The 72,089-nt window shown below is 40.1% G+C and overlaps 3 protein-coding genes and 1 long non-coding RNA gene across 8 annotated transcripts in view; 2 read left to right on the top strand and 2 right to left on the bottom strand.

The window, feature by feature from the left end:
- Positions 1-2,357: 2,357 nt before the first annotated feature.
- LOC128318701 (cyclin-dependent kinase 16-like) lies at positions 2,358-7,238 on the bottom strand. Its single transcript, XM_053236078.1, has 4 exons — positions 7,216-7,238; positions 6,981-7,132; positions 3,479-3,645; positions 2,358-2,656 (listed from the first exon to the last, which is right to left on the bottom strand). The coding sequence occupies exons 1-4, from the start codon at positions 7,236-7,238 to the stop codon at positions 2,501-2,503; spliced, it is 498 nt and encodes a 165-aa protein (XP_053092053.1). The 3' UTR covers positions 2,358-2,500.
- A 19,461-nt stretch (positions 7,239-26,699) lies between these two features.
- On the top strand, positions 26,700-36,832 carry LOC128318708 (uncharacterized). Its single transcript, XR_008302165.1, has 3 exons — positions 26,700-26,903; positions 35,901-36,066; positions 36,390-36,832. It is a non-coding gene; the product is annotated as an uncharacterized LOC128318708 (long non-coding RNA).
- LOC128318706 (beta-1,4-galactosyltransferase galt-1-like) lies at positions 27,252-34,028 on the top strand. 3 transcript variants are annotated; one of them, XM_053236230.1, is made up of 4 exons: positions 27,252-27,441; positions 29,761-29,894; positions 32,351-32,373; positions 32,595-34,028. In XM_053236230.1, the coding sequence occupies exon 4, from the start codon at positions 32,602-32,604 to the stop codon at positions 33,931-33,933; it is 1,332 nt and encodes a 443-aa protein (XP_053092205.1). In that variant the 5' UTR covers positions 27,252-27,441; positions 29,761-29,894; positions 32,351-32,373; positions 32,595-32,601; the 3' UTR covers positions 33,934-34,028. The 3 variants fall into 3 exon arrangements, with proteins under 3 accessions (XP_053092205.1, XP_053092204.1, XP_053092206.1); XM_053236229.1 differs by having other exon boundaries at positions 29,761-34,028; XM_053236231.1 differs by lacking the exons at positions 27,252-27,441; positions 32,351-32,373 and having other exon boundaries at positions 27,463-29,894.
- A 10,278-nt stretch (positions 36,833-47,110) lies between the features above and the next one.
- LOC128318707 (cyclin-dependent kinase 18-like) overlaps positions 47,111-72,089 on the bottom strand; it is a 26,287-nt gene continuing 1,308 nt past the window's right edge. The window contains exons 1-11 of one of the 3 annotated variants that reach the window (XM_053236234.1): positions 65,554-65,638; positions 63,069-63,183; positions 62,818-62,912; positions 62,649-62,711; positions 62,266-62,389; positions 59,247-59,367; positions 50,670-50,767; positions 50,389-50,494; positions 50,198-50,240; positions 49,978-50,068; positions 47,111-48,745 (exon numbers count right to left, since the gene is read on the bottom strand). In XM_053236234.1, coding sequence (XP_053092209.1) covers positions 48,651-48,745; positions 49,978-50,068; positions 50,198-50,240; positions 50,389-50,494; positions 50,670-50,767; positions 59,247-59,367; positions 62,266-62,389; positions 62,649-62,690 — 720 coding nt within the window. In that variant the 5' untranslated portion in view covers positions 62,691-62,711; positions 62,818-62,912; positions 63,069-63,183; positions 65,554-65,638 and the 3' untranslated portion in view covers positions 47,111-48,650. Of the gene's footprint in view, positions 48,746-49,977; positions 50,069-50,197; positions 50,241-50,388; positions 50,495-50,669; positions 50,768-59,246; positions 59,368-62,265; positions 62,390-62,648; positions 62,712-62,817; positions 62,913-63,068; positions 63,184-65,174; positions 65,310-65,553; positions 65,639-72,089 lie in introns of those variants that run through there. The other 2 variants (XM_053236235.1, XM_053236233.1) reach the window with 2 other exon arrangements.

A 72,089-nucleotide genomic window follows, 5' to 3' on the forward strand; every position in this document is an offset into this window, starting at 1 on the left:
CAAATACTTCGCAGTCAATGACTGCCTGAAGTCTGGAACCCATGGATATCACCAAATGCTGAGTTTCCTCCCTTGAGATGCTTTGCCAGGCCTTTGCTGCAGCTGCCTTCAGTTGCTGCTTGTTTGTGGGTCCTTCAGTTTTGTCTTCAGTAAGTGAAAAGCATGCTCTATTGGCTTGAGGTCAGGTGACTGACTCATTTAAGAATATTCTTTGCCTTTAGAAGCTCTTGGGTTTGTTTCACGATATGTTTTAGGTCATTGTCCATATGTACTGTGAAACACTATCCTATCAGTTTTGCAGCATTTGACTGAACCTGAGTAGAAAGTATAGCTCTATACACTTCAGAATTCATCCTGCTGCTTCTATCAGCAGTCACATCATCAGTAAACACCAGTGACCCAGTTCCACTGGCAGCCATACAAGCCCATGCCCCCACATGTTTGACAGATGATGTGGTATGCTTTAGAACATGAGCCATTCCTTTCCTTCTCCATACTTTTCTCTTCCCATCATTCTGATACACATTAATCTTGGTTTCATCTGTCCAAAGAATCTTGTTCCAGAACTGGGCAGGCTTTTTTAGATGTTTTCTAGCAAAGTCTAATCTGGCCTTTCTGTTCTTGAGTGTTACCAGTAGTTTGCATGTTGAGGTTTACCATCTGAATCTACATTCATGAAGGTGTCTCTTGATTGTAGACTTTGGCAATGATATGCCTACCTCCTCCAGAGTGTTCTTGACTTGGCTAGACGTTATGAAGGGGTTTTTCTTCACCAAGGAAAGACGTCTATGATCATCCACTTTAGTTGTCTTCCATGGTGTTCCAGGCCTTTTGGTGTTGCTGAGCTCACCAGTGCATTCCTTCTTTTTAAGACTGTACCAAATTGTTGATTTGGCTACTCCTAAAGTTTCTGCTATCTCTCTGATAGGTCTGTTTTGTTTTTTCAGCCTAGATGGCCTCCATCACTTGCATCAAAACCTCTTTGGACTGCATATTGAGAGTTCACATGAACAGCTACCAAATGCAAAATCAACACTTGGAATCAACCCCAGACCTTTTATCTCCTTAATTTGTCATGAAATAATGAGGAAAGAGGCCAGACCTGGCCATGAAACTGCTTATCAGTCAATTGTCCAATTACTTTTGAGCATATGAGAATGGAGGGACTCTGTAAAATATGGCTATAATTCCTAAACAGTTAATGCAATATTTTTAAAGCTGAAAGTTTATCCTTTAATCACATCTTGATTGCTTCATTTCAAATCTGTTGTGATAATGTACAGAGGCATAATTACAAAAAATGTGTTAGTGTCCAAATACTTATGGACCCGATTGTGTATAAAGGTGAAGCAGGAGCTGGAAAAATGTTGCACCTACAAACTCACAGACACATGCATCTCTCAAGCAAGAGTATAGACAGCACACCCTGTAATTTCAGTATAACTCAGGCCTCTCTAAATGCATAAACACAGTTGTACCCTACACCCCACCCAGTGGCCCAAGGCCTCTAGATGCAGACATTAGGTGAGCAAGAGCTTCAGTTATTGTTCACATCAAACATCAGAATTGGGAAAAAGTGTGATCTCTGTGACTTTAACTGTGGCATGATTGTTGGTACCAGAAGGACTGGTTTGAGTATTTCAGAAACTACTCCTGGAATCTCCTGGAATTTTCAAACACAACAGTCTCTAGAGGTCACGGAATGGTGCAAAAAACACTGAGTGAGCGACAGGTCTGTGGGTGAAAACACCTTGTTGATAAGAGGGATCAGAGGAGAATGACCAGACTGGTTTGAGCTGACAGGAAGTCTATAGTAACTCAAATAAGCACTCTTTACCACCATGGAGAGCAGAAAAGCATCTCAGAACACACCACACATCAATCCTTTAGGTGGATGGGCTACAACAGACCACATCAGGTTCTACTCCTGTCAGCCAAGAACAAGAATCTCCAAAAATGGACAGTTGAAGACTGGAAAAAGACCAGGTAATTTTTTTTTTAATCTTCAACTGTCCAGCTTGGGTGAATCTGTACGATGTACTGTGACGATGTACGATGTACAAGCCTGGCCAACTTCCACCCAACTGCTTTGACTTGAATTAACATTTTATCCTGAACACCTTCCTCTGCTGACTCACTAACGCTACTGCTTTACATTTTAACAAAATGTAAAATGTTCTTTTGTGTGTGTGTGTGTGTGTGTGTGTGTGCAGTTCAAAGCTTGCTTTGAAACTTCATGTTCAATGCCTAATGCGAAAAAAAAAGATTCAAGTATAGCTTGGTATACATAAGCCTTTACAAATTAACAATTTATGAACTTATTTAAGCAAAAACTTAATAGCAGTTGATTAAAAAAAAAGATCACACATCTACTAAACGTGGTATTTAACAGGCAAGTTAAATCCGAAGTCTTTGAGCAGGAAAATTGAAAAACATTAAGGAACAACTTATAAAAAAATATAAATGGGTTAATCTGTGCTAACAGTTGGATTTTACAATACTAGGAGTGTTCTCTAAGTAATTGGCTTACCAGTGAAGCTCGCCGTAGCCTCCGACTCAAGGGTTTATCGAAGGGAGGACTGTTCATAGCAAATTTTTCCAAATAGCCCTCCGGCAAACGGATATCCACCGGCAGTGATAGACGCTTATTAATGTCCTACAGAGGAAGAAAGAACATGAGAGTGACTGGGTAAGAGAAGTCAAGTTATACACACATTTAAAATCAATAAATCTTATGGGGAAATAAGAGACATGGGGATGGAAAAAACATCACTAAATATTAATTTCATGGCAGAAAGCACAAAATGCTTATCCTGCACTGCATAAATACACGAATACACATGTGATATAATGTACCAATGAGCTCAAATGATGTACATATACAGTGCAAATTCAATACACTGTGGTTTTAAATTCTCCCCAGTTCACCATCTCCTGCTAACTTTAATTTTTTTACTATTATTATTGTTGGTGGATTCCCACCTAATCTGTAGAACTAAACAACTTCCTAGCACAGTTTACAGAGAACACAGTTATACATTGTGTTACACGTATTAAAAATACAAAATATTTTTCCAGTGAAAATTTTTCCATTTTGGTAATTTTCTTTTTTTTTTTGGCTCACATCAGTAACGTGTTTCACAGAAACCCAAAGGGAAGAGGAGACAAAATGACACCGCTAATGGATAGCAATTTTAAATGAAACAGCTCATCAGCAAAAAAGGCAACACGGGCATTAAACTCCGCTGTTAACGCCCTAAGTATAATCTGAATACAGATTCATCTCCATTTATATTGCTTTCTGTTCGTATACATTTTTTCACTGATCTTTATCAGGCAATTTTGCAATTTATGGTTGTATCCGTGTGTGTGTGTGTGTGTGTGCGCGCGCATGTGTGCGAGAGAGAGAGAGAAAGAGCTTATATTATGGATAGTTATGTAGATGGTACGTCTGCTGTTCCAGATGATTGTGTATTACCTCATTGCAGATACGCCGTGAGTGGTTGTTACGCATTCGCACTCGGACAGGACTCTGCACCTCATCGGATGAAGTCCCTGATGCCTGATCACTCTCTCCATCAGACCTCATTTTCACATTTTCATGCACTATGCCTTCAAACACACACACACACAAAATCACTATGACTGTAAATCACTAAATCTTAGTACACCTAAAATCCTAATGGAAGTGGTTTGTAACAAAGTATTCTGATGCCTGTGAGGAAAAATTTTGCAATAAAAACAATATCGAAACTACACATGACATGAATGGATTGCCTTTTAGAAACTGCATAGAGAACAGCTAATCCCATTTCTGGGACAGAACATTTAAACAGAAGACTGCAACAAAGAAACTAGTGAGATCCAGTGGTTGGATATATTGCAAATCACAGTTTGTCTGACTGATTATATAGAAATTAGAATAGAAAAGAGAAAAAAATAGAAATAGAGAATTAAAATAGAAATAGAGATTCTTGTAAGTCAAGAAACACTAATCTGGACTAAGTCTTAATGATACTAATAATCTTAACAAAACACATAACTTCCAAAGCTTAATGTCCAAGTAAAGAACTGCACTTAGAGACAATATTTATAGGAGTCCTACTGCTGCTTCTTTGTCTTCTTTGACTCACCTTTTTAATATGTGCATCATTTGTAAAGTCTAATTCATGCTTCATCAGAAGTCCTTCTGACAGCAGACTAATACATCTTTAAGGAAGTCCTGCATGTTCATTGTGCTTCAAAACACTAGAAGAACCCTTGCTGTCCATCAGATAAGGGGGTGTAGTAGTACATAGCAAGGAGTAATGGGCAAAAGGGAATTTGTTGTTCTAATAAAGAAACATTGTGAGGCTCCCGAGTGGCACAACAGAAAAGCGGTCCCCTTATCATTAGGAGATCATGAGTTTGAATCCTGATGATGCCACATACCTCCGTCAAACCATAAGAGCAAAACTGGCTGTGCTCTCTTGGTGGGAGGAATGACATTACTGTATCCCCAGTCAATCCAGGGACTGTGGGTGTCAGACCACGTATGCAGAGTGAGTTATGTTGCCCTGTGACGCATCAAGAGTAACAGCTCGAAAACATGCAGTAGCTGGTTTCACGTGTGTTGGACGAAGCACATCAGGCTTCACCCTCCCGACTGCTAGAGAGAGCTAGCTAGTGGGTAAGAACTGACAAATGAACAAATTGGGAGAAAATGAGGTAAAAATGAAAAACAAACATAGCATGAAATAAACTGCGTACATAAAATATTACAACATTTTGAATATTACAGGTAATACAAAATATTACAAGGCTTTTGAATTTTACTCGTTTCAAGCAGAACACTTGCATGACTTTGCCCCATCTTAAAGATTTAACATTTACGGCATTTAGCTGACGCCCTTATCCAGAGCGACTTAAGTTTATCTTATTCATACAACTGAGCAGTTGAAGGTTAAGGGCCTTGCTCAAGGGCCCAGCAGTGGCAGCTTGGCAGTGCAGTGATTTCAACTCAATCTTCTGATCAGTAGTCCAATGTCTTAACCACTGAGCCACCACTTCCCATTTATTTCCCAAGATAAACATGATTCAACAAAAAATTAACTCTTTACAAGCCTAATTCATATTCAACTGCATTCAAACATTAAATCTGAATGCAATTTTGAAGGAATTTGACATCCCTACAGTCTGATCATGATGTTCTGCAGAATCATACAAAATATAATCAAAGAAACAGAAAAGAAAATCATGTACAAGATGAATGTTGATTCTAAGGAGATTAACTTATAGACATGCACAAGATAGGAAAAGGCTACAAAATAATATCCAAGTGTTTGGAGATCCCAGTGAGCACTGTTGGATCAATTGTGAGGACCCCAGTGCTTCCTAGACAAGGCCGTGCCTCAAAACTCAGCCTCAGAGCAAGAAGGTGACTAGAGGGGAAGCCACAGAAAGGCCAAAAATTACATCGAAGGAGCTGCAGAGTTCAGTGGCTGAGTCTGGAGTGAAGGTGCACCAGTCAGAGAGAGCAAGAGCTCTGCATACAACTGGCCTGTATGGGAGGGTGGCTAGAAAGATGCCATTACTGAAGTAAAAAACAACATCAAAGCACATTTGGAGTTTCCAAGCATCAAAAAATCACCCAGTTAAAAGTGAGATAAAGTTTTGTGGTCAGCTGAAAGAAAAGTGGAGCTTTTTGGCGAAAAAATCAAAATGCTATGTGTGGTGCAAACCTAACACTTCTCATTCCTCAACAAACACCATCCCAAAAGAGAAGTGGGCATGGCAGCATCATGTCATGGGGATGCTTTTCCTCAGCAGGGACTAGGCACCTTGTTGAAACTGAAAGACGGATGGATGGTGCAAAACACAAGGAGATATTGCAAGACTGCTTCAGTCTGCTAAAAAAAATGAAGCTTGGGAGAAACTTCACCATTCAACAGGACAATGATCCCAAGCACAAAGCCAGAGGAACACAGGAGTGGCTGAACAACTAAAGATGAATGTTCTACAGTGGCCAGGTCAAAGTCCCGATCTCAACCACTCAAGAATCTATGGCACCGTTTGGATGAAAATCACTCAGTCAGCGTGCAAAGCTGGTAGGAACTTACCCCAACAGACTTAAAGCTGTTATTGCAACAAAAGGTAGTTCTACCAAGTACTAGTCTGAAGGGGTAGAATAATTATATAAGCAGCATTTTTCAGTGATAAATAATGAATTTTGACTTTAAGAGCATATTGGTTTGAATAAAAATTCCAGCTGGAACAAAGTGTCAACTGCAATCCAGAGGATTCTGATGACTTTTAAGGGGGTTGAATACTTTTGCAAAGCATTGTATGTCAAATCAAAATCGCCACAAATTAATCAAGATATTTTTTTAAACATGGGCTAAAACTAACTACAACAACATTGACATCTGACTGCAAAATATGCATTGTGCAAACTGTACAAACAAAATCCTTTTGAAAGAAAAAATGCATTTATTAAACAATACATTGTCTTTATACTAAGGAGGCTCTTTATATGCCTTTCTTTATATGTAATTACACATCATTCCTCTTGAAAAGCCTGGACAGCACTACTGCCATTTGGTGTTTGTCTATCATCTATAGACTGACATTTGCAAGTAGAAGAACATAAGCAAAAAAAAAACAAGAAACCACAGAGATATACAGAAAAGTCAGAGATGCATGCAAAGAAGAAATAAAGACTAGCCATGTGCTGATAACTGGTTATGTGATCACACTGAAATATTCAACATGGATGATATTCTTATTGTGAAACACTTCAAAATATCACTGAGGTGATTTTGCTTATTAGCATATTTGTACTTGACTTGACTTGATCAGTTTAGCTTTCAATGTGAGGTTATAACAACGTGATAGCGAAAATGATCATAAAAAATGTAATTGTATTATAATTATTATTAAAATCAGCACATCCCCAAAAGTGGAAGGAAAAGATAGATAGAAAGGGAAAGATAGAGAATCACCAAGAGAGCCAGTCCGGTGAAGAGAAAGGTAGGGTCGGTCCAGGCCGTCTCTACGCATCGCATCGCGCCGCGCCCCAAACCCCCTGCGTAGTGGCGCAAGAACGAAGGGGCACTTTGGGATGCGGGAGGGGGCACAGGGCAAACCATGGACTCTAAGAGAAAATGAAAGAGAGAGAGAGAGAGAGAAATGAAATAGAAAGACGAGCAGCTGTAGGAGAGTTGGGTACTGAGTTACCTAGAGGTCAAAGCAGGAGCCATGCAAGGGAAAAAGTCTGACACAGAGTAGAACTAAAATATAAAGTTACATAAACGTAAGCAGTTGTAGGACAGTTGGACATAAAGTTCTCGTCAAAACAGGCACAGTTACAGGTCAAATATATTCACGTACAAGAGATTTATCTATTCAAAAGTGACAGATGTGACAGACTACAATCCAAGCATTAACTCTTGGCAAAATGAGGTTCTTCACTTGTTTAAGCTCTACCTGGAACCCTTTCTGACTGTCCACAAAGGCACAAAACAAGATTTTTAAAGATTTTTTCTCTAAGAGCATATAGCTGAACAGTTTAGGATTAAGGATTTGGCTCAACAGTGACTTTCTGCAAAGAGTAGGCCTATATCTAAATACAGTGCAATGGCGATGTCATAAAATAATCCCACTTGTAAAACTTCTATCCTCCTTCTCCAAACGGATTAATATCATTCCATGATATCACTTAACAGCCTTCAGTGAGAACACTATCTGCGCAAGATCTGTTTTTAGACTCTCTTTAAGCTTTTATACTAGTTGGGCTAACTAACTAGTTCATGTGGATTCGGGGTTTTTGCTGTGACGTTAGAGTTTGATACCTGTTTTGAAACAATTAAGACAATTAGCTATTTTTCACTTGTTTAACTGGTTCTGGGGCATTCTCAGAGCATCCCAAAGCTTAGCTAAGCTGAATAAGTACGTAAATATATCCCAAGTCCTCTTGTTGTTTTAAACCCCTTTCCCAGTTTCGCACGAATCATCTATAAACACAGACAATCGATCAATGTTGCATTGTCTGCGGCTTCATTTTTAACTGTAGAATAAATCAAGTTGCCCTTACGTTACATTAACTCACAATAAAATTACGTTAACTTTTAATGAGATCAAACCAACCAGCATCAGACGCTAAATCCTACAGATCCCTTTAAGCATGTCATTGTGTGTTCCATCATATTTTGTGGAATAAACTGAACTTTGCACTAAGCACTTTGACCTTGATTCAAACTCCTTTTCATTTTCACCTAGGTGTTTCAGCTCTACCAATAAAAATATTAATAAAAAAATAAATATTTTTAAAAAACACTACGTAGACAAGTGCCACATCAGACAGCATCAAAATATTACAATACTGTACCTTCCAGGGCTGAAATTTCAGTGTCAAATATCTCTAAGGCAATGTTTCAGTAATAATTATTATTACCACCAATATTAGCACATTCCGCAATTCAACACAATTAAAAAAAATTTGAAAAAAAAAATAATTTTTACCTCTAGGACTAATGTCATCCAGATCCAGGGGGTCTGACTTTTTTTTTTTTTTTAATCACATGACTGTAGTGGAAATTACCATTAACTAGTATCATTGTTGTTATGGTCATTATTTAGTTATCATAGTTGTCTAATTTCCTGGTGACTTTATATGAAGGAAGTGTTGTTGGAAGTGTTGTTACTGATACATAGTGTATCAAATCTACGGCTCTACTGGCTCGAATAATTTAATATGACGGCACATACGCTCACCATCCACTTTATTACAAACACTTGTACACCTGCAGATACAAGGCAAGAGTTTCAGTTAATGTTTACATCAAACATCAGAATGAAGAAAAAGTGTGATCTTTGTGACTTTGATCATGGCATGCTTGTTGATACCAGGTGGGCTGGTTTGAGTATTTCAGAAACTGCTGATCTCCTGGGATTTTCACACACAACAGTCTCTAGAGTTTACACAGAATGGTGTGAAAAACAAAAAATATTGATTGAGCGATAGTTCTGTGGGTGGAAAAGCATTGTTGATAAGAGAGGTCAGAGGAAAATGGCCAAATTGGTTCGAGCTGCCGGGAAGAATATAGTAACTCAAATAATAACTCTTTACAACTGTCGAAGCTTGAGGTGGATGGGCTACAACAGCAGAAGATCACATCAGACTCCACTCCTGTCAGCCAAGAACAGGAATCTGAGGCTATCATGGGCACAGGCTCACCCAAACTGGACAGCTGAAGACTGGAAAAAGACCAAGTTATTTGTCTTCTAATTTTCGAAGTTTCTGAAATACCCAAACCAGCCCATCTGATACTAATATACATACCACGGGTAAAGTCACAGAGCTCACATTTTCCTCCATTCTCATGTTTGATGTGAACATTAACTGAAGCTCTTGACCTGCCACATGATTGGCTGATAAGATAACTGCATGAAATGTGCAAATGTACAAGTATTCCTAATAAAGTGGGCAGTGGGTGTATATTTACCCTATTGTTCTCAAAAATTAAATCTGTGCTGTGATCATGAGGTGGTCCTCTGTCATTCTTTACTCTGGAAGGGCTCCCTGGATGAAAAACGTTTGAGATCCCTTAACATACATAATACTGCTTTCTGTTTTCATTAACTTTGATACCCATAAGACTGTAGAATCAAAACAGTTCATGTGATTTAATCTATGTGATGTAAAAACTGTAAAATTCTTATTTTCCCTTCTTCTGTGGCTCAGCTACAGGAAGGATAATACAGCACTAGTAATACAGCACAATCATCCAAACCTTTAAACAATTCCTGTTGCACTTTTTCTACACCTCCTGTACTGTTCAATAAGTCCCGTTGTTCCATCTTTTATGGATTTATATGCATATAACCAAATACAAAACACCCAATATAGCTCAACTTCATGCTGTTTGTTATTCCATAAATGATATTTATGGATCTAGACAAACAACCCCCCTTATAGAAGAATGCGCATATACCATTATGTACAGTATATACAAATGACAGGGACTACATTCAGCGTTTTTTTTTTCATATTTATAAACAACATTCCCTAATTAACTTATTTCTGGCTTTATTATCCGTCAATCAGATACTGAGGATCAGACTGTTGGTATTAAACACCTGACAGATATGGGATCCGTGTTAATGTATTTCCCAATCCTATACCGTCCCCTGATGTTTTTCTCTAAGTGCTGTAAATGCATGTGATCTTTGAAAGACAATACAGATCCTGCATGTGAACATATGACACCTTATTTTAAAGCAGTGTTCTCACATTCAATCATGAAAACCCACTGCTCAACATGGTGTAAAGTTCTTCCAGCTCCCAACACACCTGATCCAGCTGAAGATAGATGTGATCATTAGCTGTGGTTCGTTTTCCAAAAAAAAAAAAAAAAAAAAACGTAGTCAATTACAAACAACAAAGAGCAGATTAAATTAAGTGCTTCTTTGTTATCTCGGTCCCAATGACAAAACGCAGCAAAGATCCGCCATTAAAAAATAAGCTGACAGTATTGATGTAAATTCTATCCTTAGTGATTAACAGAACAAATAGTCACTGATTTGGACTACTATTTTTGTTTAATGGAAGTCAATACACGGATTAATTATAATTATAATATATATATATATATATATATATATATATATATATATATATATATATATATATATATATATGTATAGTCATATACATATAGCCAGTAACAAGAATGTTCAAAAAGAAATGAACATAAAGTCAAGTTTAAAGACCTGTGCTGTTATGGTGATCATATTTTGCCTTGTATTAATACAACAGCCCTGCTGATCAGGGTGCAGTATATGTGGACTTTCACTTTGTGGGTTCTGTGCAATTTAGAAGTGTCCTAGAGAAATGTGCCGAAGAAGAACAGTTAAAATAAAGAGAGCATAATGATACCAAAAATGTCATATTCTGAGAGGAACACTGTAGCTTATGGAGAATCTCTTTTAACCGTTACAGGACGGAAACTGCAGCGAATATAATTACAGACCAGGGAGAATGTCAGTTGTTGCAATTTCTGCCAGAATCTGAAGTAAGTCAAGTCTGCACTCAAGACTGTGAAGGAGGCTAAGGTTTATACTCAAAATATCCTCATGTATTAACTTGTATTATCCTGAAAGAAATTCTGCTCTTTTCCAAAAAGAGATTAATTCAAAGCTGGTTTATTCCATTTAAGGAACAAAGGAAAAAAAATTGCCCAGATTTGTTAAAAAAAAAAGAAAGAAAGAAAGAAAGAAAGAAATGTATTTTATTTTAAATATCTTCTTACATCCAGCAAAGGAAGCATTGTCCTTCAATCCTGCCTGTAAATTTATTATTGCTAAACCTATTCTCTTTTGTGGAATACTTATTGTGGACACAATATTGGGGGGTGGGGGGTTTGACATATAAAATAATATGTCACGTTTGTTAAATATTGTACATATACCCTTGTTAAATATTGTACATGCATATTACTCTGTGTGAAAGATGTCAAACATTTTGTGTACAAACTAATACTGTCTTATTTATATGTTTTCATGTGAACATGTGCCAAAAGTTTGTATTATAAATGGGTCATTATTTTATTGTATTTTACGAATTACTGTAAGTGAAAAGGCCTGGAAAATGTGAAGTATTGCAGAAGAATGAGATGTCCCACTGTAGAACAATAACGGAATTTTTGTTTTCATATTATGCATGCACCTAACTGATAGCCCCTCAGTTTACAAACTTCTTAAAATAGGGAAAAGATGAAACATATACTAATAAACTTGAAGCAACTGGGTCAATCATCCTTTCTGGTCTCAAATGAATAATATTTTTTGTGAGAAAATTAGGAGATTAAGAATTAAAAAAGCTTTGGAAAGTGTGCGGTTTCTTAGTAATGGAACACATTTGTAATATACTCCAGATCTGCATTAGTTTTGTGACTGTATTTCCCATCAATTTCTCAAGCATATGATTAGGTTGTTAATGTATATCAGTGTATGTCAGCATATTTTTGAGTAGTAGTTTATGAGTAGCAGTATCAATATTGACACTGTATTGAGCCTTGGTTCTGGGTTTATTCTCCTCCTAGTTTACTAAAAATTTTAATCAATTACACCAAACATTACAAGGATAGTTGGAGGATTTTTGTTCATGTGCATGTCATAACTTATTTCTCAACAATGTTGAGAGTTTTTATAATTTCTTTCTGTACTGTAAATTAAAGAAGAAATGAAAAAACTTCCCCAAGTATGGTTGCAGAAGGTTATCTAGCATCACTGCACTGGTGGGCTAAAGAAGTAATTGTGTTTGCTACCTCCTGCTATTCTCCTTTTTTATTATGTATCTATTTAATTTTTTTTATTGTTACACATGTAGGCCACACATCTGAAAGTGAACATAGGGATAGGTTTGTTGTATGTTTTGTGGTTTTTTTAGAGCTGGCAAAGATTCTAACACCAGAAAATGTGCCTGTTGGTTAGTCTTTCTCTGTACAGTGTATGTGACATCAATGTATCCTTGTACTGTAAAGTGAGTTTATATCTGTCATTGGCATTTCTTCTTCTTCTACTCCTTCTTCTATCACTATGTATGCTTTATACATACTTGTTTTTTTGTGAACACTTCTGTTATGAACATATTCTGTATCACCCATGTGTTTTGGAGTTCATATCTTTAGATATGCTAATATATATTGCAGTATGTTGCACCATTAAAGGTATAAAACTTTTATTAAAAGCCTAAGAAACACTTGTGAACACTCATGAACAGTAGCATTTATTTAAAGTTAAGCTAGCAAAGTGTAGAGAAATGCTGTTCTACAGAGTCACTGACAGCTGAGTCTCTCACAAATTGAAATTTTGGCTGATGATTGTCGTACAAGGAACTGTGATTAACAATTTAACTGATTTTTTGTTGACATTATGCCACTTTAATACAATAATATGAACATAATAGTAATATTGCTTATATTAATGCACAAACACAGCTACTTATCAAAATTAAACATACTATAAATTATACACACACAGACAAGTGTGTGTGTGTATAAACATTAGTGAAATATTCAGATGTTACCGAAAAATAAATAAAATACTATATCATAAAAATGAATAAAGTGTTAAGTTAAAAAAAACAGTTTGAGCAATAATCACTATTATAATTCCACTAAATACTACTGTTGCACAACCAAGCATATATCCAACCTTTTCATTAAAATAATGTTTTTATTATGCTCATGCAGTGATTTGATGGTATGGGCGATTTCACTAAAAATTAGTCTCTTGTTTGTCATGCTGGATCTTCAAGTGAAGGAAAATCTTAAAGCTACAGCATTCAAAGACATTCTAGACAATTGCATGCTTCAAACTTTTGGAGATATTTGTGCTTGTCTGTCTAAGGGTCAGTCTAGTGTCAGTTTGAAGGGGGCTCTGAAAGCTGGAATTGTCAGTGTACTTTGGGGGCGATAGAGGCAGCCCTCATAGGGACCCCACAAGGTTCTTGCATCCAACTAGAAGGGGCACACATGGCTTTGTGCACCCTCAACCAACCACCTTACAGCCCTACAAGAGCACTACCAGTGCCCTTTGACTCAGCTGAACCATGCAAATTTACTTAAATGCAGGCAATGAAAAAGACTGCTTACTTTATCATTGTGAGAAGTTAAGGCAAGAATCTATCCCTGCTCTCTGGGTCTTGCCATTGCACTCTGACTGGGCTGAATATTATGACTTCCACAATTAAGAGAGTTATGATTGCTTAATTTCTAATAGTGCAACATTAATACACAGGTCTCATTCAATTGGAAGAACTACTCGTAGCCCAAACCCAGAGGCACTGTGCATTCTCATCCTGTTGCCTACAGCTTTGCAAGGGCACTTCTCAGATAGGCAGAGTTCATATTTACCTGGGAGGAGCTTTAGCATGAAGATGGTCCATTCAATGCAACACTCTACTATTGTACTGTGGCTGTACTGAACATTGTGAGTTCCCCCCAGTTGCAAATGCTCAATTTCGCATAGTGTACACTGAGGTGCAGAGACGGACATGGGGTGGTGGTGGGGGCCCCTGGGCTTGAACCATTGTTGGGGCCCTATACATACACCATGACATGAATCTACAACTTCTCCAACCTTCTCCAGAGAAAAATATATGCTGCTATAGCACAAAACAGCAGCTACTATAATTTCATGATAATATGCTATTAAAGAGACCATGATCTAATAGCAGCTAATAATACTCAGCCACTCTCATGCATTAATTTTACCTGATTAACATTTTTCTATTTCATTATCAGTATCGATTTTTAATAATTATAATTATATAGAAATCTGTTACATGTGCGTCACAAATACACTATATGGCCGAAGGTTCCCCCCGTTGCTGTTATAATAACCTCCATTCTCCATCTCATCCAGGAGGATTTTTTCTGCTTGGGCAGTAAATGCCAAAGAGTGGTTTGCATTTCATAGCTCCTATACAGCAATGTCCTTGTTTCAGTGATAACAATACTCAGTGTATTCAAAGAAAACTTCCTACTAACTTTAAATCAGTTGAATTCCCTTTTGAACCACATTTTAGAGTAGCCTTATAGTAGTTTGGCATGCCATTTGTGCGCTATTGAGCGGACATAACCAAATATAAAACTAAATTTACTATAGTAAAAGAGACCCAATGCCACCACCTTGAATCAAAACTCTATGCATCCACACAATACACTAAAATGGACTGTTAACAGGCAGCAATGTGTCCCCTCAAACAAAAGCCAAAGCTAGTCTAAATGGAATTCCTAAAATAAATACAAGGTATGTCCTTGACTTGCTCAACTACTGTATTTTCTGTTATCCGACATGACTAGTCGATATCAAAAGCCCAAATGACTGCACATGCGTTCCATCCTACTGTCAAAACGTAAACCAATAAACACAAGCCTAATATGAACAACATACAACTAAACAAATCAAAGTACCTGTTTCTTGAACTTGAAGGAGCCAGTGGCAATATCGCTTTGAAAATAGTCTGAATACTGGACTAAATAAACCTAAATATTTATTTATCACTTTTGATTCATTTAGAGGCCCCTTTCATCTGGGCTCTGAGCTACATCCCAGGTTAGCTCATGCATAAGTCTGGCCCTGTTGAGATGCCAATATATTCAAGCATGTTTGACATTCTCAGCAATGAACTGTATACTGTGAGTCCATATAGTGGGACTAGTAGCAAAAACAGTGCTGCCAATGAAAGTCTGAGAGGAAGTCAAATTCATCTGCTGCCATGCGCAGCAGATCCCTGAACCCAGATCAGTCATGTGTTTGTGTGTTAGCGTGAGGGCAAAATTAATAATAATAATAATAATAATAATAATAATAACAATAATAATAATGTGTCTCTAAGAAATTATTTGGCATGTTATTATTTGGCTAGCAACTATTCCCAAATAGTTGTTCACAACAGCAAAAATAAAAAACAAATACAACATGATTCCTGTTGGCTCATAGTATAAAAATAGCTACTTTTTACTTTGGCTACTTTTGTAGTTACTGTATCTCCAGTTTTCTTAAGAATCACAAAGTCACATGATAAGAGCTGTCTTATCATGTAACTGTTATCATGAGAAAGCAGGATTTTGGGATCAGAAGTGCTTCAGTACAGATCTCTCCAGTTGAAAGATTGTGTAATGTGTGAGCTTTGCCTGCAATCACTCATGTAGTGTGCATACTACACCAAACAACTGGTCACCCTTCCAACTGAATGCAAGACCCTTGTGGGGTCCCCATTTGGACTCCCTTTACTGCTTAGAGAGTATATACTGACATGACCAGTACTTGGTGCTATCCCTTAGTCAAAAACCAGGACCTGTCAGGGTTCTCTTAACCCCCAAAATGAGCATGTGTGAGCTTTTGCATAACGGCTTCCATCATGCTGGCTTCTGCTGACTACTGTGGTCTCAGGCTGCCACGCTCTAAGGAGGTATAACTGTCTCATTTTGATGTCACTTCCTGTTTTCAAATTGTTTTGCCGGGAGTTTCTTTCCTGCGTCGGCGTCTTAACTATCCTGTTTCTTTCTTTTTTTAAATCAATAATTTGCGCTACTGTTTTCATCTCTTGTATTTTTCATGTTCTCTTCTACCATATTTTCATTTGTTTTTCTCTCTCGAAGAGCGATTTTGTATTTTGTCAAGACAGAGAGCGGAGGCCATCCACACCGGATCTACGCCATCTAAAATAATATCAACAAACCTTCGACTAAGGTGCATTAAACATGTCTAACATTCAGCTTGTTCAGTCGTGTGTTGAGTGCAGGATGTTTAGTCATTCTTCCTCCGTCGTTAGTAATCGCTTTATTTGTGATAATGTATGTTAGTTAGCTCTCTGACGGAGAAGATTGCAGCATTAGAGGTGCGCATCCAGACTCTAGAGAGAGTTAGCTCGACGGCATTATCGCAAAGCCAAAGCTAACGCTAAGGCTCGCCCACGGGAGCACCACTCCTCTCCGCTTCACGTGTCCAACAGGTTTGCTCTCCTCAGTGAAGCTGAAAGAGCAGTGAAAGAGCTCTGGTTATAGGTGACTCTATCTTGTGGCACATGAAATTAGCTAGGCCTTTAGGGGCACCAGCAGCTTTAGTTAGGTGTATACCGGGAGCCAGGGCGATGGACATAGCAGGTAATCTTAGGGTCTTAAGCAAGCACAGGTTCTGAAAGATAGTTATTCATGTAGGAGCTAATGATATACGCCTTCGTCAGTCAGAGGTTACTAAGAGTAACATGGTAGAGGTGTGTAAATTAGCGAAGGCGATGTCCGATGCTGTAGTATGCTCTCGGCCCATCCCAATGCGGTGTGGCGATGTAGCTTACAGCAGGTTATGGTCGCTGAACTGCTGGATGTCCAGGTGGGTGCTCCGAAAACAATGTGGGCTTTACAGATAATTGGACTATCTTTGAGGGCAAGGCTGGCCTTTTAGGGCGGGACGGTGTCCATCCCACTCGGGAAGGTGCTGCTCTCATTTCTTGCAGCATAGCACATAGTCTGAGAACAGGCCTATTTAATCGGTGACAACCCAGGGCCAAGGCCAGGGAGCAGACAAGCAGGCTAAACCGACCGTCTGCTAGCTGCACTGAGTCGTCACTTAGGTTCCACCGTATCGAGACTGTGTCTGTTCCCCGAGCTAAACAAAATTATAGACATACTCAGACAGTTTGTTTTAGTAACCTAATTAACATAAATTAAATCAAACCAAATGCGTAGCCGGCACCATTGATCTGAAGCTAGGACTGTTGAATATTAGATCCTTTACGTCTAAAGCGCTTATTGTTAATGAAACCATTACTGATCAGGAGTTTGATGTACTGTGTTTAACAGAAAAGTGGATTAAACCAAACGAGTTTGTAGCATTAAATGAAGTTAGTCCTCCCAGGTACAGTTACATACATCAGCCCCGTCTAACTGGCAAAGGAGGAGCGTCGCAATCATCTATAATGATAATCTAGGCATCACACAAAAACCTAGTCATAAATTCAACACGTTTGAAGGTCTTTATACTAACATAACATACATATAGCCACTAATAATAAGTCTACCAAGGTGATTCCGCTAATTATTATTTACAGACCCCCAGGGTCATATTCAGAATTCCTATGTGAATTTGCGGATTTCATCTCTAACCTGGTTGTTTCCTTAGACAAGGCATTAATTGTCTTTAATTGACTTTAATATTCATTTTGATAATCCAGATGACCCTCTAAGAACAGCAGTTGTGTCCATTCTTGATTCAGTAGGGGTTAATCAGAATGTATTAGGACCCACCCATAGTGGTTGTCACACTCTTGATTTAATACTAACATTCAGATTAAATATAGAAAATATAGTCTCATTTCCACAGTCTGAAGCTATCTCAGATCATTACCTCATCTCATTTAAAATGTGTCTTAATCATAATACAGTGCCTATAGAAAATCATCATACCCCTTTGAAATAGTTACTTTATTTGTCATACAGCCTGAAATCAAACCCAATCCAAATAACTTTTCCAGCTTTATTTACAATTTTGGTCTTACAACATCAAACCAATGAAAGAAAAAACACAACAGTTCTGCAAATTAATAAAATAAAAATAACAGGGTTGGAAAAATCATCAGTCTCTTGAGTTAATACTTCGTAGAGCCACCTTTTGCTTTAATTACAGCCATCAGTCTTTTTGGATATGTCTGTACTAGCTTTTCACACCTTGATTGGAGAATATTTGCCCATTCTTCCTTGCAGAATTGCTCAAGTTCAGTTAAATTCTGTGGTGAGCGTCAATGGACTGCTCTCTTCAAATCCATTCACAGATTTTCGATTGGATTTAAGTCAGGGCTCTGACTTGGCCACTCAAGGACATTCACCTTCTTATCCTTAAGCCATTTCGTTGTTTTGGCAGTATGTTTAGGGTCATTGTCGTGTTGGAAGGTGAATAACCTGCCCATCTTCAGCTGTCTAGCAGAGGGATGCAGGTTTTCCTCAAGAATTTGGATGTACTTGGCAGCATCCATTTTCCCTTCAATCCTGACCAATCGCCCAGTCCCAGCTGAAGAGAAACACCCCCACAACATAATGCTGCCACCACCATGCTTCACAGTAGGTATGGTGTGTTTTGGGTGGTGTGCTGTGTTTGCTTTTTGCCAAACATAGCGCTTGGACTTCAGTCCAAAAAGGTCAATTTTGATCTCATCAGACCATAGCACCTTTTGCCAGAAGGTATCAGACTCTTCCAAATGTGTTTTTGCATAGCACAAACGAGACTGAGTGTGACACTTTTTTGGCCAGCTTTGTGTAAAGCTTGGGAGATAGTTGTCACATGCACAGACTGAACAGACCCAGCCATAAAGCCTTGTAAGTCCTTCAAAGTTGCCTTTGGCCTCCTGGTAGCTTCTCTTATCAATGTCCTCCTGGCTCTGTCATCCACTTGGGACGGACGGCCTGATCTAGGCAATGTGCTGGTGGTGCCATACGCTTTCCACTTCTTAATGATGCTCTGAACAGTACTCTGAGGGATAGTTAAAGCCTCTGAAATATTTTTGTAGCCTGCACCTAACTTGTGCCTTTCTACAACTTTATCCTGGAGTTCTTTTGAAAGCACTTTCCCAACCATGGTGAATTCGTTGCCGTACCATGCACTACTAACAGTGGAATCTTCAAGAAACAGCTCGTTTTATTCTGAAGTAATCAACACCACTACTATTGATGTCAGGTGGGGCAATTAGCCTGGTGTTTAATCTGGAAGTTGACTGCTTGCACCCGAGCAAGATTATAATGGTATACTCTAAAGGGCTGATCAAGTTACCAAACCAAGCATTTCACTGATTAATTTTTAATAATCCTCCAGAATTTTTTTAAATGATATTTTTACTTTAATGATGAGGATTATAATGTGTACATGCAGCTCAAAAAAGTGAGACTTAATTTATTTTATTTTCCAGGGTGTAACGTGACAAAAGGTAAAGGTTTTCACAGGGTATGATGATTTTCTATAGGCACTGTATATGCACCTTGCCACGTCACCGTGTCAAATGTACTTTCACGTCAACAACTACAACTGTTTTATCAGTAATCTCCCAGATTTATCAACCATGATTGGATCACCATCTGATCCCGAAGAACTCGACCAGGCAACTGAATGCTTAGAATCAACGTTCTGCAACACGCTAGATAAGGTAGTTCCACTTAAAAGAAAAATAATTAGGGAGAAAAAGCTAGCACCCTGGTATAGCGATCATACACAAACTTTAAAACAGGCCACTCGAAAACTAGAACGTAAATGGCATCAAACTAAATCAGTAGTATTTCAAATAGCCTGGAAGGAGAGCCTTTTGAGCTACAGGAAAGCTCTTAGTGCTGCTAGATCAGTGTATCTCTCCACCCTAATTGAAGATAACAGAAATAATCCTAGATTCTTATTTAATACTGTAGCAAAATTAACTAGGAATAAGACCACAATAGAAACACGCACACAATTGTTATATAGCAGTGATGACTTCATGAATTCTTTCAATGGTAAAATTGAAAAAAAAAATTGAAATTGAAAAAATTCAGACTATTAATTTAAACCAGACAGTTTTATAACTAACCCTGTAGATGAATAATATAATTCATCTCAGAAATATTGCTAAAATAAGAAATATATTGTCACTACACAATGCAGAAAAATTAGTTCATGCTTTCGTTACCTCTAGGTTGGAATATTGGAATATTGTAATGCCTTACTGTCTGGATGTTCCAGTATATGCATAAACAAGCTCCAGTTAGTCCAGAATGCAGCAGCAAGAGTCCTTACTAGAACCAGAAGACCACATCACCCGTATCTTATCCACACTGCATTGGCTCCCAATCAAATTTCGTATTGATTATAAAATACTACTATTGACCTATAAAGCACTAAATGGTCTCGCGCCACAGTACCTGAGCGAACTTTTGGTCTTGTATGTGCCACCACGCCTACTTAGATCAAAAGGTACAGGCTATTTGTTGGTACCTCGAATAGTGCGAGCTACAGCTGGGGGTAGAGCTTTCTCTTACAAAGCCCCACAGTTATGGAACAGCCTGAACACTTAGTGTTCCGGGCTCAGACACAGTCTCAGTGTTTAAGTAAAGGCTGAAAACGTATTTGTTTAGTCAAGCCTTTTGTGAATAGTTTTTTCTTAGGTACAGGGGCAGGTCTGGAGGGTTGCACAGAGTGTTGTGGTGAACTGGAATGTTTGGATGCTGTCGCCCCTCCACTCTCATGAGTTCACTCGGGTTTGTCGACGGTGGAGTGGCTGGCTGCCTTATGTCCCAGGCTGCCTCATGTCTGTGTTAGCTTCTGGCTCTCCCTTTTAGTTATGCTGTCATAGCTAATCTTGCCGGAGGCCCTGCTTGCACTCTGCACGCAAAGTACATTGTCCTTAACCATTAGAAGACAAAAGCTTACCTAACAATCTCTCCCTCTCTCTCCATCTCTCTCTCTCTCACTCTCTGTCGAGCTACACATGCTACTTCTGAGATGCCAGTGATCCTGACCCCTTCTGCTCCCCGGATCTGCCTGACCCATCCTGATGCCCTACTTCTGGTTGGAGTTCTCATCGGTTGAGTTCACTCGCTGCTGCTGGGGGTGGCCCCATATGGACGGCCTGAAGAACCGTTTGGATTGCTGGGGATGGTGCCATCTGAGGGTTGGGGATCACATATGGAGAGCTGTACTGTAATGGCTTGGGACTGTGAGTGCTGTAGTGGCTTTGGGGCTGCAGTTGCCACGAGCACCTTCGTACTCAGGACTCCATCAGTGGACAGTGGATAGATTTTAACCAACCAGACTTTTTGTGAAAACTGTGATGAATTTACTGGTTGCTCAATTGCACTATTTGTCCATATAGTATACAATAATAGAAGGGATTTATTTATAATTGCACTATCCATTGCACCCACATGAGGATGGGTTCCCTTTTGAGCCTGGTTCCTCTCAAGGTTTCTTCCTCATATCGTCTCAGGGAGTTTTTCCTTGCCACCATCGCCTCTGGCTTGCTCATTAGGAATAAATTGACATATTTACTATATACTATACCGACCACGCACTCCTCCAGTGGATGGCCAAGGCCAAAGACACCAACGTCCAGGTAACCCGCTGGTTCCTCTCCCTGCAGGACTACAACTTCACAGTGCAGCACCAGGCGGGGGCTCAGCATGGCAACGCGGATGGGCTCACTCGGCGCTATTCACTCTGGGCCCATCCCTTGCCGTCAGTAGGGGGGGGGGGGGGGGGGGGTAGCGTGACGGTGGGCCGACAGCCGTCACACGACTGACAGCATGGGGCTGAAAAGACAGCGCCCTTTCAGCACCACATTTGTTTTGGACAGCCGGAGTGCACGTGGCGGAGTGACTAAATGCTATAAATCCTATTCACCCTCCAGGAGAAGACGGGGAGCTATAAAAGGAGCTCGCGGCCAATCTACCAACAGGAAGGTAAGCGGAGAAACATTCTTCACTAACCGCTATCTCCCTGTCATTCACAGAAGCAGATATAAGCAAGGACGACGCTCTGCTGCTGCTTTAAAAGCACCCCGCTGCCAAGAAAAGCCTGCTGCTTCCCTTTCGTCTCTTCGCGAAATGCAGAAAGCAACTTAATTTAAATTTTATAAAATATAATTTAATAGATATGACAATATATCTATTATTGTTTATATATTTAAACATAAACTTTTTTTGGGAAATGTTTTTTTTTTTACTTTATTAAATTAGCACATTTTCCTGAGACAACAGCTCTTCTTCTTTCTCTCATTTGCATTTCAGTCTATGGGAAAATTTCATATTTCATTTTACAAAATGTACAGGGACTGTGCCTCATTTATCAAAATTTTACCAAAGTTGTGTGGAAATGTTTGCATAAGCCAAAATGATGGAAGTTATGACTCAATTCCAAAAAATTATTATTATTATTATTGTTATTATTATTATTATCATTATTAGGGGGCCAAGCACCAAAGGTGCATAGGCACCCTATTGTTGTTCTATGTTTTTTTCTTCTTCTTCTTCTTCTGGCTAGGGTGTCTATGGGAACTAGAACCATCTAGTAAAAAGTTGTGAAATTTGGCACACTGATTGCGGCAAGTCTAAGGAACATTGTGATCAAATTTTAGCCAAGTGCTGCCAACGCACCACCATCGGGTCAAATTTGGGATTAACCCTGTGTTCAAAATTTAAAAGCTAGGCATCCCTGGATTCCCTGGGTTGAGACAAGTTCAATGGACCCTATGACGTCAATTTCCGCCTAATTAGATTTTCCGCCATTCCGGGTTAGCCTGTAATTGGCCGATGAATCTGATGGCAAAGCCACCAAACAGGAAGTGTGGTTGTATCTCAGCAATGACTTTGCCCACTCGCACCAAACTTGGTAGGCATCTTCAGGACCATGACCTGTTATGAGGTTATGCAACAAATTTTGTGATAGTGCCACCTACTGGTCAAAAGTAACAATAACATGCTAAAATGCTTACATCTAACTGCCATTTTTGCCACTCCTCCTCCAAATTTTGTCCAATCTTCACCAAATCTGGGTCACATCATCGTGAGACCTGTCTAAACAATGCTGCAGCAATGCCACCCTGCTGCCCATTTGTTCTTCGAGACCTTTCCTCCTACAGTCAGAGAATTCCACCACTGTCCATGGTCAAAACATACAAATCATGAGTGAAATTACAAATCACTCTTGAATCCCTTTGCCTAAAGTTATGGCTCTGCTTTCTTGTGATTGCTTAGGCAACGACTGTAGAGTGTTTGTGAATGTGTGGCTCACTGAGTCTGGGTGCTTGGCTGCTTGCAGCTTTAATTATTAGGGGGCCAAGCACCGAAGGTGCATAGGCACCCTATTGTTATTCTATGTTTTCTTCTTCTTCTTCTTCTGGCTTGCGTGTCTATGGGAGCCCATAGTACCGTCTAGTAAAAACTTTTTTTTGAAATTTGGCACACTGATTGTGGAGGGTCTAAGGAACATTCTGACCAAATTCATGCCAAGTGTTGCCAATGCTCTAGCGCCACCATCGGGTCAAATTTGGGCCTAATTTGGAAGTACCTTTATGGTGATAACTTTTGAACCTTGTGTCCAAAATTTAAAAGCCAGGCATCCCTGTATTCCCTGGGACAAGTTCAACGCACCCTATGACGTCAATTTCCGCCATCTTGGATTTTGTCAAAAACAGTTTTTTTGCTACTCCTCCTAAATATTTTGTCCAATCGTCACCAAATTTGGCAGAATTTCTTCAGACTAAGCCTCACAAAAGTCATTAAAGGAATATTGAATATTCCAAAGGGTTTGCCCGTAATGGGCCAACAAATCTAATGGCAAAGCCTCCAAACAGGAAGTAAGGTTGTATCTCAGCAACAACTTTGCCCACTGACACAAAACTTGGTACACGTCTTCAAGACCATGACCTGAAGCGATGCAACAAATTTCGTGAAAGCACCACGTACTGGTCAATAGTTACAACAACATGCTAAAAATGCTTACATCTAACTTCCATTTTTGCTACTCCTCCAAATTTTGTCCAATCTTCACCAAATTTGGCTCACGTCATCTTGGGGCCTGTCTGAACAAAAGATATAAAAAGAATTTTGATATTTAAACCCGTTCTCCTGTAGCGCGCTTGCAAATGCAAAAAACAGGATGTGAGGATATATCTCAGCAATGCATCTACATATCATCATGAAACTTGATAAGTATCTTCAGGACCAGGCCCTGAATTTACCCAAAAAGTTTTGTGACTGTGCCACCTTGTGTTCAAGAACTGTAACAACTTTCATTTTTTTCCTCATATCATTTGAAGAGTTTGTGATAAATTCACAGTTTATTTTTCCTATAATTCCCTGGAGTATTCAGAAGTGAATGCACACCAACATCTGAAATTCAAGTGTACTTTCTGTTGACCATCTTGGATTTTGTTAAAAACTGTTTTTCGCTACTCCTCCTACAAATATTCTGGCAAACATCATCTTCATTTGGCAAACATCATCTTCAGAGTAAGCCTCACAAAAATTATCAAAAGAATTTTGAATATTCTAAATGGTTTTTCTGTAATGGGCCAACAAATCTGACAGTTAAGCCGCCAAACAGGAATTGAGGCTGTATCTCAGCAATGACTTTGCACACTTACACAAAACTTGGTAAGCATCTTCAGGACCATGACCTGAGGCTGCGCAACAAATTTAAGCACCACCTACTGGTCAAAAGTCAGAATAAGATGCTAAAAAATGCTTACATTTAACTGCCATTTTTGCTGCTACTCCTCCAAATTTTGCGACAAGTTCAATGCACCCTATGACGTCAATTTCCACCTAATTAGATTTTCCGCCATCTTGGATTTTGTCAAAAACAGTTTTTTGCTACTCCTCCTAAAAATTTTGTCCATTCGTCACCAAATTTGGCAGACATTATCTTCAGAGTAAGCCTCACAAAAGTTATTAATGGAATTTTGAATATTCCAAAGGGTTTGCCTGTAATGGGCCAACAAATCTAATGGCAAAGCCTCCAAACAGGAAGTGAGGTGGTATCTCAGCAATGACTTTGCCCACTGACATAAAACTTGGTAGGCATCTTCAGGACCATGACCTGAGGCTGCGCAACAAATTTCAGCACCACCTACTGGTCAAAAGTCACAATAAGATGCTAAAAAATGCTTACATTTAACTGCCATTTTTTCTGCTACTCCTCCAAATTTTGCCCAATCTTCACCAAATTTAGCTCACATCATCTTGAGACCTGTATAAACAATGCTACAGCAATGCCACCCTACTGCCCATTTGTTCCTCTAGACCTTTCCTCCTACATTTCACCACTGTCCGTGGTCAAAACATACACATCATGAGTGAAACTACAAATCACTCTTGAATCTCTTTGCCTAAAGTTATGGCTCTGCTTTCTTGTGATTGCTTAGGCAACAACTGTAGTGTGTCTGTGAATGTGTGGCTCACCGAGCCTGGGTGCTTGGCCCCAGAAAATGCTGCTTGCAGCTTTTATTATTATTATTATTTTAATAATAATAATAAATGAGCCCTAAATCTTCCTTCAGCTCAGACACTTGTTTATACCAGTTCGTCTCAGCATTTCTTTTGTCATAATTGAATGATTTGTTTTATTTGTTCTTAATTTATGGGTTTGTGTTGGCTCACTTTCTTTATTTTTATTCTTTGATTAATACCAATGATATAAAATGACTGATTTTCCAAAAAAAAATTTTCTTGATGGTTTTCTTAGTCCCTGACGTACTAGCATGAAGATGTGTTTTTGATAGACACACCAAAGCACTTCTGTAAGTCTCTATGGAGACTCTGCTAAGGGCATCTGCTAAATTCTCTAAATGTAATAAAAAAATAAGCAATTTAAAATCGACAGTATATATAAAAGTGCAGTAATCCATGCAAATTATTTGTATTATTATTAAGATTTGAAGTCGATTAAGTCGAGATTTATATTAGTTAGTCTTGCGTACATTTCCACACTCTGGAACATGAATAGGATGCAAACATTTTTCCGAATGTACTAGATTTTCTTGAATACCAAATTTCTTGTTTAAACACTCGTACAAATGATTTAGGATTAACTCCATTCATATCCAGCTTCATAAATAAGGGCCAATGTGAGGTGCATATGGTCACTGGGATGCTAAGCAGAGCTGTAATGTGGACACTTGCCAAAGCCTAACCCTAGGCAGACATGCCCAAAAAACAGGCAAGGTTATCCATTGAAGGTGTGCAAGTTTGGGTAGAGCACAGCCTACCCACTATGCAATTGAGACTCTCACATTTGAGGAAATCACAAGACCATTATTGAGTACTAGCACTAATCAGATTTCCTGTTATGGTTAATGTTTGAATTATAAAAATCTCTTATGTGGCCTTTAAACCTATTGAATGGTCTGAGTTATGTACCAGTCTCCTGGATCTTCAAGACTATTAAGTGCTTTTGAATGTATGGTCAGAGTTTTTGTGGACATATTTCCATTAACTAGTTAACTCTTAATTAGTATTACATCAATCAGTATTTATACAGCAGTATTGTACTGAGTTATTGTGTTGAATCATGACCTCAAATCACCTCAGCCTAAGAATGACTCTGAAGTGTATTTTAATTATGAGGAGAGTGTAACTCTATGGTAAATCAGTATTTGAATCAGTTCTAATCAATTAATTAAAAATAATTTTATAAAGAATGTGTATGTGAATCAAGAAAACTAAGACGAAACTGATGGGACTCTAGCTTGTGGGAAATCACTAAGCACACAGTTCTCATTCATACATTGTATCTTTTCAGTTCAGGACTGTTCTATCCTTTCTCATGAGAAAGTGCCTTCCTCTACCAGGACCTGTTCTGTTCTTTCTCATGGGAAAGTGTTTTTCTCCACCAGAGTACCTGAGGTTTGTATCTTTTTCACCAGTTTGGCGTTTGTGATTTCTTATAGTGTATTGTTAAGGGTGTGAAGACATGTTAACATTTTTTTTAAAAAGTAAACTGACTGACCTTCGCCACGATTAAAGCTAAGACAAAGGGACAGTGAAATAATTGTGGCGAGAGGCAGGTGTGTGATTAAAAGAAAAAAAGGGAAAACTCCATCTTAATGAGATCATTGTTTTAGAATTGTATAAAAGCATGAGCCACAACTATGTAAATCGGATGTTCTGCAGACCATCTCGGCTTTGTTGTTGATTCAATAAATGAAAATAAATTTTCAATTTGAGACACAGCACATGACAGCAATCATGAAGATGGTGGAAAGTTTTAAAGAGAAACAGTGCTTGAGTCGGTCTGTTGAATGTTGCTGTGCATGAAATCTAAATGTCCTTCGGTTGAAACCAGGAAACCAGCCAAAGGGGAAGTTCTGGCTCGGAAGTGCCATATTGAGAGATCCTGCACTAAATATTAAACCCACACTTTTTCGAATGGAAATAATCAAATGTAAGTATTCAAATCAAGTACTATTAATATGTGTCCCATTTTACTGATGTCCTACTTCATGCTATGAGTAGTTTGCTGTGGTTGCTTGCGCTATAGTTGGCTTATATGTTCAGTTGTTTTATTGCTAGCTCTACAGCACAGGAAGAACTGAATAACACTCAACAAACTATAGTTGTCAGCATGTGTTAGGGAGTGGGATTTTTTTTCTATTTCTCTATGATTAGATATATGATTTAAACCTTTTAAGATAAATTCAATCTAATGTCTTAGCTCACTCATATGTCTGTTCTTTGTTCCCTTATGTTGGACACATCTGTTTCTTGGGTCATAATGTTCTTCTTGTATCTTAGCCTTAGGCATTATCTGTATGGTCTAGAGTGACCCTTGCACTTAGACTCTGCACTTGTATCCAACTTATGTTTAGACTATAGAACGCCCAGGTTGTCTTTGTGGGCACAGTAAACCATCTCTTTTATTATAACCTGGCTCTCAGTCTCCTGATGCCTCAAACATCTTTGTTCTGATGAAACTACGGTATTTTGGTCCAAGATGGCGGCGCGGCAGTAGCACGCAGCACGCAGCGGCCGCTCCGGATCCAAAATGGTGCTATTTTTGTTTTTAGCCAGACTCTTAAAAGGCACATGGACATCGTAGCGACCGGTGTACCATCGCCAGACACTAATAAGCTACAAATATCACGCAACAACCGACTTGCATAATGATCTGCTGGAAAAGCTACTCGATCTCGGCTTGCTGCGGGGACCAGGCCTTCAGCCCTCGGCGTCGGCTGATGCCGGTGGCCGGAGGAGGGGAGCAGAAGCGCGGCAAGAGTGCGGGGATCCGTGCTGGGCTAAAAACAAACCCTAGCCGGCCGGCTCTCCCGTCCATCCTGCACTCCAGTGTCTGTTGCCTGTACAATAAATTGGACCACACCCGACTCCAGCAAACTACGCGGCGTGAGTTTATAGACTGCTGCGTCTTTGTTTTCACGGAGACACTTAGACAGAGTTCCGGATACAGCCATTCAGCTAGACGGGCTAGCCTTGTTTCGTGCCGACAGAAACACAGCTCTGTGCGGTAAGGCTCGCGGCGGTGGCCTGTGTTTACATCAACACGGAATGGTGCAGGAACTCAGTGCTAGTTTCTAGTTACTGCTCAACGCTGGTAAAGTTTGTGACCGTTAGATGCATTTTAGACCATTTTATTTACCACGGGAATTCACCACTGTCTTTATAATCGGAGTGTACATTCCCCCAGTGCTAATGCTAAGGAGGCGCACTGTGAACTGTATCGGGCTATTAGCGAGCTGCAGAATTCACACCCTGACGGACTGTTTATTGTTCCCGGAGATTTCAGCCATGCAAATCTCAAGTCAGTGCTGCCTAAATTCCATCAGTATGTGGACTTTGCAACGAGAGGGGAGATCACGCTGGATCTTGATAACACAACATCCCCGGCGCGTACCGGGCAGAGCCCCGCCCCCACCTCGGCTACTCAGACCACATCTCTGTTATGCTAATCCGAGCATACAGACAGTTAGTCAGACGCTCCAAACCGGTTCTGAAGCAGGTGAGAACCTGCCCAGCAGGAACCATCTCTGCTTTTCAGGACTGTTTTGAGCACACTGACTGGCAAATGTTCAGGGAAGCGGCAACTGACGGCGACTTCACTAACTTGGAGGAGTACACTATATCAGCAAGTGCATTGTCTCCAAGATCATCACGACACGCTCCATCCAGAAGCTGTGGATGACTGCAGAGGTGCGTGCGCTGCTGAGGACCCGTGACTCCACCTTCAGAGCAGGCGACAAGATGACCCTAAGAACAGCGAGGGCCAAACTGTCCCGGGCCATCAGAGAGGCAAAGCGCACACAACTGAGCATCACCCCATCCTCTTTGCAACATTTGCACACACCTGCATTCAATTTCTGCTGCTATAAATATTTATTATATACTGATATATATTATATATCTCCACCTGGCTGCTACGTTTACATTTAGCAACTTATTTTGTCAATCTTTTGCACTACTGTCGTTAGAGTCACTTTTTTTATTAGTACTGTGTATTAGTTGGTGCTGCACTGTAACTCGCCGTGCCCAGTGTATTGTTTTGATAGTTTTTGTTCTGTCTTGTGCCGTCTGCACATGTCTGCACTGTGCACTTTATGTAAATATATGTAAAGTCTACTGTAGTTCTGTGTTTTGTTTTATGTAGCACCTTGCTCCTGGAGGAACGTTATTTCGTTTCACTGTGTACTAACTTAGCTGTATATGGTTGAAATGACAATAAAGCCACATAACTTGACTTTTTGGTCATCAGGAAAGATTTACAAGAATTTTGGTGTCTCTGGTGGGACAGTGATGTTCTCCGTGACGACCCAGATGACAGACAACATCTGATCTGATCCGGTGATCCTGTTCCTGTGCCCCTGTGACAAACATGTGCTAGCACGGGTGAGTGGGTCATCCTGTCAAAGAACTTGCTAGATGACAGAATCAGTTTGATGATAAGAGTTCGATTGAAGTTTCTCTGTACTGAACAAGTTAGCGCTGTTTTATGCAGTATGGCAATGAGTCATCAGGATCCTAAGGGCGTTAGAGAGTCTTCCTCACCAGTTTGAGAGTCATCATTGCCTTTTGCTCATAATCTCAGTTTTGAAAAGGAGCTAGGGCAAATATTAGATAAGTTGTGTAAAAATTTTGTAAAGAGCTTGGTATTCCAGAACAGACAGTGGAGTAGAGAGTAGTGTTTTTCTGCTTTGGATAAATGCATCAAGTTTAAAGACTTTGAGGCAGTGGTATGCTTTTCTAATACAAAATAGGGATAAGAAAAAGTGTGAGAGCGATGAGATGAACACCAGGCTGGTGCAGGAGTGTGCCAACAATAAACGCGGCTCTATTTCTGCTATAAAAAAAAAAATACCTGTGAGCAATTTCAATGCTCCATTAACTCTCCAAGCCAAGACTGAGGTTTTGGAAAAACAGACACTGCCTTCATCTAAAGCAAAGAAGCTGTATTTATCTCTTAAAAGCCTTAAATGGCAATCAAAAATACGGTCTCCAAATTATAGAAATGATTTAGATGACCCTGGTTTTGATCCTGTAGCCATCCGCATAGCCCTGATGGTGATTAAAGAGCAAAGTCAGAAAAGGACGAGCAGGCAAAAGGAACAATAAAATATCAGCCACTGAGTTCTGAGCAAGTTGATCACATGGCAAAAGATTTTAAACATCCCAGAGAAATGGGCATGGGTCCATTCCTGTCTCAGATGACACGTAAAATTCATCTGTACAACTTGCATCCTTTGGATGTTATTTCTATATGCTCTCAGATATTTCTGCGTGTTGCTGCATGTGCGTTTCTAAGAGCATGAAACAGGCTCAGGTAGCAGAAACTACAGCTATGTTGACTGCTAATGTTAGGCCTGATGCCTACATTTAATATGACGTTTATTTTCTATCCTATTCTACTTTCCTATGCCTGGTACGCAGGTAAAATACCTATCCTTATTTTTGGGATATGTAGATGGGTAGTCACCTGGCCAGTGGTTATGGTATGTAGGATAGTACAGAAAGTTTAAGCTTGCTTTAATGAACACCTTTAGAGTTGTCCAAAGAGGTGAATTGGGGGATTATTTTTCTATGATTAGATTTATGATTTAAACCATTTAAGATCAATTCAATCTAATGTCTTAGTTCACTCACAATGCACAAGTGTCTGTTCTTTGTTCCCTTACGATTTACACATGTCTGTTCCTTGGGTTATAATGTTTTTTTCTTATCTTAGCTTTGGGCATTATCTCTGTGGTCTAGAGTGCCCTTTGCACTTACACATCAGTAGAAAAGCAAGGGGTATCCAACTTACGTTTAGACTATAAAACACCTAGGTTGTCTTTGTGCATGCAATAAACCATCTCTTTTATTATAACCTGGCTCTTGGTCTCCTGATTCTTCAGGCATCTTACTTCTAATGATACTTCAGTGATTTTGTGGTCATCCAGAAAGATTTACAATATAATAAAGAACATAGAAAGAAAAAGAAAATAGAAATAGAAATTAGAAAATAATAAAAGAATATCAGCTGCTGTTGTCAAGTGGCATATGAAAGAGGGTTCCTTAGTTCATTCTTCAGTGTGGAAAAATATGTGTGGTTTAAAGCAAGTCCGTGACATTGCATCACAGTCAAGATGTTCTGCTCTACAACAAAAAATAGACCGCAGTTTATATGGACTGCAGGTTTTTATGCACCTAAATACAAAGGAAAGATATTTGTGAATAATTTGAGGATCATAAAGGTTTATTTAAACTTTTTGCCAAAAATATATCCGAATCCTGTTATATCCGAATAGCCAAATATATTTCACCAAATATGCAGCTAATTGTGAGTATGCCATTAATCTTTTTGCAAAACATTGTTACTGGAAAACACAAAACCTTTAAAGTAGAGAAAATATTGGATGAAAAAGAACAAAACTGGAAGTACTTGGTGAAATGGGTGGCACTCCAGAATTATTGGCAGGCTCCAAGTGCTTTATTGGCACCACAAACATGTCTAGTTAAACTTGTCTGAACAAATAATTGTGATGCCTAAATAATAACAAGAGTTGGAAGAGTGATTCATTTCTTTTGTGCCTAACATGCAGTGAGGGGGAAAAAAGCTTTTTGTAGCAATGTTGGCAAACATCTTTGATTCCCCATCTAGACGAGAGTCCCTCTGATGGACTTGCGATTTCAAAATCGCTTATCACTCTGAGAGCGCAGAATCAAATCTTGTATGGTGTACCTGTCCAGGGATGATTATCAAATCAGTTGTACTGACAGGGATGTTTAAGGTCTTTGCTATGGCTCTGTAACTTTTTTCTTTCGAGTGTTGCTTAATAATATTGTCCCTGTTTCTTTTGTGTTGAAAGTTTCAGCTGTGGTAATGGAGAAGGTGAGTAGCATTTAATTGTAAATACTGACTAATATTCGGGATGGCTGATAACACAGAATTTTTAAATCTGATTCCGAGTTATTTGAAGACTAGTACCGCATTATAAATCTTTTTATTATTGTACTTCCTGATACCATTACTATGTAGTAATAGACAAAATCTATAAAGGTATCATTAATGTAGGATGTTTGTATTAATAATAGTTTTGTTTCAATCTACAGGGGTCAAATGGCAGAAGCAAAGAGGAAACTGTTTATTTTTCTTATCATTTTTGCTGCTTTCATCATTTCAAAATGGAAGGACATTTTTGAGCACACTGCTGTTTACATCGCTGGAAATCTATATGAGGGCAGACCATCTATAAGCAGTAATTTGGATATACACAATACCCCCATATCTATGAAGTCTATAATCCCCATTAAAAACTCAAGCCATTTTGCAGTGTCTGCATTCATTGATCACAGGATCAATAAAGCTATTCGAGTTATCAGCATAATAAAAAGAAACAGCATGCAGCCACTTTATTGCCTCTACTGCAACAATGGCCAAGCTTGCGAGTCTACTATGGCTAAAATTGAGATACACAGCGATCATTTTGACTTCCCATTTGGTGCTTCAGATGTGCTGTGCCAGGGCAAACACACCCAAAATGCGACTCACGTCGCCATTTCAGCTGAAATTTCAGACATTAATAACCTAGACTTCCTGCCAGTAAAGAACAGAGTGAATAATGAATCATTCAAGTACAACTTCACCATCTGTATCTCTAGTCTTTTTGGGGACTACAATAATGTTCTGCAGTTTGCTCAAAGCATGGAGATGTACAAGCTTCTTGGTGTCCAACGAGTCGTAATCTACAACACCAGCAGTGGTTCTGACTTGGACAAACTCCTACAGCACTATGAGAAAGAAGGAATTCTAGAGATTGTGCCATGGCCTATTGATCAGTTCCTTAATCCATCTGCAGGATGGAATGGCAAATTGCACAAAGGGGACCTCCAATACTATGGCCAGTTGGTAACACTCAATGAGTGCATTTATAGACAGATGTATCAGTCCAGATATGTCCTGTTGAATGACATTGATGAGATCATCATGCCCTATAAATATGCTAACCTTGCTTTACTGATGGAGGATCTGCAACAGGAGCACAAAGATGTGACTGTATTTATCATAGAGAACCACATATTCCCCAAGACACAGTTTGAAGAAAGTGGCAGGTTTCGCAGGCCAGAATGGAAAAATATTCCTGGTATCAATATTATGGAACACATTTACAGAGAACCAGACAGAAAGAACATCTACAACCCCACAAAGATGATCATCAACCCCAGGAACATGATGCAAACCTCAGTGCATTCCAGCCTGCAACACATTGGAAAGGTCTATCGGGTTCCTCCTGATGTGTGTAGGATCATTCATGTGAGAATACCACTACAGGGGAGTCTTACCAAGGAGCAATTATTTGTTGACACAAGAGTGTGGGACTTTGCACAAGAACTGATACCAAATGTTAATAGGGCACTGAAATTATCAGGTTTGTTGAAAAGTCGAGAGTGATATCGTTTTTTTAATGTGGACAGGGGTTTATTTCAATTTTGGAAATGTAAGTTGTATCTGCACAAAATGTTAATAAATATATTTTGAAAAAAAAAGAGTGATATGGGTTTTTTGTTTGTTTGTTTGTTTTTTTGTTTAGGTACATGTAAAGGTACTTCTCTTTTATTCTTGTTCGTTGAGGCTACGTTTCCTTGTAGAGCTACATTTTCATCAATATGGAAATTTGTTTGGTTGCTCTGCCCAGTAGTCTTAAAAACCAACATAAAAATTAATCATGTTTCCTTTTCCTGTTTCCTTATAATAGGCTGGATCATGATGTGATTTCTTTGCTTAGATTTTTCTCTTTGATATCTCAGCCAATTGTATAGCGATTCTCACTTGTGTTTCAATTAGGTACTGACTATGTCACAAATGTTTCTGCTAAAACTCCTCAGTAGAAACAGAATAAGAAGAAAAAGAGACAAAACATCTCACCTTGCTTCACACTAGCAGAAATCATATACACAAAACATCAAAAACTGATCTGCTGATCACAGATCACAATCACAACATTTTACCACTACACCACCCAGGAACTTGCTGTTGGATACATTTTTCTGTCTATTGTTCACTGGTTAGTTTATTGAGCATAGTCAATTTTTAAGTGTTAAAACACTTTTTGATTGTTAAGTGCCAGAGAGTGTAGTTTGTGATATCTCTGTGTGTGTGTGTGTGTGTTTTCATTGATGTCGCAGCAAACTTAGCTGTTTTTAACTTTACATGGTTGGCATACCATTTTTTTTGCATGTGTACTTGTGCGTGTTTTTTCAGTGAGCAGCAAACAGGCTATTAATATATTTGTCACATAAACTAATCAAACAAATGTGATGTATTGTGTAATGTAGTGGGACCACTTTGGACACAGCATTAGACATGACAGTATATCAAAAGTAAACTGCACATCCCTCTAAATATACATTAGTATTCTTGTAGGAATGAATTTGACACATGCAGTCCCTGCTGAAAATATTGGAACAGCAAGGCCAATTCTTTTGTTTTTGCTTTATACTGAAGACATTTGGGTTTGCAATCAAAAGATCAATATGAGACAATGGATCAGAAGTTCAGCTTTCTTTTCCTGATATTTACATCTAGGTGCGTTAGTAAATTGTTAGTAAACAACTAAGAACATGGCACCTTTCGTTTGAACCCACTCATTTTTCAAGTGATCAAAAAAATTGGAACATGTGACTGACAGGTGTTTCTTGTTGCACAAGTGTGCCCTGTTAGATTCAGTGTTTAAATATTTAATAGCTAAATGTCTACTCTTGGTTTGAGCCCAGGGTTCCACGTGTGAAGACTGAATTTGTTATTAAAAAGTATAAACCAACAAGAAGACCAGAGAGCTGTCTATGGGAGAAAAGCAAGCTATTTTGGAGCTGAGAAAAGTGGGTCAGAGCCATTGCACAAGCACTGGACATAGCCAATAAAACAATTTGGAATGTTCTGAAAAAGAAAGAAACCACTAATGTACTAACTACCAGACATGGAACAGATCAGCCAAGGAAAACAACAACAGTTGATGACAGAAACATTGTATGAGCTGTGAAATATAGAGGCCACACTATATTTCTATATGTGGCCTCTATATTTCTGATCTCCAAGTCTTCTCAAAACAGTGGATTGTGATACCTCCATAAGAATTGGAAAACCAGATTGGAATTCAAAAAGAAGTACACAGGCACAAAATTTCTGGAAAAAACATTTACCTCTATCAAAGGGCTGGAAAGGCCAAATAGTGGAGAAAGAAAGGATCTGCTCATGAGCCAAAACATATGAGCTTATCGGTCAAGCATGGTGGGTGTAGTGTATTGGTTTGTGCTTGCTTCTGGAATGGGCTCATTGATCTTTACTGATGATGTAACTTATGACAGTAGCAGCAAAATGATTCAGAAATCTACAGAAACATTCTGTCTGCCTATTTACAGAGAAATGCATCCAATCTAATTGGGAGGAACTTTATCATGCAGCAAGACAATCACCCAAAACACACTGCCAACACAACAACGGACTTCTTCAGGGGGAAAAAAGTGGGAAGAACAGTTTGGTGATGTCAGTGGGTCACCAGCTTGATGCGGTTACTGCAAGCAAGGGGTATGCATCCAAATATTAAGTGTTATTTACATTAATTTACTTTAAGACTATCTGTTCCCATACTTTTGGAGGGGGCTGTAATTATACTAGCAGATCTGAGCACAATGTGAGACATATGTAACATAACATCTTTTCTCAGGAAAAAAAAAAACTGAGAAAGAGGAGACTTAAGAAGTCATCTCCCTTTTATATCCATTTGATCTCATTGCTGTCTAGGATAAACTAAAGAGATAATAATGAGATAGAATATTCTTTTTAGATTTTTTTTGTCCAATAGAAGGGCAAATCCTATTGTTTTCTTTCCTCTTCTTTTTCCTCTTCAGATGCATCCTCAGCTTGTTGATCAGTGGTGTTGGATCAGATTTCTGCAAACTGCTCTCTGACAATGTTTATTGTCGGAACACAACAATGACCTAGTGATTCTATGGTTACTAAAACCTAAAGGACAAAGACAAAATACTTATCAAAAACTAAGTATTAAACTCTGCTCAGACTAAAACAATAAGCAATGTCTTAGCTACTGTAATAGCTACAGCTGCTGGGTCCTATTAATGGGACAAACTGTGCTATTTATTAAGAATGGTACACAGGATTGTTTTTTTAATCCCACTCCAGCAGACACCGTTAATCCCACCCACTTCTGCAGTTCTAATTTTTGCTTGCACCTGCCAGTGATATTTTCTAAGGAATCTTTGGTTGGTTCTATTTCCACAAATGTAAACAAATAGTTTAAACCACAGTGATTAAAGTATTTACTGAAAATGAATGTATGATGTGTGCTGTATTCATCTCTGACATAACCATGCCACCTCACTGTTTAGTGTGCCTCATCTGTAAAGAAATGTAGTTTGTCCATCTTTCGGATTCACACTTTTTTTTTTGTCATGGCTTTATTGAAATAAGATGTTTTTATTTAAATAAGAAATTGGTGAACAATTGATGGTTGCTGTTTGTTGAAAATTCCACTCCAAAGACATATTATAAGCATAGCTAGTTATGTAGCTAGCTAGATAACGGCGTTACAGTATCTTGCTAATCTTGTTAAACTTGCTAATCACATCCTTTCTTATCAGGGAAAGGACTGAAAACTATGATGACTAAAAAGATGGCAGTGTTAATTTTAACAACTTTTGGAATTTTCACCTGTGTTTTATACCGCACATTTATAGCACGAACATGGGGCAGAGTGATTGCTACCCCAGTGTGGCTATGTTAGCGTTTGTTGTAATTCCCATTTTTGGCCTCTAGGTGCAATAATAACTCTAACTGAGCTAAATTGGGCAATAAGCTTGTGCACAGTTGTGCAACATCAGTGGAACATCAGTTAATATCTAGAATTGAAAAAAAAAAAAAAATATTTGGTCACTGAAATGAGGTGATAAGTATTTCAGCTGAAGTTAAACTATAAGTGGTTGCGAATGAGGACATTTGTTGAATTTTGGAAATACATGATTGGGCTCTGCCACGCATGCGCCTATGGGTGAGACACGACTGGGGGCAGTATAATTTGATATCTTAAACAGACAAAGTAGAGCTTTGACTAACTGTTTTCCTTATTATGTTGGATGTTTGAATTGAAGCCTTCTCATATAGCCTTCAATCCTACTAAATATTCTGTTTTGCCAGTCTTAAAGGTAAAGGCATAGTTTTTGATTTGAGATACAGCAAAATAATATACTTTGACATCAGACATTTACATTTAAAATATTAATATATTTTACAAAAATAAAATATATACACTCATGTCTGCTTTGTTAAGAACACCAGTACAACTGCACATTCATGCAATTATTCAATCAGCCAATCATGTGGCAGCAGTGCAATGCAAATCATGCAGATACAGTTCAAGATCTTTAGTTGTTTTCAAATCAAACATCAGAATGGGGAAAAATGTGATCTCTGTGACTTTAACTGTGGCATGGTTGTTGGTGCCAGTCAGGCTGGTTTGAATATTTCATAAACTGCTGATCTCCTTGGATTTTCACACACATCAGTCTCTAGAGTTTACACAGAACAATGTGAAAAAGAAAAAAATATCCAATGAGTGGCAGTTCTGTGGGTGGAAATGCGTAGCTGTTGAGAGACGTCAGAGGAGAATGGCCAGACTTGATTTGAGCTGACAGGAAGGCCTACTTCTTAATTCAAATAACCACTCTTTACACTCCTTACAAAGATGCAGAAAAAGCATCTCAGAATGCACAACACTCCGAACCTTGATGTAGATGGGCTGCAACAGCAGATCACAATGCGTTGTACTCCTGCAAAGTATCAATAATTTTGTGCTATCATTTTCATCTGCAGTACTTTTCACTTTCCTTTCTGCTATATTATCATTTTTTTTTTTTTTTTTTTGCTCTCATTTCTTGTAGCATAGCACATAGATAAGGGATTTAGTGTACAAGTTGAGGATTTTGATGAGGAAATTAGTGAAATTAGTTTGGTCTCTTGAAGGGGAGTAAAACATTCTAATCATTGATCTGATATCATTATATTATTATCCACAGGGTTAGTTATAAAACTATTTGTTTTTAAATTAATGATCTGAAGTTTTTGCCCAATATTTTCAATTTTATCATTCATGAAGTCATCACTGCAGTATAATGATTGTGTGCATGTTTCTATTGTGGTCTTATTCCTAGTTAATTTTGCTACAGTATTAAATAAGAATCTAATCCATTAGGGTGGAGAGATACATTGACCTTTTCTATAGCTCAGAAGATTTGAAATACTACCCATTTAGTTTGACGCCATTTTTGCCGCCACGCCTACTTTGATCAAAAGGTGCAGGCTATTTGTTGGTACGTCGAATTGTGAAGGCTACTTCAGATAGTTGAAGATTGGAAAAACATTACCTGATCTTCAGCTGTCCCATTTCATTGAACCTGTGTCCACTTATTAAGTTCTACAAACAGAAAATGCCACATCCAAGAGTGAAATATATTTTTATTTGAGTTTAGTCAGCTATTTGCTTGATTTTAAATACTTTAAAAAAAATATTCATATTTTTGGAAGAAAGAGCAACTGGAAACAGAGTGTCACTGTACATTAAGTTTGTGTCTTAACAGAAGCAATTTAAATCAGCAAGAATTTTGACATACAGTTTTGGAGCTACGCACTATAAAAACAAACACATGTACCCCAATAGACCGCTCAGTTATATCCATCCATTTTCCATACTGCTTATCCTACACAGGGTTGCAGGGAGCCTGGAGCCTATCCCAGGGAACTTGGGGCACAAGGCGGGGGACACCCTGGACAGCATGCTAACCTATCACAGGGCAGAATCACACACACTTTCACACACTACAGACAATTTGGAAATGCCAGTCTGCCTACAACGCATGGCTTTGGACTGGGGTAGGAAACCAGAGTACACAGAGGAAACCCCCGAAGCATGGGGCGAACATGAAAACTCCATGCACACAGGGCAGAGGCAGGATTCAAAACTCCACCTTCAGAGGTGCAATGCAACAGTGCTAACCACTAAGCCACCATGCCCGTTCAGTTACATCACTTTTTTTTTTTTTTATTGCAATTTTCCATTTATAAAGTGCACACTGCCATCTTTCAGATAGTACTACAGTAGTGTCTGTTCTGTTTGGATAGAAGTACAATTATTGCACCAGTAGTTTACCATTCTTTTTTGCAAGTTAAGGATGAGAAAGAAAAAATTTGCAAAATGGGCTCCACACACGAGTTACAATTACAAAATGTATGTATTGAGAACAGTGACTTACAATTATAAAACCTGCTCAACACATTAGAGCCATTTAAAAGTGAGCTGTCAGTAGAGTGCAGCAGTCTGTAACTCTCACTCCCACATCCTACCACTCTGGTGAGACACACCCTCATCCATAATCCCACTAATTCTCTAATTCGTGGATTAAATTAATCAAAGTACCTCCCTCAAGGATCTATACCCTGTCCTCTGTCCTCCCTCTTATATTCTTCTCCTTTGTTCAATCTCACATTCTTCATCTTCTTTCTCTTCTACTGACTGTCCCTCACCAAGAACCTAAAAATTTCAAAGCTTCCATAACTCAGTTTTTATATGAGAATCTACTCTATCTACTCTTGAATATATTTATCCTATTCTACAATTTTACAATTCAACCAGTGGATGGTGAGCATGTGTTCTGATTAGTATTTATATTTTTAGCAGCAGAAAGATGTTTTAGCCTAAAGGTGCATTGCTGGTACACTATATGGCCAAAAGTATGTGCATACCTGAGCATCACACCCATATGTGGGTCTTCCCCAAACTTCCCTGAAGCACAAGGAAGTCTGAAGCACACAATTGTCTAGAATGTCTTTGCATGCTGTAACTTTAAGATTTCCCTTCACTTGAACTAAGGGACCCAAACCTGTTCCAGCATGACAATTCCCTGGAGCACAAAGCAAGGTCAATGAAGACATGGTTTGCCAAAGTTGGAGTGGAAGAACTCGAGTGGCCTGTACAAAGTTCTGATCTCAACCCCGCTGAACACTTTTGGGGTGAACTGGGACTCTGACTGCACCCCAGGCCTCCTCTCCCAACACTAGTGCCTGAACTCACCAATGCTGTTGGCTGAATGGCCAAATCCCAAAAGACACACTCTAAAATCTTGTGGAAAGCCTTCTGAGAAGAATGGAGGTTTTTATAACAACAAAGGGGGACTAAATCTGGAATGGGATATTTAACAAGCACATATCAGTGCGATTGGTCAGATGTCCACATACTTTTGGCCATATAGTATATCTGTCTTATATATACTGACTTATATAAGTATATCTGATGAAAGTACACACGTAGGTCCAATATTCTCATTTATTAACCCTAGCTAATAAAGGAGCTTCCTTACAGGGTAGTTACACTAGTAGCTGTCACTGAATTTAGGCACGCTCAGCACCAAACACATCCTTATGTAATATAATTTTTATACCGGAACTTAATCAAATTTTACATGTTCATACTCCCAAATGCATTGGCTGCATTGCGGGTTTTGAAGCCTTTTTTACCGTCCGAAATATACTGTTAAACAGCAGTCAACATTTTGAGGAAAAAAAAAAAAAGGCTGCTCTCCATGATTTTCAGCTAGCTCTGACACCTGTAGTAAATTACCCATCTGAATGGTGAGGTGTGCTCTTTAATATTCCACTTGTTCCATCAGTGCAGTTTGTTTAAAAAGAAGTGACTGGCTAACCTTAAGATATTTCAAGCATTAGCTGTTTATCAGCAACTCCTATAAAACACATTTATCATAAAGAAAAATACTGGGGGAGCTATCAAGGTCAACTGAACTTCAAAATAATCTGTGGAAATGTAACTTAAAATTTTAATTTTGCTTGTTGTCCATTCATTAGTATGGGACTGGGTGGGGTTAAAAAATTGTACTGCAGCCAGCGAGTAGAGGGCCTCAGAGACAATTTGGCTTCAGTTTTAAACCCCTGTTAAGTGCAGGGGACAGAATCACTTGCTCACAAAAGTGCCCTGCAACCAATATCAGTATCATCCAATATCATTTTGTTAATGATATCCCTTTTATAGAAGCCACGACATGACAGAGACCAATTGTTTTACAGGGCTTTAGTATAGTTATGTCTACATGATGGGGTTCCTAGTTGAAACTGCGAATGCAGTTTAATTGACATAGATGGAACACAAAAGGTGTTCTAACAAATGATTTCAGAAAACACAAAATTTTTTCTGCTACTAGCAAACGGTAAAGTAAGCAAAATGTGATATATACGTCCTTGTTCATCCCCAAAAATATCTCAGCAGACAAACACAAAGTAATAACAAGAGAAGCATCACCACATACCCTGTCCTCAGAAAGTATTCACCCCTCTTCTCCCCCTGATTTAATATTTTTCATGTTGCTGTATTGAAACAGCAAATTTAAGCATATCAGAATGTGATTTTTTTTCTTATCCTTTTGAAGTAACTCTCTACAGAAATAAAATTAAATAAATTGTTTAGATGTAAACAAACGTTTTTAAAAAGAAATGTAAGACATGTAAAATATAAAACCTGCTTAATTGATCAGTATTCACAGCCTCAGTGTGAATTGTCATTTTGCAGTGATCACAGATTTGAGTTGTCTCAGATGTGTTTCTATGAGCCTTGCACATTTTGATTTTTGGCATCTTCTTCCATTCCTCAATGCAAATTTTCTCCAACTCTGCCAAATTAAATGGAGAATTTTGGTGGACAGCAATTTTCAGGTCATGCCACAGATTTTCGGTTGGATTTATGTCTGGGCTTTGATTCATCCTTTCCAAAACGGAAACCTTCTTTTTTTCAACTTATTCTTTTGTAGTTTTTGCCTTGTGCTTTGGCTCATTGTCTTGTTGGAGCATATATTTTTGCCCTAAATGCTCTTGCTGACTGGAACATGTTCTCTTTGACAATTTGCACGTAACTGGCTACATACATGTTGCCTCTATTGGCAACAAATTTTCCAGTTCCTCCTGCTGAAAAGCAACCTTGGAATGTGTTGCTACCACCTCCATGCTTGGTCACAGGAATGGTGATACCTGGGAGTTGGGCTTTGGTTGGTTTGTGCCAAACATTATGCTTTAGCTTTAGACCAAATGTCTCCACTTTAGTCTCATCAGACCACAAATTCTTTTTCCAAAACCTCTCAGATTCTCTAATATAGCCTTTCTCAGAAGTGGCTTCCTTCTGGCCACTCCCCCATAGAGGCCAGAGCTGTGGAGAGCTGATGATATTGTTGAGGTCTGCACATGTTCTCCTATTTCAGCCAGTGCTCTGGAACCCCTTCAGTGTTGTAACTTGGGCATTTCTCTGAGAATTGCCCTTCTTCCCCTTCCTACTTAGTTTGGCCTAATCCAGGCAGTGTCTGGGTTGTGAGACATTTTTTTCTGCTTTGTTATAATGGATTTCACAGTGCTCCTGAGAAGGTTCAAAGATTAGCAGATGCTTTAATAACCTTCTCCAGATTTTTTCTCCAACAAAAAAAAATCTCAAAGCTTCTCAGCCAGTTCCTTGGTCTTCATGACAGCATGACTGACCTGATCTGCCATTTTAGCTGTGAGACCTCCCAAAGTCAGTATTGTGCAAGCATACAACTAGACACAGGTATACTCTGTTTAACATATTTAGTGTGAGTTCTTGAAAAATTAAATACTAGTCCTAATTTAGATTGCAAAAAAAGGGGGAAGGGTATTAAATACTTATCAATTATGCAGTTTTTAGACTTTTTTAAAAATAATTCTGAGGACTTTAATTTTATTTCTGTAAAGACTCACTTCAAAATGAGCAGACAAATTCCCATTCTAATATACTTAAATTTGATGTTGCAATACAGCAAAAAGAGATATAATAATTGGGAGGGTACACTGTACACTGCACTGTACACTGCCCTTACAGTTTATTTTCAGATCTCTAGTTTACACTGTATATAGTCCTATATAGTCCTATATACTATAAGCAGTTATGCAGCATACTTCTGTTATCACAGACAGGCAAAGCTTGTTTCGTTGCTCGATCTGATGTTTGCATTCGTTACCATGTAAGTATCAGTACCAGATTTGCCCAATTGTTTTGGATTGTAGCATAAAGGATAGTAATGTAATTTTATGCTTGTCAGTGAAACTGAATTAGAAAGCCACAATATTTTGAAAAACAAAATAGAACAACATAAAGGTAAAGCCATAAACCCTTGTGCATTGAGCAAAATCTTTTGTAACATAAAATAATTGTATATCTACTGCACCATTAACAGTTCTTTGTTCAATCTATTTATTAAGCGATGCAACTGTATTGCTGTCATAGTCTAATTTAACTTAAAAGGTATCAACAAACAGAGCAGAAAAAACACAACAGTGAGACATACTCGGTCAAAATATTCTACATTATTACTCATTTGGCCAAGTCCAAATTATTCGTTATTTTTGGCCGAACATGTAAGGCAGCCGAACGTTCTGTGCATTTTTAGTACTATGTTCATTTCTTTAGTATTGCATGACAAAACAATTTATGTAAGAAGTATTGAAAAAACAAACAAACAAACAAACAAAAATGAAGTCAAACAGTTTAGTCCTTGGCTATGCTAACCAACTGAGCAGTGTTTTCCCAGTGGACATAACTCACAGTAGAAATGCATGCCTCACAACAATCTGGACAGTTTCCCCCAAAACACTGTAGTGTTAAGATCATCTGAACTGTCAGCTGCCCCCTTAGTGTTCAGGTCTCCTGAACCATTAGAGGAAACATGATCCCTGATTTATGATTTTATGATATTGGTACTTGTGAATACATGGGTCAGGAATCCCCTGAAAAAAGTGTTTAGTTTCAATTGCACTGACCTGAATAAATAAAGGATAGATTTAAAAATATATATATCTTGGTGCAATGATGCATTTGGGTAACTGGACTCCCAGCAGCCATGGGGAAGTTACAGTGCCCACCAGAATTATTGGCCCTCGTCATAAAAAAATAAACAAAAATAAAAATAAATGAGCAAAAATGATTGCAGAAAATAACAAATCAGGTAATGGATATAAAAAAATGCATAAGCAATTAAAAAAATTTACCTTTACGCCGAATTAGGACTGTAACAAAAAGGTTAATATGTTTCACACAGCTGCAAATTTGCTAGGAACTGGAGTTATGTGTACAATGTAAGGAGGATGGTGAAAAAAAAACAGATAACAAATTCCTTTCGAATTCCTTTGATTGTCAAATCTGAAAGTCAACTGTCAAACTCTACTTAACAGTTAACAACTCTAATGAGCTGTTTGGAAGAGTTGCAAGAAAGAAGCCCTTTCTGAGACAATCTCACAAAATGATTCTCTGAACTTCACCAAGTGTCATTAGAACTATGACTGGCATCGTGTGGCGTTGTCAGGTGAGTCCAAAATCAAATGTTTTGGTCCTGCATACAATCAGCAACAAAAGGCGACTGCAAACAATGACAAGCATCTGATAAATTATCTGAGCATCTGATCCAATATGGCAGTGGATCATTGATGCTTTGGGGCCCTTGTGGTATTGTGAATTCTGCTATGTACCAGGATATTTGAACCCCTAAGCCCAACCCCTGGATGCCTCTGCCAGGACATTCAGACTTGGCCATAAATGCTTCCAAATCAACACAGGAATGGTTAAAGAAACAAAACCAATGTTTTGCAATGAACATGTCAGTCTCTGGATTTGAACCCTACTGAAGACCTGTGGTCTAAATTGAAGAGGTGAAGTGCACATACACAAACCCAAGAACACAAAGGAGCTTAGATGTGAACTAACATCCCTCTTAAAGTGTCTCCAACCTTGTTAGATATTACAGGGAGAGACTTAGGGCTGTTAACTTTAAGTTAAACTATTAACTTTAAAGATGCTGATCATTTGAAACCAGAGTTTTATGGAAAAATATGCCCTACTTAAAACTTTGAGTTTGAGGGGAAAAAAAACTACAAATTATCCCTGCATGTTTGAGCTCAAAATCACTTATTGCATGTGTTATTCTTTTTATATATTCATTTTTGCTCATTTCCATGAAGGGTCCATATAATAATGGAGGGCACAGTATAGGAAATCATGTCCGGAGAGAAATAATAAAATAGTTAATAATCATACACAATACAGGGCAAGTCTATCTGCTTACCACAATGAGTACTCTTCATCTAGTGAGCACTTCGAAGGAGCATAATACTCTTCAGTATTGTAATACACCTTCCTGTTTGGACAGCATCCAAAACAGCTCCGAAGTGTTCAGAATTGTCATGTAGTGCACAATATAAAGACAGCATTGCTGATCATGCACTGTGAAATTCAGTGTCATATCCATATCTTCTTTCAGCTTCCAGTCCTCCATGGTCATTAGTTAGTTATGAGTTTACAGAAGACAGCCTGAGCTTAACTAGTGTAAGGTGCCAGGGTTAGTTGAACCCACAGTTCGTACCAACACAACAGTGTGTATGTATGTATGAGTGGATAGTTTCTTTAGGGTTACTGAAAATATTAAAAGGCAATATTTAAACATAATGCAACTATACACACGAGAGACTCCCAACTAATCTTTCCAGCATGCCGATATACACACGAACATGGACAACCACATGGGTAAATGAATGCTGGATGCATGGAGAGGAATGAGGTATACTGCTTAAGTTTATATAAACAAATGCAGGCTACGCAGCATGACCTGGATTAAACTATACCATCTGTGTGATGTAAGTGTTCTTGATTTGTCTCATCTTCTTTTATATCGGTCTCTTCGATTATAAGAATAAACCTATATATCCTTATTAGCAGCTGTAGATGGTTCTCACATTCCTTCACAAGTTGTATGTGTGTAATGAGTGAAGCTATTCCATTTTTATTGAAGAGTGCAATCCTATTTCTTGACCGTGTAGTGAAGATTTCCTCAGATCAACTGTCTGTAAGTCTTTTCCCTCCTTTGTGTGGCTTTAGAATTAATCTTTCTGATAAGATTCACATTTGACTGTTCTGTTGTTGTACAGCTCAACAGAGATTAGTTTCTTTATTTATCTTTCAAAAATATCCATGGAGCAACCACTCAAAGTGTACAAGAACTGCAAAAGGCAAGAAGACAAAAGTAAAATGTATAACAGAAAATACTATTTTATATAATTACTATACTTACTTAATTACTCCAAGATTTTTGTCTCTGGAACACCTTTAAGCTTTGGAACACTAAAACCTTTTGCTAATTCATGATAAGTTCATATTTTTTGAGCAACTACATTTCTACAACAATTCCATATAATTAACATTAATTCATTAGTAACTCTAGCTGCTAAGAATAAAAACTGCTGGAAATATCTATTATAAAGAAAAAACACTACAAAAGAATTGATGACATATAATAATAATTCATTTTTGTGTAATTGTATTTTAGTGTTAGTAATATTAAAGTAAAGTAATATTAAAGTAATAAAAATTCTTACACAACATATTTACAATCAGTGAATGATTTCTTAATAAAGAATTATTAAGCTAAAAAGATGTTATTTACCTTGATTAAAAAATACTAACAACTAAACTGTAAGATTGAAAGTACAGGAATCTGATGCCATCTTGTGTGTAGGAGAAGGAATTGTTTTAATTGTGAAACATAAGGCTAGATTTAAGTATACATATGAATTTTTGTTAATAATACCAAAAGCACAAAATTCTAGCCATACATAATTATCTGCACAAAAATGAACAAGAGATATGTTGGCATGCTGTGCTCATACTGTCTCTGACTTTTTACAAAAGAAAGTGTGTTTATGAACACCTGAAAGAGAATATTTTCTTAACTGTCTGAATCTTTAGATGTGGAAAAAGAAAAAGGACAGACTGACGAGTGTTAGCAAGGTACGGAAAGAGCAAACAGGACAATTAGGGGGTTTTGTCATTTACAATTACAAGGAACAAAGACAAAACACTGGGATGTGGTAGACAGGAGGAAAAGAGAGTGTTTAGTTACCAGAGTGGTATAATGAGTCAGCCAGTAGAGGGGGAAGAGGGGGCTGGATTCAACTTTGCTCCTTCTCTCTGGAAATATTCCAAACGCATTGGAGCCATCTTATGGGGCATTGCTTAAAGGGGGCATGGTTTTGGAAAAAGCAGAATGGATAGTGGGAAAAGATAAAGCCAAATAGTAAATACAAAAGTGAGAGAGACAGACAGAAAGACAGGAAAACATTGAGACAGGGTCTTTCACAGAAGACGACAGATGTACTCGTTTTGTCAGAAAAGCATGTCTATTGAAATCAAGTTGTGCAGACACTTCATCCAACATTTTTTAAGACTACACCACAATCCAGCTGTTTTTAACACACCCTTATGGAACAACACAGTCGAACTGATTTATATGCTCAATTTCCATTGAACTACGTACAGACTTAGATCACCTAAATTTCCTCAAAACTAATAATGACATTACATCCGCTGACATAGAGGAAGTTATTGTCTGCATAAAAGCCAGTATGAATGCAGCAAATAGAGCTGTACAATTAATTGTAATTTAATTCATATGGTTTAACTGTCCATTTAGTTGCATATACAAGCACAGTTCACAAGTAAATAGGCAGGATGCATACACACGTACACACACTTGCCAGTTTATTAGGTCCTACCTCTTAGTTACTCTGACTGACTATTATATTTGATTCACCTATTATATATGTCACTTTATAAGATTAAAGCCTCTGACTGTTGTGCACAGCTTGTCATGTACTTGAACGGAACGGGACAACCATAAGTCCACTGCAGGACAGATATTACTTGGCTAATGTGACATGGTAGTGTATGTGTGGCCTGTTTACAAATACTGGCAAATTTATTATACACATCTACTTCGTATAAGTACAGTTAAAGTAAGGCTCATTGTTTTCCATGCACAGTTGTGCCAGTTGTTCATGTGTCAGGGTCGGTTTCTGACTGCTGGTGGCTGGATATGCTTGATGGGTGGACTGTTTGAGCCCTGCAGTAACATGGGGTCTTTAAAAACCTTCAGCAATACTGCTGCATCTGTTGCAGTCATAGCAGTGGCACACACAGTACCAAGTCACTTCCATGTTAAGCAGTCCGTGTCAAGTGGTACAGCAAGGGTGGGGTTTATCTTTGCAAGCTACCGGCCTGACTCACCTGACTCTGAGTATGTTACTGTACGTTTTCCTGGGTCCTTCTGAAGTTGGATCTCCTTCACTGAGAAGATGGAGGCCGCTAGAGAGAAATTTCAGAGTCAACACCAACCTCAAAAACTTCCAAAAAAAAAGCACATGAAAATTGTGGTATAATTTCCAAAGAAGGCCATGTTTCACCTGCTAAACTCTTGTACATGTTTGTATATAATGCAATATTATTAGCTTTAAGCTTCTGTTAGAATAAATGCCAGCTCTGTCGGTGCTTTGGACCACCTCCAAAATCTTTTATTTAGACCCATACATGCTAAAGAACATACTTTTTTTTTTTTTTCTTTTTAAACAGATTACACCTGATGGAGATATAATACCAGTGATATTATCCAGTGTAGCATCCATTTTAGATACAGTTTAAGTCTTCTCTACTACTCGTCCACACTTTTTAGTGTGTTGGTTTACAGTTTGGGATGCAACCAGTAACAAGAGACTAAGTGACCATTAAAAAGATTATCTGTGCATTGGAACGAGAGAGCCAAGTGATGCAAATATCTAAAGGAAAGGAAACTCATGAGTTATGACTGAGCAGACATGCAAATATTTTACTAAGACATCCTGAGAAAATAATAGTCCCACTCAGACATAAAATCCCAGATAAATGGTTTGGCTTTGAAAATGACAAAAAAAAAAATCTATATTTTGGAAAACAGACCATGGTGAGTATATAATTCAGTGCCCATATAAGGATCCGCATATCCTATACAGTAAGTCTGATATTTTAAAATTATTGGAATGTTTCAAGAATTGGAATGTTTCAGAAAGCAGCAACTGTATTCAAGCCTGCTTTATTTTAAATAAAAAAGTGCAACTGATGCAGTGTTTAGTCTATCTGAGCCACCCAGTGAATTCCTCTTGATGGAAAAAGATTTCAGTGGAAGTGAACAATTGTTATTAAATATTCTCAAACCGAAGCCCAGGTACCCTGAGTACTGCTGTGAGCAGAAACACATTTGCTCTGTCAAAGTAAAATGTAAGCCTCTAGCAATACTGTAAACAAGAGTTGGGATATGATACTTATGAAATCAAACCAGTAGATCTAACATCACAAATTTGTAGGCTGTTATGAGCACCATAGTAACTTTCATAAGTTGGTGCCGATGTCTGGTGGCATCACACCAGATGTTCCTATTAATTGTTGCCTTCCAAATTATAAATTGCAAACTTCTGAAAGGGATGTTAACATGCTGAAAATGATATTTAAAGTTTATGACAACAAAGAAGTCATATTCATTCAAATTTGTCGTATTTAGTCCTTACTGTCAGAAAGTTGCTGCACTTGCTCCCCCAAACTCTTGAAGTAGGGATGCCCGAGAGCTTCTTCTGCTGAGATACGCTGCCTTGCCGCAAACTACATAAACACACACACGTTTGCAATCAAACTTTCCTATTTAATTGCTCTGCTGTCACATAGCACCATGTGTCACCATTATTATTATTATTATCATTATTATTATTATTAAAGTTTGGACTTTCTGACCTGTAACAACTTCATAATTAAGTCATCACCATCACTGTCTATCCTGTGACACAAAGACACAAAGGTCATAAATCACAACAACATTATATACATGTACACAGACAAACGCACATGGATGTTCACACAAATATTTATGTATGTGATTTGACTACAAAAATTCACAAATCTCATTCATGCATGAAGACACACACCTGGGAGCATGATTGACAAGAGGTTCGGGGCGATATCGAGGGAAGTTATAGTTTCTGAACTCTTCACTGGTACTGACCCCTGGCCAGGACTCCTCAGTAGGAGTGCCTGGAGACACATTTTATTTATGCAAGCACACAGCCACAGACATACACACACACACAGACTAACATTAGCACATGTGGAGCTGTGTGATAAAGGATACTCAATAAAATTCAGTGCCCAATATAATGAACAGAAATTACTTGAAGCAGATGTACGTACAGATGCATGAACTTCTTACCGAGGATGCGAAATATGAGATGAAGTTCATCCTCTACTGTAGATCCAGGGAACAGAGGCCGTCCTGTTATCATCTCATAAAATATACAGCCAACCCCCCTATACACAACAATTAAAGGAACCTGAGTGACAGAAAGAGACAGTGCTTGATTTAGTGCATGGTTTTGTGTATTGTCTGTGTATTTACATTTGAGTTCATATTTCAGTTAAATTCGATTCAATTTTATTTGTATGTGATTTTAACAATGGACAGAAATATAAACATTCAGGATATCTATTTTAAATTTATGAATTTATCCCTAATCAGCAAGCCACAGGCGACAGTGGCAAGGAAAAACTCCCTGAGACGACATGAGGAAAAAACCTTGAGAGGAACCAGACTCAAAAGGGAAGCTATCCTCTTCTGTTGAATATGTTTGAAAAACAATTTATAAGCTTATAGTAGGAGGTTAAACCAGATGATACAATATGATTTTGTTTCTTAAGGCAACAATTTAATATTCGACAATTGCTAAGACACAATACAATATTGATTCTTGAGGCAAGAATGCGATTTTTGAGGATACCACTCAATCTGCTATGATTTGATTTAATATAATTTGATTTAGTAGCCTGTGATCAATTTGTGATCAAATTTGTTCTGAATCTGAGGTCTGAATCTGTTTATTGGTGAATGATATTAAAACTATATTAAAAGTATCTGAATTACAGGCAAATCACTTTGCTAAAATGTTTCCACCATGTCTTTACAGACAGGCTGCGAGTGCCGTGCTACTACATGTATTTTATCAGTGATGCTGAAAATGCTCAGACATAACAGTCAGTTCCCTTTCGTTACTACACTCGTACTGTGTCGCTAGACGCTATGGGGAAAACTCCTTTTTTCTCCGATTACTGAAGCCTTTACAATCACGCAGTGAAACTGCACTACCATTGGACCGTGCAGTGCAATAAAGCGAACCAATGGCTCGGCAGCGGAACTTCACGCGCTTATGGCGAGGAAGCCCGCCAGGATGGGAGGAGCTATCTGGCTATATAAACGGGCATAGTGCCATAGGATCTCAGATCAATTCTCCTTCAGCGCCGAAGAATTTCTCTCCGCTGAGCTACGAGACTTGAAGCCGCTCGCCGTCGACATGCCTCAAACTGGACAAGAGCTACTCGTCTGCGCCGTCCCGCTGTTCCCGCCGAGCGTCGGCCGCCGTCAGCGTCCAGCGCAGATATCGGCTCGTCCCCTGCGGCCATCCGGCGAGTTAAAAGAGCAAAAGAGCATACCGCTAAAAGAGCAAAGCTCTAAAAGAACAAAGCGCAAAGAGCTTTTTTTCCTCTAAAAGAGCAAGCTGCGTTGCGATAATGCCGCGCCGTCATTGCAGCTCATGCAGAGCCGCTCTGCACACTGATGACGGCCACTCGGAGTGTGTTTCCTGCCTGGGAAGACCCCATGCGGAAGCCACTCTGACGGAGATGGAATGTTCACATTGTGTGAACGAGTCTCTCCTCTCTGCGCGCTCGGATCGCTTTCTTTTCTGAAAGCGACTCCACCCCTCACGCCCCCCCCGTTTTCTTCCTCCCAGGGACCTGCAAGGAAAAAACAGCGGGGCAGAGAGGCTCATCGCCCGGCCGCAAGTGAGCTCACGCCGGGTCAGACCCTGCGTGGCTCGCTCTCGCCGTGCAGAGGGGAGTCTCCCATCCTCTTTGAGCGCCCGGACCAGCATCCCTCGGCCGACGCGAGCGACATGGTTTCGTTCAGTGCGATTGAGGACGAGCTGCTAGATGACAGCATGTCTTTAGCGGTGTCAGACGCTGAGGATATTTTAGGCTCTTCCCTCGATCCCGCCCCTCTGCTGTCTACGGATCCCAGCGTCACCAAGATGGGGATGGACGCCTAGCTCTTCTGAGTCCTCTCTAAAGTGGTGGAAGAGCTGGGTTTGGAGTGGTCCGCGCCGGAGGAGCCCACTCGGACGTCTGGACGAATGGTTCTTGCCGGGGTGCCGTCAGGCTCCTCGTCAGAGAGGCGTCTTTTTTTTTCCAGAGTTCGACGATGAGCTCACGAAGTCGTGGTGCGCTCCCTACTCGGCTCGCCTTCCGATTCTCCGGGTTCTCCCTCGGGGCTGTTTGGACCCGCTGTCGAAGGGTTTGCAGAGCGCTTTACTGCCGCACAGAAGTCGTCCCAAGCATTGCGACACTTCTTGCCGAAGCGCTCGAGCTCTGCGAGCGCCACCAGTCGCCCCAAGCCTGCTCCAGTGACACAGCCGGCTAGACCCGCGCCTGCACCTGCTCAGCCTGCCCAAAAGCCCGATCCTCTGCAGCGCTCCCGCTCAGCCAGACGCCACTCATTTTTGAGACGCCAAGGACCCCGGCCCAAGCTGAAGCAGGATCGGCCCAAGCTGATCCTGCGCCTCGGGCGTCAACCTGATCTGCCAGACAGGAAGAGGAGGGGGCAAAGTCTCGCCATCGCTGGACCACCCCCCAAACGATCTATGTTATGCCCCCAAGCACCCCGTTCTGTTCCGTGTGCCGGAGGCAGTGTGTTTGTAAATGCTGTTGTGGACACTGGGCCCGTTCTGAAAGCGCCCACACAAGCAGCTGCTGTCGTAACAACAAAAATAAAACACAAACATTTTCAGACAGAGAGCAAAATTCCTCTTCTGCTTATAACGAGTGTCAGGTTCCCTCACGGCAATCTGCCACTCGAACCTATCCAACCCCTCACCACACGGGCAGAGGCCTGGCAGGCCATCCCCGGAGTGTCAGATTGGGTTTTGGGGATTATAAAGCGAGGTTACTCACTCCAGTTCACTTGAAGACCCCCGCGATTCAGCGGTGTGGTTCCCACCTTAGTGCAGGGAAAGGACGCTCACGTCCTACGCGCCGAGGTGATGGCCCTACTGGCGAAGGGTGCCGTAGAAATGGTTGCGCCAGCATAGAGCGAGTCAGGATTTTACAGCCGCTACTTCCTTGTCCCCAAAAAGCGGCCGTTCAGGATGATTACTTTGAATCAGATTCTCTTGCAAATACGCCCAGCTGACTGGTTCTTTTCTCTGGATCTGAAAGACGCATACTTTCACATCCAGGTAGCCCCCCAGCACAGACGATTCTTGAGATTCGCCTTCGGGGGAGTGGCTTATCAATACACGGTCCTGCCCTTCGGACTGTCCCTGGCTCCTCGCACTTTTACGAAGTGCATAGATGCGGCTCTTTCTCCTCTGAGACAGAATGGAATCCGCATTCTGAATTACCGACTGGCTCATCTTAGCCCAGTCAGAGGCCAAGCTAGTGTCCCACAGATCCCTCCTCCTCAGCCACTTGGAGTGCCTAGGACTCAGGGTCAATTTCGCCAAGAACTCACTGTCTCCGAGCCAATGAACTTCGTTCCTGGGGGCAGTTTTCGATTCAGTCCATGTGAGGGCTGCAGTCGCACCAGAACGTGCGCTAGTCATACGGCAGCTCGCGGCCTCCTTCAAAATTGTAGCCCTTCACCCCCTAAAGATGTTTCAAAGGATGTTTCCAGAGCTATCTCAGCTGCTTACAGCAGCCCGTGGCCCATTCCCCTGAGGCGGGACCTCCTCTCTCAGGCGAACAGGACAATTTGGCACCAAAATTAAGTTGTGGGCGTTGCACCTTTGGGCTCTCGAAGGGAATCAGTAGATCTCCCTGAAAGTGTCCTAAACACTATTTCACAGACTAGAGCCCCGTCCATGAGACGCCTCTATGCCCTTAAATGGTCGGTCTTCTCTGCCTGGTGTGCAACCCGCGGCAAAGACCCTATTTTCTGCAACATATCTGTGATATTGTCCTTTCTACAAGAGCTGTTGGACAAGGGCCGCTCCCCTTCCACGCTGAAGGTCTATGTGGCAGCTATAGCAGCTTCCCATGCTCCTATAGCAGTACAGTCTGTGGGCCGGAACAACCTAGTTGTTCGTTTCCTGAGGGGTTCCAGGAGGCTCAATCCGCCCCGGCCCCCTACTGTCCCTGCGTGGGACTTACCCACGGTCCTGAGGGCCCTCAAGGGGTCTCCTTTCGAGCCACTACAGTCTGCGAACCTAAAAACCCTATCATTAAAGACCGCCCTGCTACTGGAGTTAGCATCGGTAAAATGAGTAGGTGACTTACAGGCGCTCTCGGTGAGTCCTGCCTGCCTCTAGTTTGGGCCTAACGACTCCAAGGTCGTCCTAAAGCCGAGCCATGGTTACGTTCCTAAGGTGCTCTACACCCCGTTTAGAGCACAGGTTATCTCTCTCTTGGTGCTTCCTCCGTCGGAGGAAGACAGAGAGTTGAACCTTCTCTGCCCTGTCAGGGCGCTGAGAATTTACATCGAGCGTTCTGCTCCATTTAGGCAGTCAGAACAACTCTTTGTGTGCTTTGGCGGCCGCGCCAAGGGGTCTCCGGTCACAAAGCAGAGAATTTCTCGATGGCTAGTTGACGCTATTGCACTAGCATACTCCTCCCTGGACCTCCAAAGCCCCATATGAGTGAGAGCCCATTCCATTCGGGGTGTGGCCTCGTCTTGGGCATAGTCTAGCGGGGTGTCCATGGCAGACATTTGTGCAGTGACCGGCTGGGCCTCGCCGTCCACGTTCGCCAGGTTCCATAGCCTGGACGTTCCGGCCTTGCAGGCTCGGATCCTTTCTGCATGAAGGGCACGCGCCTGTTATGACAGGCATATTCCTTGTGCGTTCTTGGCCCTTCTAAAAAGTGCTGAGATGACACAAGATTATTTTGGAACGGTTATCTTGTCTTTGGTGAGTTCAGCCCCCCTGCCTCCTGTGGGGTTCACCCTTCTTTACTGGTCCTTCTGAGCCTTATTGCTCAAGGCTGGTTCGTGCCTATCGTTCCACTTTCATGGCACGGCATGAATGTATTGGTTCCCCATAGCGTCTAGCGATGCAGTATGAGTGTAGTATAGAAAGGGAACGTACTCGGTTACTAACGTAACCTTGGTTCCCTGAGATACGGGAACAAGTACTGCGTTGCAGGCCGTGCCATAACGTTGCACAACTCAGAGTCGTCGCTTCAGTCGATTTGACCTGAGATCCTATAGCGCTATGCCCGTGTATATAGGCAGATGGCTCCGCTCATCCTGGCGGGCTTCCTAGCCATAGGCGCGTGCAGTTCCGCTGCCGAGCCATTGGTTCGCTTTGTTTCACTGTGTGATTGTAAAGGCTTCAGTCATCGGAGAAAAAGGAGTTTTCCCCATAGCGTCTAGTTATCACATCAGTTACATGGAACTGGTTTAGATTTTACACAACGGACACAGCGTAAGCAATGGCTGTTTGCAAAATTCAAACTTAAAGGCAAGATCTACACTTCAAGGAAACATGACGAACTTGTTTATTGATCTCAAAAGAAAGCACCCCAAGAGTACGCTGTCAGGTAAGAAGGCACGGGGAGTAAGAAGGCAAGTGTAACAGCACCTTAGCAGAAACAGCGCTGAAGTAACAAAGGTGTTTCAAAAAGGCACTACTTAGGAGAAAACAATTAAGTGCTGGGAAAGACATCACTAACATAGCATAACTAACATTTTATCTAGCCATGGATACACTGCAAAAAAAAAAAAAAAAGCTTGCTGAATTTATTTAACTCAAATGCATACATCAGTTGTATGTGATTAAATTGAGTTACATTAACACAATTTGTTTTTGTAAATCCAACGTGATTTGATCATTTAATTTCAAAGTCCTGAATACAATCAAAACCTGCATGTTCACCCAAGCTGAGGATCAAAACCTGGGTCGCTGTGCGCTGTACTATTATACCACATTTGTTTTCATTAATTTTAATTAATTCCATTTACGTTATGAAATCTCGTGAGGATCACATTAATACTACGTGAATTGATCACATTCACTCTATATTATTGAAACAAGTAATTAGAAACTTGTCTAAATAAAATTTAGTATAAGCAATTAAATTGCATTTTGATTATTGAACATTATTATGTAAACTATAGGTAATATATTCACTAAAATCTGACCGACTGCATATTCCTTTTTTTCCAGTGTATAATACCCATCAAAATGGTCAAAAATAAGGGTTTTAAATGACTTCTAAAAATAGCCCTCGTTATAACTTACCGAGTAGCAAATATTTTTCTGACACTGCCATTTTCTGCCATTTTATTGGCAGAAGTGCAATAAAAACCCTAACCCTAACCCAAAACAATGAAACACAAATCTCTTATTTTAAAAATATTAAATAAACTTGTAAACCAAGTGTGCTAATGTATTCAGTATTTTTAAAATATGTAAATCCTCACTCTTCTGCTAATCATCTTTCCATTTAGAAAGTTAAAAAAAGACATTAGTAGAGGTGATGTATATTTTTATTTAACATTTTTAAATATGCTATCCAAGCTTTATTGTTTTCACTGTAGCAATAACTGTTTAAGTGCCCTTTATTAAAATTTGTTTGAAAAGGTACTTGGGCCTAATTGGATTTTCTTTGAGTTTATGTTTCCCTGTAGAGCTATATCCATCAATAGGAAAATTAGTTTGGTTGCTCTAACCTAAAAATAGTCTTAAAAACCAACACGAAAAATAATCATGATCATATTGTGGATTGTGAGCCAGACTGGAAAAAATCCTGGTATGATTTTTTTTGTCAGATCTCACTCCCCTACTTGCTAGACTACTAAATGATTTACAAAGTTTAAAAATAGAATTATTTTTTAAATACCAGCTGGCTGTCTTTGTCAATAGTAATTGATTATAATCCATTATAATCGCTAATATTCGATTTATGATTGTTGCCTTGATTCAGTTCAGTCGCTGCCTTTTAAACTGACATATGATCCAGACTGTCTGATCCTTCCATCCCTAAGTCATAGCCATGGAGGTATTACAGATAAAATTTGTTACCAAGTCTAATTAGTTTGATTTTAAAGACTGCTGGGTTAATATTACAGTCGGGTCCGTAAGTGTTTGGGCAGTGACAAAATTTTTGTAATTTTGCCTCTGTAAACCATCACAATGGATTTGAAATGCAGCAATGAAGATGTGATTGAAGTGTACACATTTAGTGTTAATTCAAGGGGTTTAAGAAAAAATACTGCATTAACCATTTAGGAATTACAACCATTTTTTTTTTACATAGTCTCTCCATTTTCACAGGCACAAAAATAATTGGACAAACTAATAATTATAAATATAAGGATTATTTTTATACTTGAATGCAAATACTTCGCAGTCAATGACTGCCTGAAGTCTGGAACCCATGGATATCACCAAATGCTGAGTTTCCTCCCTTGAGATGCTTTGCCAGGCCTTTGCTGCAGCTGCCTTCAGCTTGTTTGTGGGTCCTTCAGTTTTGTCTTCAGTAAGTGAAAAGCATGCTCTTTTGGGTTGAGGTCAGGTGACTGACTCATTTAAGAATATTCTTTGCCTTTAGAAGCTCTTGGGGTTGATTCGCGATATGTTTTAGGTCATTATCCACATGTACTGTGAAACACCGTCCTATCAGTTTTGCAGCATTTGACTGAACCTGAGTAGAAAGTATAGCTCTATACACTTCAGAATTCATCCTGCTGCTTCTATCAGCAGTCACATCATCAGTAAACACCAGTAACCCAGTTCCACTGGCAGCCATACAAGCCCATGCCCCCACATGTTTGATAGATGATGTGGTATGCTTTAGAACATGAGCCATTCCTTTCCTTCTCCATACTTTTCTCTTCCCATCATTCTGATACACATTAATCTTGGTTTCATCTGTCCAAAGACTCTTGTTCCAGAACTGGGCAGGCTTTTTTAGATGTTTTCTAGCAAAGTCTAATCTGGCCTTTCTGTTCTTGAGTGTTACCAGTAGTTTGCATGTTGAGGTTAACCATCTGAATCTACATTCATGAAGGCGTCTCTTGATTGTAGACTTTGGCAATGATATGCCTACCTCCTCCAGAGTGTTCTTGACTTGGCTAGACATTGTGAAGGGGTTTTTCTTCACCAAGGAAAGAACCTTTTATCTCCTTAATTTGTCATGAAATAATGAGGAAAGAGGCCAGACCTGGCCATGAAACTGCTTATCAGTCAATTGTCCAATTACTTTTGAGCATATGAGAATGGAGGGACTCCGTAAAATATGGCTATAATTCCTAAACAGTTATTGCAATATTTTTAAAGCTGAAAGTTTATCCTTCAATCACATCTTGATTGCTTCATTTCAAATCTGTTGTGATAATGTACAGAGGCATAATTACAAAAATTGTGTTAGTGTCCAAATACTTATGGACCCGATTGTGTATAAAGGTGAAGCAGGAGCTGGAAAAATGTTGCACCTACAAACTCACAGACACATGCATCTCGCAAGCAAGAGTATAGACAGTACACCCTGTAATTTCAGTATAACTCAGGCCTCTCTAAATACATAAACACAGTTGTACCCTACACCCCACCCAGTGGCCCAAGGCCTCTAGATGCAGACATTGTTAGCTATAAATATAACCATCTGTAACCACCTGCTTTGGTTTATGACTCATTCTAAAATCCCTACTCTCACAGAAACAAGAAATTAAATGGAATAGGAGTTCTCTTCCACATTTTGCAGGAATCATTATGTGAGATGTGTGTCTGTGAAAATGTCTCACCACATGTCAATAGGAGTGGAGTACTCTGTTGATCCTAGTAACACGTCTGGCGGTCTGTACCAGAGTGTGACCACCTCATTAGAATATGTCTTAGTAGGTGCAGACTTGGCTCGAGCCAAACCTGCAACAATAGAATTCATGATATAGCTATGAAGCATTTATTGGAAATAAATAAATAATACTGGATAGCAATAAAAAGCATTTCTTAGAAATAAACAGCATTGGAAATAACAATATTCATCACAGATGTTTGTGCTTTGAACACATCCTAGAGGAAAGCAAGAAGTCTTGTGAAATTCAAGACTTTTAAAAGACACTGACACTTTAATATTATACAAACAAAAGTATTTTAAGGATGATGCCCAGCTGAAACACAGTACACAATATTTATACTTTCTCTAATGAACTCAAATATAGACAATACACTTTATCCTCTTAAGGTCTCTAAATATTGTTATGAATATCTGTAATTTATCTAAATCAAAAGCAATGTATGTAACTGTGGAAGCAAAAGATAACCAGCACAGAGCCGCATATGTGTGTGTGTGTGTGTGTGTGTGTGTATAGGAGGGAAAATAAAACCGCTGAAAAGGGAAAGTAAAAGACAGACTATAACACAGTAATACTTTAATACATCTTGCAGAAAATATAAATAATTAAATGTTATATAATTATGTCTTGTACACTCAGCATCCACTTTATTATGATCACTTGTACACCTGCACATTCATGCAGTTATCTAATCAGCCAATCATGTGGCAGCAGCACAATGCAAAACATTACGCAGATACAGGTCAAGAGCTTCAGTTAATGTTCACATCAAATATCAGAATGAAGAAACAATGTGATCTCTGTGACTTTGATCATGGCATGGATGTTGGTACCAGATGGGCTGATTTGAGTCTTTCAGAAACTGCTGATCTACTGAGATTTTCACACACACCAGCCTCTAGAGTTTACACACAATGGTGTGAAAAACAAACAAAAAAAAAACAAAATAAAAAAAAATTGAGTGAGCGACAGTTCTGTGTTGATAAGAGAGTTCAGAGGAAAATGGCCAGATTGTTTTGAGCTGCCAGGAAGGATATAATTACTCATTTATTCACTCATTTATTCACTCTTTACAACTGTGGTGAGCAGAAAAGCACCTCAGCATGCACAAAACATCAAACCTTGACGTGGATGGGCTACAACAGCAGAAGACCATACTGGATTCCACTCCTGTCAGCCAAGAACAGGAATCTGAGGCTATCATGGGAACAGGCTCACCCACTCTGGATAATTGAAGATTAGAAAGAAAAAAAAAATCACCTGGTCTTTTTCCAGTCTTCACCTATCCAGTTTGATAGTCCAGGATGATAGTCTCACATCCACCTCAAGGTTTGTTGTTTTGTGCATGCTGAGATGCTTTTCTGCTCACCACGGTTGTAAAGAGTGATTATTTGAGTTACTATATCCTTCCTGGCAGCTTGAACCAATCTGGCCGTTTTCCTCTGACCTCTCTTATCAACAGTTTTTTGCCCCATTCTGTGTAAACTCTTGATACTGTTGTGTGTAAAATTCCCAGATCAGCAGTTTCTGAAATACTCAAACCAGCACTTCTGGTAACAACAACCATGCCATGATCGGAGTTAAAGAGATCACACTTTTTCTTTATTCTGATGTTTGATGTGATTAGATAACTGCATGAATGTATGCATGTTCCTAATAAAGTGGACAGTGAGTGTATATAAAATGTGTGTATGTAATATAATCAGCAATAAATGTCACTAGATATCATGGAAACGTAGAATCATAGTGATATTGTATTACACAAGCTTAGATGATGTGCAGCTGTTGTGTGTTAGCTCGTATGTATGGAAAACTTTGTATTAATGAAATTTAAAGTTTCTCACAAAAACTGTGATGTGAATTGAGCTGACTTGGTATATAAAAAAAACCCAAATTAAAGTAATTTCTTATTAAACAATTAGTATTTATTATTATGAAAATTAATAGTTATATAAGATTTGCAGGCAAATAAAAGTCCTATTAAAATAAATAAAGTTTTTAGTATTAGAGTAGACTCTAAAGACTATAAAGCCATCCTATAACGCCATGCATTAGACATCTGTGTAATGGTTCGGCGCGGTGGAAACTCAGGTCAGTTTTAAAAGCATCTGCTGATCGCTGATTCAGCACTGGCACTTTGGCAGCAAAAAATGGTTATGTGAGGTAGTAGATCGATAACTGCAGGAAACTGCAACCTGAGGTTTCACAATCACTTGTCAATTTTTAAAAAAATGCATTTGTCTAAAAAAAAAAATGTGCGTGTGTGGGGAAATTACTAATCTCAGTCAGTCTATCTAAAACTTTGGGGGAATTTATTTTGGTCTTTTTCTTCAAATTTCTTCTTCAGTCTTCAACTGTCCAGTTTCTGTGAATCTGTGCCCATGATAGCCTCAGATTCTTGTTTTTGGCTGACAGGAGTAGAACCTGATGTGGTCTTCTGCTCTTGTAGCCCAGTAGTTTTGAGATGCATTCTGAGATGCTTTTCTGCTCACCACAGGTGTAAATAGTGATTATTTGAGTTAATATAGACTTCCTGTCAGCTCAAACCAGTCTTGTCATTCTCCTCTGATCTCTCTCATCAACTAGATGTTTCAGCCTGCAGACCCTCCACAAACGGGATGTTTTTTGTTTTGCGCACCATTCTGGGTAAACTCTAGAGACCGTTTCGTGTGTAATTCCAGGAAATGAGTAGTTTCTGAAATACTCAAACCAGCCCATCTGGTACCAACATCCATGCCATGGTTAAAGTCACAAAGATCACCCATTCTGATGTTTGATGTGAACATTAACTGAAGCTCCTGACCTGTATCTGCATGATCTTTTGCACTGTGCTGCTGCCACATGATTGGCTGATTAGATAGCTGGATGAATGTGCAGGTGTTCCTAATAATGTGGATGGTGAGTGTATGTGTATGTGAATGTGTATTTATTCATGTGTGTTCTGGCACTGTCAGAAGTGTTTACTCACCGAAATCGGCGAGTTTGAGCTCTCCCCTGTCATTAATGAGCAGATTCTGGGGTTTCAAGTCTCTGTGTAGAACCTTGCGGCGATGGCAATATGCTAGTCCTCGCAACAGCTGAAAGAGGAAGATCTGAAGAGCAGATATCAGGATGGGGTAAGAAGAAGAATCCACTGGTGGTAAATGTAAACCTTTTTTCAAGTTTTTCCTTTTCTTTCATATTTCAGATTGATATTGTTATGGCAATTTGGTTCTGATCTAAGCAAAGTTCCAGCACTCTTAATATCTGATAAACCTTTCTTCCAATATTCGTTAACTTTTGACCAATAAGACAGAGAAAACTCTGCACTACAAATTACCTGACATTGTTTAGAATTATGCATAGACTTACTTTGACATTATGAACACACATGATGCTCCCGCAGTCATCCATGTACTGCTTTAGATCCCTCTCCTTAATATTTATCAGGAAAAAAACAAGCATGTTAGAAAAGCACTCACACTAACCCACAAACATTAATGACAGATACATAGACGTTTACCTAATCTCATCTACCCACCAGGTACTCAAAGACCAGTGTTAGGCACTTGTCCGTGTGGATGATGTCATGAAGAGTGACAATATTCGCATGTTTTAAATCCTTCAAGAGGGATACTAAATTGTAAGACGAAGAGAAGACAAAGGCAAAAAATATTAAGAAAAAATAATCATTATTTCTTTATTTCATACATTTGTATAACTGCCTTTATTCTTCAATCAGTATTAAAGGTTTGTATGAGGGTGAATGTTGTGAACATGCTGAAGTATTACCTTCACGAATAGCAGTGCATGGTGCACCCTCTTCATGCTCCAGCCGAATCTCCTTCAGAGCCACCAGATTATCAGTCAGCTTACTGCGCCCCTTATACACTGTTGCGTAGGTTCCCTATGAGGAGGATGGGATAGAGTTCATCAAGAATACATCCTGAACCTGGAAACCATCACTTCTTGTGACTGCATGTTTGGATATATTTATGGACTCCCATTTGGTCTATGGCACATTTAATTTGAATAAATATTGGACTTCAAATGAAGATTAGGATTATACCTTAATCTTATAAAGTGGTTGTTCAGGACCCATCTGTAACCACTTAGTTTGTTAACCATACAGTACTTATACCACAGCGCTGCTGATTTCTCCATTCTGACTGGTCAGAAGGTGCTGATGAATTTTCGATAACAGCACAATTATGACATTTTCAGCTGCATGGAAAATCAGCTGTATGTTAACCTGTTCTCACACGTTATCATTTCTTCAACAACAACTCATTCACAACAACTTGTATGGCGGAAGCTCACATAACTTAAGCCTTGGAAAAAACCCTCAGTTATTTGAGTTAGTTTTGGAGTTTAATATATTATTTTAATATTATTTATTGTAATTCTACATTTTTCTTGTATTTTACTTTAGAATGTTACTTTGCACTCTTTGAGTTATTCTCAACTATAGAGACCTTTTTTTTGAAAGGCGGCTTGCCGGAAGAGCCCAGAGCTCGCGCCTGCACGGAGATCGCGTTTTACACTTAGATCGTGCATAGATGGAGACGGGTCACGGAGTCACGGAGTCACGGAGCTGAATTAGATAATTAAGGACACTCTCAAGTTAACTTAGGCATCCAGTCACTCTTTGTTGTTTCATTTTTGCAGTATTTTTGTATTTTTATTGTTTGGCACCTGGCTGGAAGGGAGAACAAGCTAGTCACGTATATTTATGCATTTGTGTATGTATATATATATATATATATATATATATATATATATATATATATATATATATATATACACATATATATATAGCATATCTTGCTTTACGATTCTTTTATGTGTTTGTTTATTTATTTATTTATTTTATATGTTGTGATAAATGTTAGTATTATTTCCATTGTTTCTTTTCATTTATATGAATGAGAATTTTTAACGAATCCCAATATTGTTTATCTGTTCTAGCTCTTACGGTTTTGTGAGTTAAACAGGACAATAAATGAAGATAGAAAGGCAGTACAACATCAGTTAATGAGCTCAATCCTTTATTTCTCCAACTGGGCTGCTACAGTAAGAGCTTGTTCCCAAAGATTCCATTTGCTGATGTAAAGAATGACAGAACAAGGAACCGAGTTGTGCAGAGAAACAGATTATGAGATAGATGAAGCACGTCGCTCCAAACGCGAACGAATTCCAACAGAAAAGATGCTTGCATACCAAAAGGAGGAGTAACAAAGGTCAGAGAGAAGGCTTATGCACATATATGAGCGATGGAAAGCTGAGGCTCGAAAGGCAAGAGAGCAGCTGAAAACAGACATTCCTGAGAGTCAACTTGCAACACTTGTAGACACACTGGAAAGAGAAAGAGACAATGTAATGAATGCATACTCAAGGATTCGAAGTTGTGTCACTCCACCCACTGATATAAGAAGACACATTGATGCGTGTGATGCTGTGACAAAGGACATTGTGATGATTGCTTATGAGAGGATCTCAGGTGTCGATGGAGACTTCGAAAGTGTCGACGGTGAAATAGTAAAGGGGCGTCTCTGCGAATTGCTTGACCGAGATTATGCTCGCTCCATCTACGGTTCTACAGTCTCACATATCAGCTCTAAGCCGAGTACACCCATGAGTCAACCTTCACTGAACTCCATGCTGATGGCTAAACGCATAGAGGCAGCCGCAGAGCTTGCCGCAAAGGAAGCAGAATATGAAGCGGTAATGAAGGAAAACAATCAAAGAAAAAAAATACAACTTCTAGAAGAGAAGCAAAGGAGAGAACTTGATGCTCAAAGAAGTGGGCTGGAAAGATTACAAGTGGAAAACAAGGTAAGAGCAGCCAGAGCGTGACTAGACGTGTATGACAAGGAAGAAATCATTCATTTTGCTCACCAGGATGATAAGCTGCCTAGTTCCGGCGCCGGCGCGAGCTGGCTGCTGGCTGCAACAGCTCTTACACCTTTCGTCTTTTTTTCTAACTTTTACTTAGTTAAACTCTCTCTTTTTATGTTAATTTTTTGTTTAATAGCTGCACTGCGTAATCCTACCACCTTTTTTTCGGTTTCACTTTGTTTTAGACACTTATTGATAATTACAATGTGCGTCGGGACCCGAGCGTCTATTGTTTACACTAGGGAACAGCTGATCGCGCTGCGGAGCGCGCACGTGTCTATATCGGACAAACATGTGATTCCCGCGGAGCTGCTTCGGAAGACTCGCCGAGGACGCCGAGCGGGAAGAAAACTCCGGGAGAAGAAGAGACGCTACAGACCTGTTCTCCCCTCCGTCATCATGGGAAACGTGAGATCTCTTCTCAATAAAACTGACGAACTGGCGGCGCTGACTCGGCATCAGCGGGAATACAGAGAGTGTAGCGTCATTGTGTTCACGGAGACCTGGTTAACCCCTCACATACCGGACTCCGCCGTCATATTGGATTATTTTCATCTCCTGAGGGCGGACAGGACGAAGGACAGTGGTAAGAGGAAGGGAGGAGGTCTTGCTGTGTTTGTCAATGAGAGATGGTGCAAACCAGGACATTGTTCAGTGAAAATGGAACTGTGCAGCAAGGACATTGAACTGTTAGCTGTTAGCATGAGGCCATTCTACTTGCCACGGGAGTTCTCGCATGTTATTGCGATAGCTGCGTATGTGCCCCCCTCTGCTAAGGCGGACATTGCCTGCGATACACTGCTCTCTGTTACCAACAGGCTGCAGACACAACACCCACAGGCCCTCTTCCTCATCTCTGGAGACTTTAACCATGCACCACCCTCCTCTGTGTTACCAACACTCACACAATATGTCACATGTCACACAAGAGACAATAAAACATTGGACTTATTTTATGCCAACACCATGGAGGCATATTCTGCATCCCCCCGTCCCCCCTTGGCAGAGCTGACCACAATATTGTCTATCTACAGCCTGTGTATAAACCTGTTGTACACAGGCACCCTGTGGAGTCCCGTGTGGTGAAGAGGTGGTCCACTGAGAGCGAGGAGGCTCTGAGGGACTGCTTTAACACCACTGTGTGGGCTGAGCTCTTTGACCCACATGGGGAGGACATCAATGCCATCACAGACACCATAACAGGCTATATCAACTTCTGTGTTGAAAACACTGTGCCCTCCAAAACGGTACGGTGTTTTGCTAACAACAAACCGTGGATTACCCCTGACATCAAAGCTCTCCTGAAGGAGAAGAAGAGAGCTTTCAGGTCAGGGGACAAGGAGGAACTCAGGGCTGTACAAAAGGAGCTGAAAAAGAAGATCAGGGAGGGCAAGGCCAGCTACAAGAGGAAGATGGAGGAGCAGCTGAAGCAGCAAAACATCAGTGGGGTGTGGAGGAGCCTAAAGACCATCTCAGGCTTCAAAGCACCCCACTCCCAGGTTGTGGGGGACCTGCAGTGGGTCAATGACTTGAACCATCACTTCAACCGGTTTGACCAGTCACCCACTACTCCCCCCATGCAGCTGCACCACACCTCGTCAACGGGACAATGCCCCCCTCCCCCAGCTCCTCACACCTCTGGCTCACTCCACACCACCCCCTACGGCCCCATAGACTCATTCACCCCCTCAGCCCACCCCTGTCTTTCACACCTGGCCAGGTGAGGAAAGAGCTGAGGAGGATCAAAGCAAGGAAGGCAGCTGGACCTGACGGTATCGGTTCCAGGCTCCTGAAATCCTGCGCAGAGGAACTGTGTGGGATTATGGGGCAAGTCTTCAACATGAGCCTCAAGCTGAGGGTGGTACCACAGCTATGGAAGACCTCCTGTGTGGTACCAGTGCCCAAAACACCGCACGCTAGAGACCTCAGCAGCTTTAGGCAGGTGGCTCTCACATCACATCTGATGAAGACACTGGAGAGACTGGTCCTGGGCCACCTATGCTCTGAGGTGAGCTCAGCGATGGACCCGCTGCAGTTCGCCTACCGACCCGGGATTGGAGTGGAGGACGCTGTGATCTTCCTTCTGCACCGTGCTCTAACTCACCTGGAGAAGCCCGGCAGCGCTGTGAGGATTTTATTCTGTGACTTCTCCAGCGCATTCAACACAATTCAGCCATTGCTTTTGAGGGACAAGCTGGAATGGGCTGGAGTGGACTCACATCTGGTGGAGTGGGTCCTGGACTATCTCACAGATAGGCCCCAGTTTGTGAGAGCTAGGGACTGCGTATCAGACACCCTGACCTGCAGTGTGGGTGTCCCCCAGGGCACGGTGCTCGCACCCTTCCTTTTCACCCTCTACACTGCAGACTTCAGATACAACACGGACAGCTGTGTCCTGCTCAAGTTCTCTGACGACTCAGCCATCGTCGGCCTGATCAGTGACGACGATGACGCAGAGTACAGAAGACTGGTGCAGGACTTTGTGGACTGGTGTCGGCCAAATCACCTCCTCATCAACGCGGGAAAGACCAAGGAGATGGTGGTGGATTTCCGCAGACACCGGTCTGCCCCCTCACTGGTGAACATCCAGGGAATGGACATTGAGAGAGTGGACTCTTATAAGTACCTGGGTGTTCACCTAAACCACAAACTGGACTGGACTCACAACACAGACGCACTGTACAGGAAGGGTCAGAGCAGGCTCTACCTCCTGAGGAGACTGCGGTCCTTTGGTGTGCAGGGGGCGCTCCTAAAGACTTTTTATGACTCTGTGGTGGCATCAGCCATCCTGTATGGTGTGGTCTGTTGGAGCAGCAGCATCACTGAGAGGGAGAGGAAAAAGCTGGACAAGGTCATCAAGAGGTCCAGCTCTGTCCTGGGCTGTCCTCTGGACTCAGTGCGGGAGGTTGGTGACAGACGGGTCCTGACAAAACTGACATCTATGCTGGACCATGAGTCCCACCCCCTGCGGGACGTCCTGTCAGCACTGGAGAGCAGCTTCAGTGACAGACTGCTCCATCCTCAGTGTATAAAGGAGAGATTTCGTCGGTCTTTCCTTCCTGCTGCTGTAAGACTTTATAATGAACACTGCTGATTTATTTATTTATAAACTCTCAGTGCAGTATTTACACTCACATTTATGTGCAATATCAGTGTGCAATATTTTAATGTGCAATACCGTCACACTACTGGCAAGCTACACTATTCTCAACCAACCTGTACTTATGTGTATATACCCCTCTCCTTTTTTTGTTTTGTATTAGGATTTTTGCTTTTAGCACTATTTAAGCCATTTATGTACAGAATAGTTTTTTAATCTACCTTGTTCTTGTGTGCATACTCTTTCTGTACTGTACCCCTGCTGTTCTTGTGTGCATACTCTTTCTGTACTGTACCCCTGCTGTTGCTAAATGCAATTTCCCCACTGCGGGACAAATAAAGGAATATCTTAATCTTAATAAGCACCCCTATACAAGAAACTGCGTATCCATCATCAATTAGACCAACACCCAATGACAGCGCATCACTGCCACCTCCCAAGGCTGATGTGTCTTACCTTGTGCAGGCCATCCAAGACAGCATAATGCTAACCAGCCTTCCTATGCCAGAGTCCACAGTCTTCACTGGTGACCCCATTCATTTTATTGAGTGGAGAACATCATTCCAACTATCTCCCCAGCAGATAAGTTACATTACTTGAAGAAGTATGTCACGGGTGCTGCTCGTAAAACTCTGGAAGGCATCTTTTGCAGAAATGACGAGGAAGCCTACAAGGATGCATGGAAAAGACTTCATTCATTATACAAAGAGCATTTCAAGAAAAACTGGCCCAGAATCCAGTCCAACGATGCTGAAGAACTCAGAAATTTCTCAGATTTCCTGAATGTATGTAAAGACGCTATGCGTCATGTGAAGGAACTGGAGATACTGAATGACTATGACGAGAACAGGAAACTCGTCAGCAAACTTCCTGACTGGGCAGCCGCCCGTTGGAATCGTCAAACTACACAAATGAGACTCAAGATTTCCCAACCTTCCATAATTTTGCTGCCTTCATGTCAGTTGAGGCAGAGGTAGCCTGCAACCCAGTGACTTCCTTCTGTGCTCTTCACACTTCAGAAGCTAGTAAGGAGAAACATAACCCCAAGGTTAGTAAGAACAAAGCCAGTGTCTTCCATACGAAGATTGTCACCAAATATGAGAACTTGAGACCTGTTGGTAAAGTCACAAACCCATGCTTGCTTTGTCAAAGCAGTGAACATCAAATTCATGGTTGTTCTAAATTCTTGGCACAGTCACTTGAAGAGCACAGACAGTTCATCAAGGACACTAAGCTGCGCTATGGTTGTTTGAAGCTTGGTCACAGTGCCAGAGATTGCCGTTACAGACGTACATGTAATACTTGCAAGGGTAGACATCCGACCTGCTTACATGATGATAGCTTCAGAAAGGTGAAGTCCTCCCCTGTTCAAAGCCGAGACAATGCAAACGAGAAAGTTGTGACAACATCTTTGAATGTAGAATCTGGATGTACATGTGCTAACACCTCGATGATAGCACCAGTGTGGTTGTCTTCACAAAGTGACCCAGTTTCTGAGCAACTCGTCTACGCTCTGCCAGACACACAAAGCGACACTGTCTCCATTGATTATTCAGTAAGTCAAAGTATGAAGGTAGACTCATGCCCAGTCACTCTTAGGCTCACTACTATGGTTGGAAGAGATTCACTGATATCAAGTGAAAGAGTCTCAGGTCTTAGAGTTAGAGGCCTTAATTCCACAGTAGTTCTGAACCTTCCTCCTGCATACACCAAGGAATGTATCCCTGTGCATTGTGCCCACATCCCTACCAGTGAGACTGCCAGGCGCTGGAAACATCTTACAACTCCAGCTGACAGAATTCTATTAATAGGATATAATTGTTCCAGAGCTCTGGCACCCAGAGAAGTGATTCTTGGAGCAGATAACGAGCCTTACGCTGTTCGCACAGATCTTGGATGGAGTATTGTGGGTCCTACACTGATGCACCATGAGTTACACAGTGGAGTCAGCATGCGTCACAGAGTATCAATTAAGGAGTTTCCCTCTGTAACGCCTGCAGATGTCATCAAAGTGCTGGAGTCAGATTTCAAACATACCAATCAAAACACAAAGGCTGTGTCTCAAGAGGACATAATGTTTTTGAATAAACTAAGCAAAAAACATCAAAATGAACAAAGACAGTCACTTGGAAATGCCCCTTCCCTTCAAGCAGAGACCTTATCTTCCAGATAACAAGCTTCTTGCTGTCATGAGACTTCAACACCTCAAACGGAGAATAGTGAAGGACAAGTAGTATAAAGAACATTACACAAAGTTCCTGGAAGAGGTGATAGGAAATGGTGATGCAGAACAAGTCTCTGATGAAGGAAAGGAAGGAGAAAAGTGGTACATCCCTCACCACAGAGTATATCATGCAAAGAAGCCAGGAAAATTCTGTGTGGTTTTCGACTGCTCTGTCAAATACAAGGGAACCAGCTTAAACGACCATCTACTTACAGGCCCTGACCTGACGAACAATCTAACTGGCATTCTTTGGCACTTCAGACAATATCCTGTAGCCCTGATGTGTGATATTGAGAGGCTGTTCCACCAGTTCCACGTCAGCGAAGCAGATCGCAACTACTTGCGATTTCTATGGTGGGGAAACAAAGATTTCAACTCCTAGCCTCAAACCTTCCACACGAGAGTACATCTGGTGCATCATCGTCCCCCGGATGTGCTAACTATGGGCTAAAGCATCTCACAAGAGAAAGTGAGCAACTCTACCCCCTGGACTCACAATTCATTATGCATGACTTCTACATGGATGATGGAGTTTCCAGCGTGGAAAGCACAGAGAAGGCCATCCAGTTGGCTCGAGAGTCTCGTCAGCTTTGTGGGCTGGGAGGATTAAGGCTGCATAAGTTTGTGTCCAACGACAAGGCAGTTTTGCACAGCATTCCACCCTCTGAGCGTGCTGTAGACATCGTAGCAGTTGACCTTTCCCTTGCTGATCAGCCATTGGAAAGAGCCTTGGGCATTTATTGGCAAGTGGAACATGACAATTTCAGATTTCGTGTCAACCTTAAGAATCAGCCAGCAACCCGTAGGGGCATACTATCTACTGTGGCCTCGTTGTTTGATCCTTTAGGGTTTCTTGCGCCATTCTTGCTTAAAGGAAAGGCTGTTCTTCAGGAAATGTGCAGAAATGGTATGGGTTGGGATGATCCCTTACCTGATGTAACCTGATCAGCACTGGAAGGCTGATCTTGTCAACCTGGAAAGGATCAAGGTTCCTCGTTGTATTGTCCCTGTGGGGTTTGGCAGAATCAAAAGGAGAGAGATTCATCACTTCTCAGATGCTAGTACAAGAGGATATGGCCAGTGCTCATACCATAGGCTCACAAACGAGCAAGGTGACGTCTATTGTGCTCTACTCATGGCAAAATCTAGAGTAGCCCCACTCAAGGTAACAACAATTCCTCGGTTAGAGTTGACTCCTGCGGTTGTGTCAGTTGCAGTAAATGATGTGTTAAAGGAAGAAATGGATCTTACAGATGCAGAGGCATATTTCTGGACTGACTCTCAAGTAGTGTTACATCAGCAACGAAGCCCGCCGCTTCCACACGTTCACTGCAAATAGAATTCAGAGAATTCATCGCAGCACAGCTCCTCAACAGTGGCGATATATTCCCTCAGACGAGAATCCAGTTGACCATGCGTCACCAGGTCTGAGTGTTGACGGTCTTGTCACTTCCAATTGGTTTACTGGACCAAAGGTTTTATGGGAAAGGCACATACCTCTCTCTGTGGATGTTAACGCACAACTTCTGATCAGAGACCTAGAGGTCAAGAAGGCTAAATCTCTTGATGCAATGCAAAAAATCATGCAGAT

This window comes from Pangasianodon hypophthalmus, chromosome 8 (genome assembly GCF_027358585.1).
Source record: "Pangasianodon hypophthalmus isolate fPanHyp1 chromosome 8, fPanHyp1.pri, whole genome shotgun sequence".
NCBI classification, from domain to species: Eukaryota; Metazoa; Chordata; class Actinopteri; order Siluriformes; family Pangasiidae; genus Pangasianodon; species Pangasianodon hypophthalmus.

Coding starts and splice junctions, on each gene's coding strand:
- LOC128318701 (XM_053236078.1), bottom strand. CDS start 7,238: ATGGCTCCTGCTTTGACCTCTAG. Junction 7,133..7,215: donor GCTCCTGCTTTGACCTCTAG/GTAACTCAGTAC, acceptor ATTTTCTCTTAG/AGTCCATGGTTTGCCCTGTG. Junction 3,646..6,980: donor TCACCGGACTGGCTCTCTTG/GTGATTCTCTAT, acceptor AGTGATTTACAG/TCATAGTGATTTTGTGTGTG.
- LOC128318706 (XM_053236229.1), top strand. CDS start 32,602: ATGGCAGAAGCAAAGAGGAAACTGTTTATTTTTCTTATCATTTTTGCT.